Here is a 72,089-nt window from a genome sequence, read left to right as displayed (position 1 = left end):
AGTTTTGCAAGGAGTTTTCACTGCACTTGAAGCCTCTGTCCTGGGGCACTGCTCTGCTGGACTTGTCTGTGCTCTGGCCTTCTCTGCTCTGCCAGCCTTTTGCACTCTACCTACTGCAGGAAGGTAGAGCTTGGCCAGTGCACAAATACTAGAGAACAGTTCAGTGAGTGCAAAACATGCAAATGTATTATTTTATTATCTTGTATTTTTACTTTTTGTTTACATTACTCAGCATGTTTGGATGTCTGTGATGAGTCAGGGCTACTTGTAGGAGTGTAGAACAAGCACTTATTCAGTGCCTCCAGCAAACACAGGCATGGGTAGCAGCCACTGAAACATATCTCTTTCATGTCTGTGGGCCTGCTGGGGAGATATTCGTGCACTCTCAGTGTCCTCAGCATGAATTTCTGCCTTTATCTATATCCAGGAGGCAAATGGGGCTCCATGGGTACTGCACATTACAGAAGCAATGTATAGTAAGGCCAGCTCTATCACTAGCCTACTGGGCAGTCTGTGGCTTCTTTCTGGGGTCCATTCCTCCCCTCAGTAACACAATTTGTTCCTTTTTAGAGCGTTTTGAAGGTTTTTAACAACACTAATTGCATGTCAGGAGGTGATGTTTCCACGATTTTGATAGCACTGTGTAGACTCATGGGGAATCTCAGTGTTGGTGATCCATGCAGTTTGTTAACTAGCAGGAAGACTTGATCCTGACCTTAAGGGGCTTACAATAAGAAAGCAGACAAGTCACTAAAATAAAATAAAATAAAATAAAATAAAATAAAATAAAATAAAATAAAATAAAATAAAATAAAATAAAAATAAAAATAAAGGCAAAGTAGGGGAGAAAATGGTCCCTGGGACATATGGTCCCCTAAGTTAACAATTTTCACAGCCTCTTCTGGGTCTAGTTTGGCTTCTATCTAGTACAAAAGGCTGTCAGATCTGCTAACTATGGATCACATATTCTGAATAGGAATTACCTAGTGTTGTGGTGAATTAGATATCTGCTCTCTGCAGAAATGTTTAAAACTGGCAGCTGAACACTGTGTAATAATAAAAAAGTCATAGCATTTTGAAAAAACCAAACCAAACCAAACCAAAACAAAACAAACCCCTGTTTTCTACGAAAGATATTCTTATTATTAAGCATAGTAAACCAGGGTGATGAATCAGGTGGAGTGAGGAAGGGACAGCTTTTTTTTAAAAAAAAAAGATATTCTTTCTTTTTGCCACTCTGTTTCCATCGACAGATGAAATCCCCTTAAAATACCAGAGGACCTGAATGTTACCTTTGTTGATCATTGAGTTCAGATATAGTTGAGCTGATCATTGAACTTAGATCTGTAACAGAGGAAATTTAGTAGTGAAGGGTTCGTAATTTTTCCTCACCTCAAGTCTAATTGATGCAAAAGACAAGTAAATATATAACACAACTTCCTACAGAAAATAGATTCAGGGTATGACTTAAATCACTTAACTGTTCCAATAAATTATATAAAATAAATATACCAAACACTGCATAAACAGCTTACATTAGTTTTTAAAGAAATATACATATTTTAAGGGTGATCAGTAAGGAATGGCCTTTCATGACTGCTGTGCCCAGCTTTCATTACCGCATTAACAAGCAGCATCGTCAGATGTCCCCTGCAGAAATGTCCGTCCCTGGTGGGGTTGTGCATCCATCCAGCTGCTTATTGCAGCCTCCCTGCCCGTGCAGCAGAGCTGGGCAAATGGGGTACCAATATCCATCAGCCATGTTGCCAGAAGGGTTGTTTTACCAAGCTTTGATGAGGGGGTTAACTCACTGCAAGAAGTTGAGATGTTCCCTCCACTGGTTCTGGTAATCTTCACCAGCAAGGTGATTACAAACCCTATGAGGAAAAAGGAGGAGGTTAGATTTTTGCTGGTAGAGCTATTTCAACCATCACTCTCTCCATGCCATTTATAAACTGGTATCTTTAATAAACGGGTGCTTTGTCTAATTAGAAATAAATATTATAAAAGCAAGTGGAGAACTGATAAAATTCCAGCTTATACCACAAGTCTATGATTGCAATTTGTTATTTAAAGTTGTTCTGCCTCTATTTGCCCTTTCAGACTGTGGGAAAAGGAACACTAATCCAGTATGTAGGGTATTCTACTGTGATAAGGATGAGAAAGAAACAGACCTCACATTTCCCAGAGACAGTACATTTCTCTTTCTCTGTCCCTCCTTCCACTGAGGAAATGAAAACCTGTTTTTCTATGCAGTTTCTCACAAGCTTCTTCCTCCAGCTGTGACCCACTGGTGGGTATGAGTGATCCTTTACTGGTCTAATGGCAGTTTTAGTTTAATAAAGCAAAAGGGAGTTTTTCAGTTATTTTTCTTACATACAGAGGCTAAGGACTAGAAGCATAGTCTTAATTCAGAAATTTAAGTTGCCAAGTTCTCTTTTTTACCCTGGAGCAGGCACTAAGGGGGTAGCGTCATGTACACAGGTTATACATTTTTCTGGACTCTTTTGTAGTTCTTTAGCTGCCACCAAAGATGATTCCAATTCAGCCTGTGTATCTAAGAGGTTGGTTAGACAGGCTTAGTTTCAAGCCCCATGAAATAGACACAGATCCCTTTGGTTTGAATTACCCAAACTTCCCAAAGGACCTTCAGCATACTTTAAAAATGTCATTTCTAATATTGGCTTAATCAGATTTTTCTCTTCCTCTCTTGTAGCTACAAATTTTGCTCTGCCATCTTTCAGCTTATGTCTTTCAGAAATAACTGCCAATAAATGTATTATCTGGGAACTGAAATGTGCACTTCCAATAAAGCACCTCTGTGGATCGGGCTTCCTCTTGTACATTTATTCAGTATTGGTATTGGGAGTGATGTCCAGCCCGTCTGGCAGTGCATTCCCATCTCCTGATCAGTCAGGGGAACAGGTAGGGCTTTAAGAGCTGGCCCTCAGCCTGGCCCAGCACATCTGGTACCTGGTTAATAAAAGACAGTTTTAGAAGCATTGACACATCAATACTTTAACTGACATCACCAAGACCAATTGTGGCCTTAATGACCCATATTTTATGTAACCAAAGTAAATAAATAAGGTAGAAAGGGACAAAGTATGTGTGCCGTATTTAAAATCAGATGTTAACACCTGAATTGATACACTGGCATCTGTACAAGACCGTAAAGGAAACAGCTTCCATTGTATATCATGCCTTTCCACCACATTAATTCCATCATAAACCTCTTCTGTAGCACACTTTTATTGCTGTCACCAGGCACAGATTAGCTGTAATCTGGTGACAGCAGCCAAGTTTCCTTGAAATAACAAGGCAGAAGTTTGGTTGCACAACCGCTTTTTGTAAAACAACAAAAGCATCACACATCTGTATTTACTGTAATGCATGTCTTGAGGCCAATTTTGAAACAGGGGAAGTGATGCTATCAAGACGCACCTTAATCCATTTTCTGGAAGCCATTAGGACAACCTCCTCAGAAACATGAGTGATGTAGGACACGGTGCAATGTCCCTGTGGACCTGTAGCTGGTGTTTTTGGAGGTGGCTGCTGCTTTCTGCATCCAGACCCTGTTAATCCTCGCTTTGGTGAGCACTTGGATGATTTGATGGTGGACTTGGCCAACTTAGCTGGGTGATGGTGACATTCACCTCTCTCTCCTTCTGGTGGCTTTGCTGCAGGGTGGCAACTCCAGCTACAGAGTCATGAGCACCTGGGGCTTTCATGTCTTGAAGAGCTCCAGCTGATTCCAAATCTGTGGCCTCTGCCACAAGAGAAGCCATTTCCAAAAAACACTTCAGCTCTAGAAAGCCAAAACTTCACAGAGTTACAGAGTTATTAGAAAAGTATCTTTTTCATTTTCAAGGTAATCAAAACTATTAGTTAAATCTCAAAAGCCATTGGTGGTCAATATTATAACGAGAACATGGAATCTTTAACCTTTTTTTTTTTTTAAAAAAAAGAGTAACATTCTGGTGACATGTTGAATATAATGTTATTACAGGGCTGAGCTAAGGCATTTAATGTTCAGAGAATTAAAACAACTATCTAGGAGCAATCATTAGGGGCATGTCCTCTTTAATAATATGGAGCGATCAGATCTAGGAGCAATATTCCATATCTGTTTTTTTTTTTTTAAGAAAGAAACCAAATCTGAGGAAAAAAATATGCCAGGTTTTCTGAAATTAATACATTATTATTATTATTATTATTATTATTATTATTATTATTATATTACTATTCAGACACCTGGAGTGTTTCTGGTTGTGTGCAGAATCATTCCTGCCTGCCCCAGGGGACATATGATCAAAATGGATGGTTACATGGCAAGGGAGGACGCTGTGGGCATTGGTCTTCACTAACTAAGTGCGTGCCATGTCTGCTCATTTCCCTCCCACTGCATCTTGGCTGCCCTGCTAGCACTGCAGCACTGCTGAGGGTCCCAGCCAGGGCCAGGGATGTGCCCAGCTAAAGCATGAAGGAATCAAAGAATTCACCGGCTAAATAAAGCAGCGAAAAAGGTCCTATTCTCCACTGGTGGCAGTATGCCTACCTGCTGCATACAATCTGCTGGGGTAGCAAGGTGACCTAGACTGTGGTAAGGCAAAAAAAAAAAAAAAAAAAAAAGACCAAACCAACCAACCAACCAACCAAAGCAAAAGACAAACAAACAAACAAATAAATAAATAAATACACAAAACAAGCAAAACACACACACACAAAAAAACATTTATACCCTCAGAACTGATGATGTGCACAGTGTTAATTGAGGGGGAGCAGCAGGAGTCTGCTCTTGCGTGTCTGGCAGGTAGCAGCTAATCAGGTTGACCTAATTTTTGTTTAACGTCTAAAGGGAAATGGATACATTTTTGCAAAAGAAGATTGTTATACAAATGCGTGTGAGCCTGTGTTTATATTTATATACAAATATATATATAGTAACATCTCATTAAAGAAAATCATCACTTCTTGTTTATTTTGTATAGTGTAATTCATAGCTGCTATTTTCTGTGGATGCCATTAGACAGTATTTTACTGAATGCCAAAACTCAATACCAACTCACTGTAAGAAATGAAGCAGAAAAACTCTAATAGTATTCTATTAATTTATATTCAGTTTAGGCAATAAGGATTAGAAAAACTGATACAAAGCTAAACCCACACTAGCAGGCATGTTAGTTTTGTAGTAAGTATTTGATACCAAATGAACTGGTTAAAAAGATTATTGTAAATCAACACATGGGCTTTAAAGCAAAGACTTGTCAAGGCAGTTTTGGCACCTAATCTCAGGGCTATAATGCGCTGCTTAAAGTTTTAGGCAGGGAGAGATTATTCTCTCTGTTACACTGATAAAATTTGAAATGATGTGCTAGAAAGTTGTAGCAGTAGAGGTGTTCTGTTTTCACCTAAGGGTTTTAATGGATTAAGCTTAAAAATGTTTGGTGAATATCACTGCACATGGAATATGCTGGCTCTTAAATTCTGCCCTAACTTGATACAGTTCAAATCCCTGTGTTACAGAGTGCTTTTCCTACAGCCACGCAATGATCTCAGTTAAAGGAAACAGATAAACACATCAACAAACCGCTCTGAAACCAGGACCCCAAGGAGCTAAATTTTGACATCCCAAATGTCATCTCCTAGTCTGTATGGCGCAGGTGTATATGGCACAGGGAAGTCAGTTCTTCAGCAGATAAGTGATGGTAGGAGACTGAATGATGGATTACCCAATTCTCCGTTATGCAGACAACTTAGTTGCTTTTTATCCCAGATGGAGGCACAGGGCAGCTGTGCTGTTCCTCTTTCACATGTTCCCTATTTCGTATTCTTAAACACTTGTAGCTCTCCTAAGGTTTCTCACAGATGGACTGAGGTGTAGGAATGCACATTTGGGACCAGATATTCTTTCCAAACTTTGCTCTTCTTCAATATTATAGAATTTCAAATATTCTTGTCACTCTTATAAATGTCCATCAAGTTGGGCATTTGAGTTTTCGATCTCAAGGATGCCCTGTAAACTTGGATCCCATGGTTTTATTGCACATGGCGTGAAAAAAAAAAAAAAAGTATTTCCTTGAGTGGTTTTGCATATCCTACCTTTTAATTTAGTTGAGAGCCCTTTGTTCTTTTATTTTCTTATGCACGTGATCATTTCAATCTCTTTTCACATGAAAGGTTTTCCATGCCCCTCTCTTTTTGCCATCTCCCTTTCCTGAAAGATTTTTTTTTTCCACCAGCATTTGCAAATTAGCACAGTCAAAGGAAATTTTATTTTCATGTGCTATCTTTTTTCTTGTCTCTTGGTTTCCAAGAGAGATGTTTTCTTCAAAGACTACCTTCCTGTGCCTAAAATCTCTAGGCAAAACAGCCATGGTAGCAAGGGTTCTATCTTTCCTCTACTCAGAATTGTGACTGCTTCTGTCAGGACATACTTGGACCTCTTTGTCCCCTGAGTACAGAACTCACTCAGGTAAGTCTGTCGTTTTCTCAGTGGGGTAACCCTGTCTATCATGAAGGCAGCAGAGACTTAGAAAAAGCACCACACAGAACTTCTGCAGGGAAAATTCTTTAAAACCACTTCTTTGAAAGCCATAAGTGTGATTTGTTTCATTTTTCTCTGTGATTGCATGACACTGCATCAGGTGCTGGGCAGCCTGTGACGGGGCTCACAGCAAAGGTGCCTTCTGCATGTTGAGCTGCTGAGGAGTGAGTTCCTCAGGGCTGAATGTAAAGTGCTGTCACTCTTCCCTTAAAAATAATTAGAACACATGTTTTTGGCAAGAATGTCTACTCACAGCATTAGTCAACCTGTGTTCTTCAGCTTTATCCAGTTGGTGTTTGACTACTTCCTACAAATAAAAAAAGAATTGCTGTTTTCTTACAGGTTTGATTTATTTATCTGAAAAACAAGGTCTTTGTCACTGTTTGTGATAATGTCAGTATTGTTCTTGACTCAAGCATCCTTAATTTACATGGGGAAATGCTTAAATGCCACGGTGAAAGAGCCTATGGAAAACCTGAAGACAGACTGATAGTTTCTGTGGGCAGTTGGTTTCTGAAGAGAGACGGCCACGTTCAGAGCTGTGTGCTTGCATGAAAGATAACATTATCATCATATTTTCTCAGCTGTGCCTAAGCGAAAGGAAGCCAGTGGCCTTTGCCTTATGGACATTAATTTCCTCCATTAGCCCATCTCCTGATTCTTCCTGATGATGAATAATGTTACCAGTTGTTTTAAATATAGCTCAACTCAAAGAAACAGGGCAGAAACTTTGTGTGTGCTTCCTTTCATTCTTTAGACTGGAACCCCTTTCTTCTGTTTGTGTATTTTTGTTAACCATAAGAACTGTTCTATGTCTTGCTTATTTTACAAAGTATTTACACTGGATAACTCATTTTGGGGTTAAATTCATTCTTAAACAAAAAGAGCAATGGGCCAGCACCACCTGATATGTGCTCTCTCAGGCGATGCAGCTGATCACCTTCTGGGTCAGATTTGCTGCTGGTGTAAATTTATATAACCCCTGACTCGTCTCCCTTGATGACCTACAAATTCACTTTTAGCCTTCACCTGAACAGATCTGTCATGATATTTAACTTACAGTTGACAATTTTTGACAATACAGATTTTAAAGCCAGAAGGGGCCTTTACATCATTTAATCTTACTGTCCAATCTGTTGATTGCCAGGGACTTTGAAGTGGAACCTGCCGAATTTTTGAGCTCCATGAAAAACAATCAAATTGAAAACTCTCTCTCATGATTGTGTATTTGACAAAAAGCAAATGAACCTTAGACTCAGTCATAAATGCCTGAGCAGAATGTTCTCAGAAGCTGGGGGTGGGTACACCTCTGTGTTGAAGGATACTATAATAAATGGCTTAAGGTGAAAGTGCCTTGCACTTCCATCTCATAAAAACTGGCAGCCCCCCAAAGCAAGAACATAGATTTAAGATTGGTGTGTAATAAGTTTTAAGTCTGTTACAATGTTGGCGCTGGATTGATGTGGAAGTCGTTCAAGTCTTGAAAAAGTGATTGAATATGTAAGAATAAACCCCTGTTAGGCTAAGTGTGACTCCCATTGTCCTACCATGGAAAAAATTTGTCAGCAGCAGTCACACAACTATTAGAAATTTCAGCCTCAGAACTGCTTTGTTTCTGCTAGGATTTGAGGAGAGATTGACACCAAGTCATGTTTCCATTTTTTTTTTCCAAGTCACATTCCATTGTTCTTTGCTATAGGTCTCCAAAGTGAGCAGTGGAAGTTGTTCATATGATAATGAGAACAGAGGCCTCCCTAGGTGTTCAGATTTTAGAGCAATACAGAAGTGTTACATCCTTCAGTTTGGTGGGTACAAGGTCAACACTGGAAAGTTTTTGAACATTTATTTGTAGCTATGCCAGTTGTGTCATATCTCAGGAGTGGCTAGGTAGACAATGGACTTTCCTTCTATATTGCTGTGAAGACTCAACAACTTCTCCAAATCAGAAGGATCTGAACAGTTGAGAAAAATTATCTTTCCTTCCTCTGAGTTAAGGATGCAAGGACTGAGTTTCCATGGTAAGCACAGGAAATTCAGGTCACAAAGAATGATGCAAAAGCCACAATGCCTTTTGGTGCCTGCATAAAGTCCTGGGGTGACCTTCAATATTTATACTCCAATCTTTTTTACAACTGTTGTTTAAATAATAGGCCTTTCCTTGACAGTGATAATCAGAAGGGAAATGTCACCACAAATACATTCCAGAGGAAAAGAGCAAGTTGAGTGAAACCACAATGTGCTCAGTTATGGCTATATTCAGACTCATAAAAATTTTGCCTCTGGATGTTAGATCAGATCACAGCACATAGATAGACAAGCCATACTGCCTAGAATAAATCCTTCAGTAATGAGTGCATTAAAAAATACAATCGACAGATCAGATGGATTTATCCATTTATTTCAGAAAATAAGAAAAAGTAGACATGGATAGCTGAGGAATTTTTGAGGCATGGATAGCTGAGGAATTTTTGAGGCAAGAGGTCATGTGAACACTACATTGCTACAGCTGGAAAGCTGGGCCTGCATTTATGGAGAAGAGCAGTGAGGAACACTCTTGTCAGTGAATCCAGAACTTGGATCTTTCAATGAGTTTTTCTGAGACAAATCACTGAGTAGCTTTGACACTTCAGTCTTTCCATGTTTCAAACTCACATACCTTCTCATTGCAAACTCTATGGGAAGGAATTTCCTTTGTTCAGGGTCTAGTGCTTCCAGATTCCGGGCCCAGGAAGAGCTCCCAGTTGCTTCTGTAATTCATCAAAAGTTAGAGGAGGAGAGGAAGCAAGCTAAAATAATATGAAGTAGACATGATTAAATCCATAGAGTCACAGAATAGTTGAGTTTGGAAAGGCCCCGTGGATGCCATCTGGTCCAACCCCTGCTCAAGCAGGGACACCCGAAACAAGGTGCCCAGGACTGTGTCCAGGTGGATTTTGGAGATCTCCAGGTATGTAGACTCCTCAACCTCACTGGGCAACCTATGCCGGTGTTCCGTCACCCACACAGCACAGAAGTGCTTCCTGGCCTTCAGATGGAACCTCCTGTTGCCTCTTGTCCTGGCACTTGGCACCACTAACAATAGTCTGTCTCTGTCCTTTTCTCTAGGTCCTTTTCTGCAGAGCTACTTTCCATCTGGGTGGCCACCAGCATGTACTGGTGCCTGGGATTGTTCCTCTCCAGGTGCAGGACTTTGCACATCTGCTTGTGGAACTTGATGAGATTCTTGTTAGCCCATTTTTTCAGCTTGTTGAGATCCCTCTGGAAGTCTCTGTGGCCCTCTTGTGGGTCAGCCACTCCCGCCAGTTTTGTGCCATCTGCAAATTTACTGAGGGTGCTCTCTACATCTTTGTCCAGATTGTTAATGAAGATGTTAAACAGGACTGGACCCAGTATTGACCCCTGAGATACTTCACTTGTTACTGGCCTCCAACTAGAATTTGCACCACTGACCACTAACCTCTGGGACCAAACAGCCTGTTTCTGATCCATCCAACTGTCTTTATTATTATCCACTTATTTCTAAATTATTTCAGAAACTCCAATGGCAGCAGTCCCAGGCAACCCTTCACATTCCTCTCTCCTCTGCTTTCTACAGCACACGATAACTTCAAGTGTCTCAGAAAATTCTTTGAGTAACCAAAATGTGGTAACACAGACTCTCTTCCATCACCTCCCCATCAACCTGCAGCTAAATATCCCCCACTAAACCTTCCAGAGAGCTGTCTCTGTGCTTGGCTTGTTTGCAGCTGGTCTGGGAGGGTCTCAAATACAGAGAGGAGGCTGGTGCTGGATTTTGGCTTTTTTTTTTTTTTTAGTGCTTTCTTTTTTTCCTTTCCTTTTTCTGCTACAGCTTTCTGCAGTGCTTGCCAGAAATGGTGCAGATTGGAGTTGGTTGCTATTCCTAATGTTACACTGTGAATGGTTCAGAGGAAAGACTGTGGCTTTTATTTGTTTATTTTTATTTTTTCCTGTCTGCTATTGTACAGTGTATACAGTAGTATCTATAAGAGATGCAGACAAATATGGGGCAATATTAATACTGATGATGAAAATAAAATGCTTGTGGTTCTATGTCCCATTTTTCAACCCACACTAATGTAACCCTCTTCTGGGAGAAGTAATAATAGTGAACAAGGCTGAAGGGGTGTGATTTCTCTGTTAACCTCATAGAATCATAGAATTGTTCACGTCAAAAAAGAGCTCTAATCTCATCAAGTCCAACCTTTAGACAAGTACTAAAGTTCACCAGTAAACCATGCTACTAAGTTCTACATCTGCACATTTCTTGAAGACCTCCAGGGATGATGACTGAACCACCTCCCTGGGCAGCCAATTTCAATGCTGCACAACCCTTTCAGTAAAGAAGTTTCTCCTAATATCCAACCTAAACCTCCCCTGGTTTAGGCCATTTCCCCTCATCTTATCACTTGGTGCTTGGGAGAAGAGCCTGATCCCCACCTTGCTACAACCTCCTTTCAGGTAGTTGTAGAGAGCAATAAGGTCTCCCCTGAGCCTCCTCTTCTCCAGACTAAACACCTCCAGTTCCCTCAGCCGCTCCTCACAGGACTTGTGTTCCAGGACCTTCACCAGCTTTGTTGCCCTTCTTTGGACACGCTCCAGCACCTCAATGTCCTTCTTGTAAATAGGAGCCCAAAGATTAACATAGTACTCAAGGTGCGGCCTCACAGAGCTGTGTACAGGAGATGATCACCTCCCTGGTCCTGCTGGCTGCACCATTCCTGATACAAGCCAAGATGGTGTTGGCCTTCTTGGCCACCTGAGCACACTGCTGGCTCATATTCAGCCAGTTATTGATCAATGCCCCCAGGTCACTTTCCACCAGGCAGCATTTCAGCCACTCTTCCCTCAAAACGGTCCCATATCTGATGGCACAGGTTCACTGATGACAGGTTCAGACACAGATGCCCATGCTGCATCCTGGAGAATCCTGGCTATTGAAAATAAATAAGAAATATTTCTGAGATTCTTAATGTGGTTTTCTTCGAACAGTGACACATATGAAGTGACTGGTGTTTTATCAAAAAGCATCACCATTACTGCTGTGATACTTGTAGGCTTTTGTTGTAGAAGGGAACAACTCTTCACAATATGTAACAACCAAAAACACAAAACCAGGATCATGCCTGCTTGGTCAAGGAGCCTAATAGTCTTACAAGTCTTTGGCTTGGTGAAGCTCACAAGCTTGAAGATTGTTTTAGCAATAGAAGTTCACTCTGGCAGCATAGGCTATAGGTAGGACTATAAATACTTTCAGAATTTCAGAATTACTAATGTAATTGTGTCTAGCTGATAAATACTATTAATTAATTAAATAAATAAATACATAAATAATTCTGAGTGTTAACATTCTGATACCAGATCTCCACTGTTACAATAGGCCATACAGACGTTTCAGACAGAAGGGCTAGATCAGGAGGCTGGGAGTAGTTTTCAGCCACGAGGTTTGAATGGACACAGGCCCTCCCCCAGGCAGTATGGGGTGGGGCTGCAGCATCATTTGGCTCCTTTGCCCATCAATCTGCCCCTAAAATATAATTGTCTCCCTCCCCCCAAAGCACTTTTAATCTGAAAAGTGAGTGGGTGAAACAGGAGTGGAACGTGGAGGGCAGATAGATTAATAGTTGCAAGGGCATGTTTTCACATATGCTAACCCATGTGTACAATTTGTGGGACTAATAAGTCAATCTTTCTTCCTATCAGGACAGAGGGTTTTAAACATATCGTGGCTGAGATGGGAGAAAGCTTGAAGACAGAGCAAGAAGGTAAAGGCTGTACAGGGAGTTCATGTTCCAGGACTACTTACAGGATCTATTATTAGAGTTCTGGTTTGTCTAAAAATGTTAAAAATAAAATGGTTCTGCCTGGTACAGCTCGAAGTAGAGTGAAAGATTAATTATGGTATTATGGATTTAATTTTGGTGTTCTTACACCCCCCTAACCTCATGTAAGAGCAGACTGTTACCCTATACAGGAGATTTTGTTTATTTGTTTGTTTGTTAATTATTATTATTATTATTATTATTATTATTATTATTAAAAAAAAAGTGTAACATGCCTTTGACCTTTCACACGACCTGGTGCTCAAAGGGTGATGTGGAAGATTCATTTGCATTCTGCACTGCTGCTTGCTGATCGTAAGGAAAACAGCATCACACCATATTGAGATGTGAAGGTAACTGGACCAGTAAATTGTTTGGACTTCAATGTTTTCCCAATGATTTGAAGTAGAAGCAAACACATTGTCTCTAATTATCAACTGATGTAAATCAGTGGAGCTCCTCTGACTTTACTAAACTTTACCTGATTTTTGTGAGGATTTGTCTATTTGTGTTCACAGCATCCATTAGATGCCAATATCTGATAAATAACAATAAAATAAACTAACAGACCTCTGGTAACAATAGGTGAGAGGATACAAACACTGGCAGGATGTATCTCAGCATTTAGAAAATACTCTACCAAACTAGGAAAGAAATCAAAAAGCAGTGAGACTGGAAAATCTCAGAACGTGTTTACAGGCTCCTTTAATTCAGTACCATTCCATTACATTGCCAAAATTAATCACTGTCTTCAGCTCCTGTCTTGGCTTCTTATTTACTGCTAAGTTGATCTCCTTGGTGAGATTTTATTGCTCCCAACCATCATGCTCTTTTAATATAAAGTCCGATACAGATTGCAAAGAAATGAATAATGTAGAGGCCAAGCAAATAGGAACTTAAGGGTCACATGTGGCTCTGTTAAATGTAAGTGTAACACCTATTCCATTAAACAGATAGCATGTCTACAGCCTCAGATCCTTACATGTGAAATGATTGGGTTAAATGTTAGCTACCAAGAATGAGAAGTACAGATGTAATAGCTAAGCAATGTTCTTTATCAAAACAGAAGCCTGAAAAAGAGAGTGGATTGCCTGCAACCCCTCTTGCAAGTACAGTAACCCTAGTGCTATCTGCCTGCTCTGTTGTGGGAGCTCAGCTCTTCTCCTGCTTTGCCACATTCAGGCAGCTTTACGTTGTTTTTGGTATGAGTAACACCTTCCCTTGGTGGGACATGGAGAGAACTGAGAGCTTTATTTTGTTCAAATCCTAGATTAGGTTTAGATTTGGAGTAGGAATCAGCAGTTCTACAATTACAAAACACCCTTTATAGGGCTGAGTATCTTTTTTTTTTCTTTCTTTTTCCTTTTTTTTTTTTTTATTTAAAGGATAGGGATGCTGTTTTGCTTTGTTTATGTGGTGTCCAGCACAACATGGCCCTGACCCTCACTGAATTCATTTTGCTGCAGTGTATGTTTCTTAAAAGACCTCTTTAATAAAATAACAGGACATAACAGTGAAAAACGCCCAAAATGTCAGTCCTGTTTTGCCATTTGAAAGATCGGACTAGGCCCACCTCATTAAATAAATAAATAAATAAACAAATCATATGAAATCCCTAAGAAATCAAAATACTTTCAAGTACTTTGAAAGAGATTGTATATGGGGAAATTGTGTCTCTGCTTCTGCAAGTCCTGGCTAGATATGTCAGACTGGTAAGAGAAGCGCTAACATAAGTAGGAAGAGTTGTAATGAGTGAAAGCTATATGGTTGAATCCTTCAGAAAACATCCTCCAGTGCATCACTGAGAAAGTGGGAGTTAACCTGGCTCAGACAAGGAGCCTGTTCTGATAACGCTAAAGATGGCTAATGATATTTAATCACTTTCTTTCCCCGTGTCAACACTTCCCCCTCAACAACTTCATTGCCTATGATTAGCAGCAACCCATTTTAATCAGTTAGTGATGATGAGCTCCTTTAACATAAATAGGTGCAGCTCCAAATGGCAGTAAGGTGGTTACCATTCCTTATGCATAGTTCAGTAAGCATGATATATGTATCTGAGCTAAGGACAGTATTGCACTAGGTACTAGGAATGCAGTGTAATAGAAGATATTTCTGTCCTGAAGGATAGACCTAGCTAAGAAAGCTCAAGCAGAAGTATTATTTCTAAATTACAGATGAATGAGAAAGTGTGGAGGCAGATCAGAAGTCTCATCTGTGGCCATCTTTGCATCCTGTTCATCATCAGCTTGAAGGCACTCGGCTCTTCTGCAGGTGCTTTGAGACCCTTCAAAGAAAGGCTACGGATGAGGACCAGTGAAGTTCATCACATTGCAAGCTTTAGAGAGAAGGCACAAGTTGAGAGACTGTTATAGTAAGAGCCACCTGATAGCAATCTTATAAGACGTATTTTGGCATGATAGGTACCAGGTTTTTAAAGCAATCAGGTCTTGCAAGGGCATATAATTATTGTGTAATAATTTCCCATTTGTCATACAGGGTTACATGCTTTCATAAGGTGTGGAGGTGCTTTTTACACAGCAACCACATAGCCTTGGGCACCTGATCCTGACTGAAATTGCTTCACTGCGATCTCTTAGACAAATACTCTATTTCTGTTACCACGTGATTTTCTTTTTATTGTCTGTGGATCTTAGGTCTCTGAAGGCTTATGGAGATGCTCCCTTTTCTTTCACTCTTCAAGTGAGCTCAAGTAGTAATGGGAAAAATTCTGTTTTCCACAGTTGGACATTTCATCTTTCTGCTCAATGTAACACATGGAAGATGGTATCTCAAAAGCAGAAGTCATTAGTGAAAACATACTGTGCATAGTTGTCAAAAAACATGCTCTACCATTAAACTAAAACATGAAGCCTAATACTAGAGATGTTTGAAAATGGTAAGCAAATAGTTCTGTGAGCAGCAGATCAATGAAGAAGTTATTTGACTCAGCCATGGCACCCCTCCCTGCTTTTTTTTTTTTATTTGACCTGGAAGAGGCAACACATGGCGTATGCAGCTGGTCCAGACCTGCCTGGGTGACTGGGCAGTCAACACCTCTTCTTTAGGAAACAAGCCGAAAGTAATGCCATGTCCTTCTGATGTTTGCGGACTGAACAAATGGCTTTTCATGCTGCATGCAGCCTCAATATGTATTTTATACAGGCCTCTTGTAAAAACTTGTTTCTTCTAAGAACTCTACTCTGTTGTCAGAGTTAGGGAAAGCTGGACAAAATGCATTCAAGAAGATCACATAAGCCTTGTTTCTCTGGCAAAGCAGGGTAAGCAAAAATCTGTAATTTGTACGTACAGTTGTTTCCACTTTTCTTAGAGAATCTTGAACCAATTCAAGCATAGCAACAAAGAAAGAGGATCAGGGAAGGTATTTGGGCAGAAGGAATTCATTGCTAACATGGGCAGCTGATTCAGCCTTAGGACATCATTTTTCATGGTGAGAACTTCTGAATAGCTTTCAGTGCCAAAATCAAACCTCTGTTCTTCCTGCACTAACTCTACTCGATGAGAAAAAAAAAAACACAACAACAACAAAAAAAAACATTGCTGTTGCTGTGTTTCCTGTATTCTCCCTCACCAATGCAGTTGCCATTTCTCTACTTTGCAACTCATCAACTTTCTCTTCAAGGGCAGGATGCGGGAATTTTGATGGAGGTAAGAATCTCACATTCCTAAATGCTCTTCCTTCCTTCCTTACTTGCTTCCTTCCTTCCTTCGAACCTCAAACGACAGAAGTCCCTTAAATGGTCTTACAGCTGAGTGTTATTATTTTAAGCTGGTAATGCTGAACACGGAGGTGCTGGTGTTGTGAACTTGCTGACTGTGATTCTTGGAAAGTACTGTTGTGGGTAACAAGGTAGAAATCCACACAAATACGCTGACTTGCACCACTTAGTGTACACGGGTTTGCTGTCTCTTTTAGTGTCACCTGCTGACAATCTTCTCTTTTGCCTATGACTACTCAGACATGAAAAAAATAAAATAAAAAATCTAACACTCCATAGTTTTGAATGTGTAGAGTAAACACTAGAAACTACATCTTTTTTCTATTTCCTCTGAGCTGAAATGAAGTCTGAAGTCTTTATTGAAGTCTGTGGTAAAACCCTTTAACTTCAATGGATTTTGTTCTTACAGTCTTACTATCTCTGTTCCTGACTTGTCCAATATGGCCCTTCAGGTTACATCTTTGCAAATGTTCTCCTCCCACAATTGCATTTGACTTGTCTGTTTACATTGTCATCTATTTCCAGAAAGCTAGAGCTCTGCAGTGTTTGTATGCAGGTTCTCAGCTGCGTCTTGAACTAGTGCTGCAGTGCATCAGTATTATCTTGGTGAGCCTTTCTAACATAAAAGGCATATGCAAAACAGATATTTGCTCAATTTTTAATATAAAAGGTAAATGCAAAACTCTTATGACATTGAATAACTGTCACTGGAACTTAATTTGGATACACACCCTAAGGTGAAACTTTCATCTGAACCAGAGGTGAATCTGAACTTATTAGGAGCAGCACCACATTTTTGAGAGGTTCATATTTGCATCCATGAGCCAATCTGTTATCTTTAATCTTTTGAGTCTGCAAATTTTGGCTGGAGAGTTTCCAGTAAAAAGGTATTGTACCTCCCACTGTAAATTTTACAGGAAAAGTCTTGCTCTTGAGACTTTGGAGGGGAGGTCTATACAAATCTCAGAGAACTTGGGCTGGATCTTATTCTGAAGACAGATAAAAGTGTTGAAAGCTCTGTTGGGTATGTCTGCATGCACTTCCATCATGCTTTTGATTAGAATGTGATATAACCTGAGAGTTTGGCCTGTCATAGCCTGTGGTTTCTAGTCTAGCAAGTCACACCTTTGTGCAGTGTAGACATATATCCTTACATGGATAACACCACTGCAGCTCAACAATGCCGAGTTCCCCTCTGGGCACAAGCTAATGAGGGTGAATCAGAGCTTCATGTCAACTCAAAATGTTCTAACAAACCTTTCCAGGTGATGGGCTACCTTCTTCACAAGTGGCTTCTCCTGTACCTGGCCATATGCCGAGTGCACCAGACAAGCCAAAGTTTTTTGCATATTTTCATCTGATGCTGTGCACTCCACTCTGGGGATTCCTCCTCATGCAGAAGCTTACCCAAGCTTGCAAAGAAATCATGTAGTATGGAGAAAACAGACTTTGCAATAATGGCAACAAATGCCATTTGGTTTACATGCTAATTAACCAAAGGTAGTGCAGATACACAAGACTCATAGTAAAAACATTTAGGTCTGCAGAGAGACACAGTGAATGAAGCACCATGTCACCTTGTCACAGCAGGAAGAAAGAGACTGCATTAACAGTAAACAACTGTTATTTTCTATATATTTTTCTCTTTGTTTTACCATTCTTCTGTGGCTTTCAGGGGAAAGAAATGGCATTCTGTGCTAGATACCAGAAAGAAGTTAGACTTTGCTCTCCTGGAGACTTTATTGTGGTATTTGTTATTCTATTTGATGATAGGCTTTATTATTATTATTATTTGTACTTAACCTTTTATATCATTACATTTTCTAAATAAATAAGGTCAATATCACATAAAAAATTCATACAAAGTCTTTGCACAGAGCATGTAAGTCAACGTTTATCCTAAAAGCTTTGATAGATGTTTCTCTCTAATCAATTTATTTTCTCTTAGATATTTAATAAAGACCATGAATGAAAATAAATAAATCCCCCCACTTTGTCAAGCCAAAGTCTGCAAAGGTAAAGTTATTTCAGTAATGAATGTTTTACGTTGTATCAAATTAATCTTTCAGAGACCCCCATCATTAAATAAGTCAAGAGAGTTTATTAAGATACACTGCTACTCTTCCATTGTCTTTAAACACATACTATCTAGATATATAAAGGCCTAATGTTGACTTATTAAATGAAAGGATGCTTACTTCTGCAATCAGTATTCTGTGAAAATTTAATGAGTTTAAACATAAAAATAATATAATAAAGTAGCTCAGTCTTCATCAGGCAGGAAGATTTTGCAGACTCATGCAGAAGACTGACAGCACTGAAAAGCTGAAACAGAGTAATGTTACAGGTGACTGTATTAATTAAACTGTGAAAGAAGGGGGTCTCGGTAGTCCTTGGGAGGATTTAAGCCAAAACAAGCTGGAAAATGTCTGTCTGTTCATCACATGTGTAGAACATTAACAAAATATTTTTACCCTGTGTATCCTGGAAAAGAAGAAAAAGAGCGACAATTTCCAGGGAACGGATCTTTGTGTGGCATCTTTCCAAGATGAGGGCAGTACACCAGTGATGATTATATTTGGCTTTTTTTCTCCTCAAAACTCAGATATTATGAAGTCAGCCATAATCTTTTCATTTAATGGTTCAAGGCAGATATTTTCTCCTCATTAGCTGTTGGCATGCAGCAAATTGTTTAAACCCATTTATAGAGAGGAAAGGGAGATGGGGTCTTCTCTCATCAATCATTCTGGCACACTGGAGCTGTGGCTGCCTTGGAGCCAGTTGCAGGAAAGGAGGAGCCCACAGATAATGGAGACAGCTGCTGCCCTGCTTCAAATCACTGGTCTCCAGCCCGTCGCCTAACACCCAATTCTTCAGAGAACCAAGCTCTCCCACCTACCTCATGTATGTCACTAATTGTGTGTGTGTGTTTCCTCTTTTTCCAGATTCTTACATTGACAAACATTTGCTGCAACATCGCTGCACCTCCAAGAACAAAATGAGCTCCTTGTTTCCTCTACCCACCCTATATATCTTAATACCTATAATTTAGAAGGTGAAAAATGTAATTCAGAACAACTGTATCTTCTCTGCAGAATCCACAAAATGGCTATTGCATTGCAGCAAATTCACTGGTACCTGAGATGAAATGTCGTAAATTAAGGGTCAGAAGAAACAAATAACATCCAGTCAAGTTGAAGGCAGCTTGGGATATCATAAAATGTCCAGATGGAAGCAAAACCTGGTTGTCTGGAAAGCAAAGGGTAAGACAGCGCCGTGGAGGGCACAGAATGGTGCAACAAAAACACAGATTCGAGGGTATTATTGTTTTACTTATTCTAATTGAGATCCTTGTTCAATAGTAGCAAAAAGTGATTAATTCTGTGCATTTTTAAACTGTAGTAGGTCTCCATGACTTGTGCAGAGACAGAACTGAAGTCAGTGGTGACAGGCATTTACATAAGAGGCACCTCAGTGGCAGAGTATTTACTACAGCTTTATCAAACAGGTGCTAGCATGTTTTTAAGAAATAATATAGACACACATAAAAGCGCAGTGTCACCTTTTATTTTCATATTAAAAAAATGAGGAGACCTAATAAAATTTTGAATTATTTGGGAGAGAATCTCAGCATTTTGTGTAAAGGTGGGCATTGTCAGGTCCGGGTTTTTAATCAGTTACCTTTTGCTTAAGGCTTGTGCCATTTTATGTTTACTTTTCCAGCAGTTGATTTTTACTGGCAGAGATGTTTATTGAAAGCCAATGTCAATGTTGCTTATGGACATATCTGAGGATACCAAATTTAAAATTTGTACTTGTGCCAAGAAGTTATTACATGTGTGTTCAGTCAGGGAAAAGGTAGAGTCCCATCTGATTTATCTGCCTGACCCAGGTCTTAGCCATGCAGCTTCAGTGTATGCTGGGATAGTCCCAGCAAGCTGCTGCAGTTTTCCTGGGACTGCATTTTCTGCCAGGTCAGACTCTTTGGAAATTTCTTGGTGTGTGTATTTTCCAAGGCATAATTACAGACTATTAGCTGTGCTTGCTATACACCCATACATACAGACGTGTAACTGTGTTATGCAAATATTGACCGTAACACAAATCACATTGCCTTGCTTCATGCCTATTTGCATTTCCTGGTAGCTTCAAAAAAGAGGTCCAATCTGGAAATGGGCTTCCAATCAACGTCTTTGCTGTGAACCTACCCTTCCCCCCAGTCCCATCACAAATCTGGGGGGAGTTCAGCTGCTTGTCCAAATGTTGCTGGTTGGCTCCTGCACTGATTGGAACTCCTCATTTGCTTTCATTATCTGATGGGTGACAAGTCTGAACGGCTTGCCATGTGTGACTAAATCCACCACAGGAGCTCGCAAATCCCAGCCTTTTGGAAGTGAAAGCTTCCTTTGGCCGCAGTTCAAACTTTCCTGTCAGGACATTTCAAACACTCCCATCACAGGAGTTATTGCTCATATGGGGGCAGGTATGTTAACACATTCTTGGCAAATCACCAAGCAATGGAACGCAAGACTCACCGAAGGTTTTGATAGACTTGTGTTCAAATTTTTCAGAAACCTCTTTTAACAGTAGGTCATCAATGGATATTGAGGACATTTTATGTGTTGTGCACGTCATTTGCTTATACATGGAAGGTTGCAGTACAATTTGATCACATAGTTTACTATGGGGACCAGTAATTTGATAATAAAAGGGCTTTTCAAGCCATCATGCAAATGTTTAATGGGATTTTAAGCCTGAATGCTGAAACTAGACAAGTTTGGACTGAAAATCATGGACATATTTTTAATCGTGATGGTAATTCAACAAGAGAAAAACTTCCTAAGGTTATTGAGGATTGCCCATCATTAGGAGGCTTTTACTTAAAACAGGAGATCAGATCCAGTGATCCAGCTCATTGGTTTTCACCCTGTGTTCAGTGCACTGCTGCAGAACCATGGGCTGCTTCAAGAATGTTGAAGAAAAGCTGTTCTCGCAGTAGGTTTGAATTTCTTCTGTCTAGGGGAAGACTTCTGGGAACTTTAAAGTGATTTGCAAATAATAGTTAAGCAGATTTAAATCAATTGTGACTGCTTTTGTGGTGAAGTGGGAGTCGGCCTCTTTCACAAGCTAACTAGCAATAGGACTAGAGGGAATGGCCTCAAGTCGCACCAGGAGAGGTTCAGGTTGGAAATGAGGAGACATTTCTTCTGAGAGAGAGCAGTCAGGCATTGGGACAGGTTGCCCAGGGAGGTGGTGGAGTCACTGTCCCTGGGGGTGTTTAAAGAAAAGGTAGATGAGGTACTTAGGGACGTGGTTTAGTGGGCAATGTAGGTGGCAGGTGGATGGTTGGAATAGATGATCTCAGAGGTCTTTTCCAACCTTAATTATTCTATGATTCCATGATTCTATGATTCTACTTCTACTTTCATAAGTGGATGCCAAGCAGGAATTAGTCCAGAGATCAGTGGTAGGCATGGAATCAGCTCAGGTGATTAGATAGCCCTCTGTGTCCCTAAAATCTAAACTTTACAAAATTTTTAAAGCATCAACTTTTTTTTTTTTTTTAACTTCTATTTTCCTTTTTTACATTTTTCATTATTTGAAATGTAACATGTCAGTTCTGATGAGGAACAGAAATATATGTAACTTTTGTGAATGTAAGGAGCTGGAGATGCTTGGCAGCTTGCAGGACTGGGAAGCTAGTCAAGGATTATTTACTATATTTAGGTACATATTTTTTGTTCCTACTTGAGTGTCTGCATAGCATAAAAGCGTGAGTGTTTCTTCCTACTAATATTATGATGTTCTTCACTGCAGCCAGTCCTAAAATGATATGTAATGATCTTTTGGTGCTTTAAACCTTGTTTTCTCACTGATGTGGTTAATCTATTTTTTGCATGAAAATATTAGCATTCTTTAGTTAAAGAAAAGTCCTATTTAAATGAGAGATACTATTATTGCAGGGATGGAATAGTAAATGATAACAGGACAGTGGATTTTGTATCAATATATCTTAAAGTCACTGAAGGATGATGATTTTCAAAATCTCAAATAGCAAGTGAAGCCACTAGTATGTGGAGGTATCACATGCATGGAAAAATGATGAAACAGGTTCTATATAAACAGAGAACAAAGGGACCTGTCCCTGCCCATAAAAAGTTATTGTTTTAAGGAAATAGGTTAAACACAAATGCCCAAACAGTTTTTTCCTCATTCATTTAAGTATTTTGAATGTAACAGAAGTCAGACAGAATTACAGACCTATGCATGAAATACTTGAGGGACCAGTTTGTCTCAGGAACTATCACTGTCTGTCAGGACTATCTACTTCTAGCTACTTGACTTAAAAAAAAAAAAAAATCAGAACAGATAACTGGAATGACTGTAAAATCAAAATTTCTTCCTATTTTTATTATTATATATATTTCTTCAAATGTTGCTGTTTCTATGTGATGACTACTGAAGTCCACTTTGTAGCCTGCTCAGGGCTTGTGAGAAGTGCAGTAAAAATTCTGTGGCTGAGATTTTTAGCAATTTTTCCTTGCTGGTTCAGGAAGAGTGATATCAGGAAGACAGGTGGGGCACCTCACTCCAGAGGGAGTTTCAGGCTTCATGTGGGCTGTCTGACACTGTGCATCTCTCTCAGAGGACTGCAAATTAAGACTTGGGGGACTCAGATCCTTCTGGGAGCACCCCAGGTAAAGGTAATTGGATCTGGTGAAATGTGAGGAGGTGCATCCAAGCCTGCAGGAGATGGACCAGCAGCTGTTTCATCTGGCTGCTACCTGCAGAACTCACAGTGCTGCAGGTTTGACATTAAAAGTGAAATAAGCTGATTTCCCCCTTGTAGAAGTTCAGAGTGCTCTGCAGGTTCCTGGGTAAACATATGCCATGCTGACATCAGTGCCAGATGGGAGATGCCATGTATAATTTTGGAAGATAATTCAGAACTCATTGCAAAATATAGGCATTTAAAACAGCAACTGCCAGGTGAGGGAAGAGACAAGTATCATCACGCTCTTTCCTCGGAAAGGAGAATTTACCCAAACATCTTGATGGGGATGAGTCTGGCCAGCTGCCCTCGCTGTGGGGAGAACAAGCCTGATGGCTGCAGCACACCATGATGATACCTGGGGGAAGTTTCTTCATGGTCTAGGTATCAATGGGGAGCTAACGACCTCTCTAAGTCCTTTGCATCTTCCAGCTGTCTCATGTCCTGTCAAGGTCCTCTGGAGCTTCAAATGAATAAGAAAATAAATATTTAGAGAAAATCAAAGCCTTTGAACTTTTCAGTTTGAAAGAAACTAGAAAACTTGGAAAAAATGGAAAACAAAGGATATGTAAAAAGTAAGTAAAATATTAGGAAAATGAAGTAAAAAGTTTTGTTTCAAGTAGAACAAGACGTTTTAGTTGTACAATGCCCTTCCCCCCAGCGATACTTAGCTATTTGATTTTATTAAACAATTACACAGGCAAATATGTTTGGAGCTAATGAGACAACTACACAAAGTATTTTAGTGCAGCTGTTGAATTAGAAAATTCAGAGTCTGCACGGTTCTGGGTGCCACTAACTGTTCTATAACACAGTTATCTGGAAGGACATACAGCCAGACAAGAATCCTGACCCTAAATTATTGTATGCATTTTTGGTAACCACCCAGCTCTTAACAAAATGACTGTTCCCTATGTGCTATGTCAAATCCTGTTGTATAATGTTACATATCCTGATAGGTATCAGTCGCAATTACTGTCTGGATTCAGGTAGATGTTACTATGTCACTTGGAACAAAAACAAAGAAAACAAAATCCTTTTCCTCTTTGAGAGAAGATTGCATCTTCCCAGCATGGGAAGTGAGTCTATCATACGCTTCAGGACATTCATCTTTTTCATTTGGGGAGGTATCCTGCATGCAGTCTGCCGCTCTCAGAAAGGCACTTTCAAATCTACGAACGCTTGCTATGCTTGCTACTGGTATTAGAGCAGACCAACATCTGTTGCTGGAAACCACCGCTTTTCAGACAAAAGTACCATCCTGGAACTATTAATGGATGTTGGAAGGGAAAGGCTGACATGTTAGTTACTGGACTGAGACTAAAATTACAAGCCATGGGAAGAACGGCTGCGTTGCTGTGCGTTTCTGCTTCACATTTTATGTGATTTGGAGCAATACAGGAGTTATATACTGTGCTATCTCTTGAAATGTAACACACAGTAGGCTTCATATGGGAAATTGAATTTGAGACATCTCTGATATCTGGGTCAGGTAATCCAACACTGTGGCTCTTCCTGTTCTGCAGTCTCTTCCCAGGCTCATGCAGCCCTCCTTGGCAGCTGCCAAGACCCACGCTCCTTCTTCTGCTCCCTGCTTCTATCAGCGTGTCCAATTATTTACGTCCAATGACCCCCTTTAGGAGGATCTGCATTGTGCTTTATCACTTGTGGCAAGCTGAGCGTGATTGCAAGCACTCTCTGAGCTCTGGGATTCCTTGAGAGCTCCCAGGTCCTCTAGGGAGCCGTGATGGACCAGGTCATCAGCTCTGTAAATCACAACTTGCCCCTGCAGGCCAGGGGGAACCCTCTTGAAAATCAGGATATGTATTTACCTGACAAAGTAGGAGTATAGGTATCCGGCTGATTTTTGAAAATACTGGCTGCTGTTCCTTACCGGGATACACTTGGACTCTGAATGTGTGTCAATGTTTTTCTTCCCATATGCAAGTTCAAAATAAGTATTTCTTTGTTGTTGTTACCCCTAAAAACTCTGTTCACCTTAGATCTACATAAAGGCCCAGGGAAAAGTCTCTCCTTTCTGCCAAAGAGGTCTCGGATAAGCATCTGTGAAAGAGTTAACAAGGTCACCTTCCCTGTGTTGTTCATTAACTCTGTATCTTTCACAGCCATAAATTGTGAAAACCGCTTCTTAAAATACTTCCAGGATTCCTCTGCATTGCCCACAAGCTCTGATGCATATGTAATAATCACACCGCTCGGTACAGAACAGTAATTCAGGCTGTGGTTTTCAGCTGTCCATCCTTACTGGTGGCGTTATGTGTGGGGCAGCTCTGGAATTGTGTTCTTCTGAGTCAATCTCTGTTTTTCTGAAATTTTCAACCTTTTCCTTTTGAACTGCTACATTGCACTGGTCTCTTTTCCATCATTTCTAGCCACTGCATGACTATTTTGCAGGCACACAGCATTACTGAAATTCAGCACATGGAATTTATTCTGAAGAGCAGACTTTAAATGAAGAAGCAGCAGATCACAGCTATAGACTGCTTGGGACAGAGCCTCCTTCTCTTCAGAGACAATCCCGTATTTGTTCGTACAGCTCCTTGCACACTAACTCCTACTGGATACACCTCTAGTACTAAAGAAAACATGCCTAGAGCCCTTCTCTGGCACAGATCCCCTATTATTAAACTCTGTTACTCTCTAAAAGAGGGTGGCTGCATCCAGGCTGCCTGTTGGGAGTTGGCTGTGGCTGGTGTTAACACCAGGGCCATTCCTGAGAATTTCTCAGGGACATGTTACTGTCACAAACCAGAAATGTGCCACGAGATGTTCCACAATTAAACAGCAGAGATGACAGATTTCTGGTGTCCCACAATGCTCCGTAGGACTGGTTAATTTACTGGCGTGAACGTGGGCTTTTTATCTGTTACCACCAGGAGTTAATGTAAATACTATACACTAACAGGCAAGATATTGGTACCCCTACTTGCCTTGCAATATATCTTCTTTTGTGAGCATTAAACTGGATTTGTCAACCAACAGGACTAGCTCTGACTCACAGCCCAGATTACTCATGGCTTTTATTGACAAACTATCTAGTAGAAAATACGTAAGTGAGCCAGCACAAAGAGAACTTAAATCAGGCTGATCCTCTTCCAGTTGCACACTTTTCCTACATGGCTGAGGGATCACACTCTTTCTTCCTTACCCTCTTCGTGTTAATATTTTGGATGTGCCATCTGGGCCAACAAGGACAGGAGAAGAATGAGTCCCCATGTGGCCTGCCATGAAGGCTGGTGCTTAAACCATACCTCAGTTGGGAGATCAAGGCTTGAAATCCCTCAGGTTGAGGAGTGCCTGGGACCTTCCGTTCCCAGGGCTGTACTTTTACCATTAGTCTGCTGGGAAAAAAAAGTGGAAGGAGTCCCTTCCTCAAGCTCTTTTGTTATTGTTTTGGTGTTCAGTGGCACTACACCGTACACTACGTACAAAGGGCCTTGATGCAGAAATGTTTTTGCTGCATAACCTGGGTTAAGGTCACAGAAGGATAAAGCTTTTGTCTGCCACCTCCTGTCCTCACTGGAACCATTTCCTACCTGAGAGCTCAAGACAACTCCTGGCTTAGCACCTAGGAGACCAGAATTGCCCTCAGGAGGTGTCTGATCTAATTCTTGCTTGTGTTAGGAGTCTAGGTGTCTGAGCTGTCCTACTAGGGCCAATTAGTTACTTCTTAGACATCACAGTGGATAAGTCAGGTGTAACTCAGGTCCCTCTTCAGACTTTAACTTCTACAGACACAGGCTTTTGTTCCACCTGCTCTAGAGCACTAATATTTTCAAGTAGCAAACTGCTCTGAAGGATTTGCTTTGCCCCAGATTTTGATGCATATAAGTGATCAAGGCTATGCAAACCCTGGTCACCCCAACAAAGCACGTTGGTTTCCATGACTTCACGCATGGCACCAGCAAATGTGCCCTCACGCAAGTGGCTAGCAAGCAAACTGAACCAATGGACAGTCACTGGGGCCTGCAAATTAAATGTAAATACAGTCCTGAAAATCAAGATCATAAATGTTTCAGGCTAATTTATTTTGTAAAGGTGGATTAATAAAGAAGCGGCTTCTCTGTTAGAACATCATCTGCCAGGGAGCAGCCCACAAAGAATTAACAGCAGGCGATTTTTATCTCTTTCCCACTCCTTCTCATTCCACCAAAAAGAAGGATTCATGCGGGAAAGTGCTGACACATTCTTAATCAAAGGTGTGTGAATTGCTCACATCAGTGTAATTTTATTATTCTGTTGCTGGGATACTTTAATAATAATAATAATAATGTTGATGATGATGCAAAATCTTATTAAGTCATTGAAGGGTAATGCTTTGTTTTTCTAGATTTATTTTTTAATTTATTAAGGAAGCCTGTTACAAGAACAGACAGTATACATATTTTCTATAAATGGGCAGGGAAATTCATAACGAAATGTATTCCTGTGGTTGGTACAGTAAACACCCTGTGGTTCCAAAAAGGATCCAAGTGCTATGAGCACCTTGGAAAACAGAGACTAGCAGGGAGTGTGTTACATGAACATCACTGACTGTTGGGGATATGGTGATAGATTGAAATCTAGCCTGCCCTTTGGAGCTGGGTTTGGGAGGGATCTTTTGCATGCTGTTCTCTGGCAGGGCTCAAATTTGGCAATTATTTGTTTAAACAAACAAACACAGAAAAATACCACTGTTCAGGAATGGGACATCATGTAACTTTGGCTCCAAATGCATTGCCCAAAGCAATTTTGGATCGGTTGACTCCTAAAGCCTCTTCTTCCCTGTTTCTGTTGTGATAAAACAGCAGTGCTCCTGCTCGTGGCCCATGCAAGATTATGTTGTTTAATCTGTTTGTTCACTTAAACTGACTTCTGTCTGGATATACAAAAGTTGTCTGAGACTATTTTTATCTCGTTGACAGACAGCCTCATAATTATTTCCTGGGGTTTCCACCCAAAAGCCGTCTGTTTTACCCTCTAACAATCCAGGTAGGCTGTTACAAATAGCATTGAAGGCCCATATGCAATAAGCACAATGTGATACTGCAGAGGCTAACCCTTGTTCTCTAGAGGAGAGCTAGTGTGGGTGTAGTAAACTTCACTAAGTGCAACCTTCACAACCATGGATGTCAGATTTAAGCAACTGCTACTGGGTTGAGAATTCAACCTTTAGAGCTCTTTGTGTTCCCCCATACAAGCAGTCAGAAGGAGAAGCTCTATAGGGATATATCACCTCTTCAGAGGAAGAAATTTGTTTTGATCACTGGAAGAAATAAAGGTGATGACTTCAAGAGCTACAAGGAGGAGAAACATATTGGGAGAAATAATCCTAATTGCAAAATTAAGTAACTGGTCACTGGAATATATAGAAAATTATTAGAGAGGTTTAGGTGTCTCTTAACTCTCCAATTGCAAGCAAAGGGCCAAAGAAATGGGAATCAATTAAAAAGGAACGTTTTTCTCATGAGATCAGATCCTGGTATCCCTGCTACATTTAACAGTTTTCAATGAATTCAGGCAGAAGAGGATAGATACAAGATTGCACTACAAAAATTTAAAATGTATAGAATTAAAAAAACAATAAAACCATCAAACAAACAAACAAAATGGAACACAGTGCAAAAAAAAAAAAGTTTTTAATATTATGTGGGAAAAGGAATGTGTAATTGTAGAATGGGCTACAGCTTTGATCAAGTGAAGGGCTGACCTTGCAGTTCTTGGGAGGACAATTCAGGGGATTGTTTTGTGGATGATTAGGTCAGACTGCAACTTAAAATAAAAATAGAGAAACTGTAATAAGAGATACAGAATTAACCCCAAAAGGCTGTTTTGAATTTGCCATGCAAGGAAATCTGAGCACATAGTGACTCAGTAACCCACATAGGTGATTTGATACCCCAGGCCCGATAAAAGAAGGCAAAATACCTCTGAAGAGTTCAGGAGCAGGAAAGCATGTGAACTTTGGCTCAGAGAAGACCAGCTCCAGGCATTCCTCATGCTGTGACAATCAGTTCACTACCATAAACTAAATACTCAGGAAAAGATATATAGATGCTATCACTTGACAAGATTTTGGATGGAGATGATGGCAACAGCAACTCCAGCTTGAATGAACTTTTCACAGAACTAATGGACTTCACTGAAGCAGAAGAGATGAGGACTGTCTGCCTAAGGCAGTCCAGTTATTAACTTTACAATAGATGTTGGTGCATGAGCTGTGATGTTGTTGAAAAGAAGAGACATTGTGGTGAAAAATAAGTGTTTATCTTTATTGCAGGATATATTTGAATTTCATGCGTAGGAAAAATAATAACCTGGAAATTGCAACACAATTTTAACAACACTGTGAAAACAAGTACTGGGTTAAAAATATGTCAAGCTCTTAGTTTGGTGAAGATGATTTTTTGGAAGAAGGAAGGACTAGCATCCTTCAAGATACACTTAAGGACATATTTCAAAGGATAGAGAAACATTCCACAAGGTACAGAAGACAGAATTTACCATAAGGCTTCTTTCTTCTGCCCTAAAGCTAAATGAAGAGATTGACAGAAAGATAGATAGATCTACTTAGCAGTAGAGAGAGTAAAGGAACCAACCCAGTAGAAATTAAAGCTAAAATCCTCTCCCTGTGTACAGACATATAAAATGGGAACATTTTCTACTGTCAACCGAGGTGAAATATGAATGTGTGTGGAACCACCATAGCTGATAATGGGTATTTTTAGGTGGTTATTCCAATAGACAGTTGGAACAAAAAGATATGTTTATATTTTTGAAAGACACCATGTCTTTGGAGCACTTTGCATATTGAAATGTTTTACAAGAAACTACGACATAATTTTCTCTATATATGGAGCGTAAACATTTATCTAGATGACATTCTGATTGACGGTAGCTGACTGGAAGTTCACAGTCAAAGGCTCCGAGTGAGAGAAATTCTGGTCTAGAGTAAATTAACAAAGATGTGTATTATGTAGTAGAAATTACATATTTACTTGGGAGAAGTCAAGAGGTAGGTTACAACCAGCCAGTTCACTACTGGCTTGGCTGTCCCAGCAAAGAAGGGGTAGAAAGATTGTGTAGATTTGTACACATATCTATGGATGCAACCAATCTCCTCAAACCATCCATCTAACCATCACCTAGTGCAACATTGCCCAAAGGAGAAATTGAAGAATGATAGTATTTCCATGTGTAGAACTTGTGGGCTATCTGTAATAGCTAAATGAAAGCAATCAAACCAAAAGCCCTTCTTTAGGTCTGCAGCAGTATACATAGTAGGTGTATAAGTAATAGTTTTATTACTTATTTTATATATATATATATATTTACTTATGTAAACCAACTCTGTCCCTGATAGCCTCCCTCATTGCAACCCCGTGTTGGGTAGTTCTCCTGCCTCTGACCCCCTTCTCCGTCTTAATATCTTCTTGTTCCTCTTTTGGTCACCCTGGTGCTGCTCCACATGTTATTTCTTGGGGAATATCTATGGATGAGAATCCACCTGGCTTTATTTTTGAGATACCATATCTTTGACTTACATTGGGTAAACTGCACAAGAGTGGTGCTTGAAAAGACGGCAGCCCCGAACTACCGTGGTAATGAGTCTGAGACAGATCTGTTTTTGAGAACCTCCAAAGCAAGCATTTCACTTCCTTTTCAGGGAAGTGTGGTCAAAACCAGAGTTTACAGGCTGGCAGAAATAGAAACAAGCTTCCAAAACTTCTATGCATTTGAGACTGATTGTGAAATTATTAATGTTGGAGCCTAAAAGGGACTAGAAAACTCATTTTTTTGCCCCACCTTTATGTTCTTTTCTCTTTTCACATTATTTTTATTTATTTATTTACCGTTATTATTTCTTGTCTTCTTGCCTCATTGCTTGTTTGCTTGCTTTGTTTCCTTTGTTTATCTTGCCTTCTTTCCAAAGGAGAGGCTGAGTTTTGAATACTAACCCAAAGGGAGTATTTTTCTTTTCTGAAGGCAGTCTCCAGAATATTTGCTGACTAGTCTCTAGAACATGTTGCTGACTACAGTCAGAGGTAGGTATCATGCATGTCAATATGATTTTAAAAGAATTTTGTCTGCTTTCAAGAGAAGCGTAGGCTGGAATTGCCATATCAAAAGTTTGGGATGAGGGCCTATAGTAAATGTATAGATGATTAGCATACAGTGGCCAGGATAAATATGTTCAGGCATCTGAGAAATGTGTTGGAATCTCATTACACCATCTAAACACACCCTAAGAGATCCTGGTAAAATCATTTCTTAAGCCACATTGTCTTGTGGTTACACTGTGCAGCTCACAAACTGACAATGCTGTGAGGTATTTCCAGAACTTAGGATCTTTTCTGAGCATTTCAGTTGCCTATTTCTATTTGTTTCCTTCTGGAAGAAGTAGTTTCTTATTTTCTTATAGTACTTGTGAAGATTTACTGTGAAAATCTTGCCTAGTGTTTTCCCACAAATTTTGTTATATGGAACAAAGCATGTACCTAGGTGGAATTAAAAAAGCAGTGATGTCTTCAGGGAGTATCTTAACTTTAACCATGGTTCATAATTACCTAAAAATTGATGTCCTCCTGCCTCCCAGATCTTTTCTACACACTTCAGTGTGCTTATCAGTATCTATTTGTCTAAATCAATCTTATGTCTCTGGGACTCTTGGTTGTCATTGCCCTGTGTTTCCCCAGAATTTTATTTGCAGTATTTATATAAACTTATTATTATAAATAATTATATTTTATTAATGATCAGTCTGGTAGGTGTTAACATTTAACATTACAGGAGGTGGGAGCTAGTAAAAAAAAGTCTACTTTTCATCTAGGTCAAATTAATCTGACATGTATGTATAACACCTCAGAAAAAGCTGACTCGATGAAAGTTATCTTATGCAACTGCATCATGCAATCTGCATGACTTTCCAAATATTACCTTGAGCTGACAATGCTGGGGAAACATTTTGTTCCAGAATAAGTTTAGGTTACACTGGGATTAGGTAAAGACATATCCATTCTTTTCAACTTGCCATTGTATTATAACTTTATGCACTCTGTTGACTAAACATCACTCTTATTTACACAATCAAACCCCTGTGAGTTTATTGTGATTCATTATACATCTCTTACTTCCCCTCCCACTTCTTCTTTGCTTAAACAGGTAGTCCTTGTAAAAGGCCTGATCCAAAAGGCATGAAGTAGTGACTAAGATGTTGAGAATTCGAGGCCTTGACAGAGCTTGGTGGGAAAGGAAGGGCATGGGGCTGCACACTCCCCCCCATGCTGCAGGGAGATGCTGCAGTCAGCAAGCAAAGGTTATGCGAAAATGTTATAGTCTATCCTAGCCCTAGGTGGGAGCTCTCTGTTCCTGCCAGGAGACTTAGGCTTCCTGGGCCTTTCTCTTGCCTTGACCTGCCGTGGGAAGATGTAACCTCCACAGGCTGAATTTATTTCTTTTCCCCTCTTCATTACATGCCTCTGAACTTCTCTCCAAATTTCCCTCTTCCTGCTCCACCTTTTATTGATCCTGTGGCCAAATTCCTTGATAGCAGTTAAAAGACTTCTCTGAGTCTTTGCTAAACCGTCTGCTTTACGATGTGGGCCTCCCTGAGGGGGCTGTTGCAGAGTTTGAAACTGATATTTGTGAAGAAGCCCTGTTCAGTGAGGGGCTGACTTTTCTGTGTGTTGTAAGGAAGGCCATGGCGTCAGTAGGATAAGTAGCCTAGGAAAACAGGGAAACCTGTGAGGGACCTGGGTTAGTGTGGCATTAGGCAAAGAGGAGTCAGGTAGCTAAGACATAATTTTGAACCTCAATATGAAAAGAAGGCTTCATAGCATATTCTTCCTCAATGCCTGGCTTAGTACAGGATCAGTGATTTGGGAGTTTGTTTGTGTGTTATGGGAATTTGGTGTATGATTTGTTGCTAGTCAGTTTATAAACTACATGAAAGTATAGGGAATGTAGGGAACTAAGTTGCACAACACGGTTCAAGTGAAGGTGGGTGGCAGGAAAAAATCTAGTCAGAAATCTTGCACATGAACATGTGCTCCATGTCTGTGTGCAATGTTTTTCAATTTATGCATCTATACCCAGTCAATAATATACTTACAGGAATTCATCATTTCACCATTGACTCCACTGAGCAGGATCAAATTCCATTAATACATTAGCACGTCATTACAATGGATTATTGATTATCACCAATACACCTGCAACTAAAGTGCTCTGCTCTGAATGCTAAGGGTGAGAGTCTAAAGATATGGCTCAAGGTAAAAGTTTTCTTAGGATACTGGCTCCTGTGAGGAGAGCAAACCTTGGAGGATTTCTAGAGGTGTGAGCTCTACTTTTTGGTACCCTTACGAGACAGAAAGAGGATAAGTAAGATAGATACGTGTAGCCTGATTGTAGTTCTGAAACCCCTTTGTCTCTAAATGCTTTGTTCCTGATGCTAAATAGACAGTAGTTTATTTGAATGGGTTTCTGATCACTGCATAGGCCACTGATCATACCCTCCTTCAGGGAGGATCCACGGATGCTGGCATCCAGTCAGATTTTGGGTTAGGCACGCCTGACACCCAGACTCATGTGGCCTGCAGCTCGGGCTCAGCTTTGAAGCAACAGGAGTGGCACCAGCTCAAAGCCTGAGGGTTGAAGGGGTGCAGAGAGGGGACAGAGGTGGGGAGAGGGAAAGCTCAGGCTCTGCCATGGCCAAAGAGGGCTTCAGTTATGATCCGCTAGTGTTTCTGATTGCATTATCAACTTTAAAATGCAATGTGTGCTGTGGCTTGTAAGACAACTCATGTAAGCGTTTAAAATACCGGCACTTAGTATTGTAGTTATTAATTAATAATATGCATTTATATAGCACCATAAATGTCCATGGCACTTTACTGATAACGATATTCCCAACAGTCAGGAATATTAAGCCTAAGCACTTGGAAGACAGCCAAATGATATAACCAGATAAAGCCTACCGTTCAGAGTTAAGGAATTTGGTTAGGTCCTTTTGAATTGCCTAGTGGAAGGAAATCACTAAGGGCAGTGCCTGCATTATTACCACGACTGGGACGTTTGGCTAATTGAAGTTAATGTTGCTCAAAACATTTTTTGTTTTATTTTATTTATTTATTTATTTATTTTTCATGGAATGGTGTATGAGTCTGTGCTATCCTGACTGAGCAGTGCTACAACCTTTGTGCACAGCAGGATAAATAACAGTTCTGTAGGGACCACTTGTCTCTGGTGGTGACTATGCATTTGAAAGAATGGGAGAGTAAAAACTTGTCTTTTGTGGTGCTTTGGGCAAATATGCTCATCTGTGTAACAGATCTATCCAAGAGAAAATAAGGGCTGTTGAGAGGAAAGCTATCTGCCTAAACACTGCTGAGCCAGAAACAACAGTCCATACTGACTAAAACACTGGACTAACCAGGAGGTGTAACTTTCTGCTACTGTCTGTGTCCCCTGGCACGAAGGAATCTAAAGAACAGGAAGAAGATGGATACATGCGTTTTTGGCAAGAACAGTAGCTAGCTCTGGCTTAACAACCCTGGACAACCTGGGGCATAGGAGTGAAGCAGGTTTAATTAGGCAGCAGGTTTAGGGAACTTGGGAGATATGGCACTGCACAGAGATGCTGCTATTCTGAGTTTTAAGAGGCTTGTTATGCGAGAAATACATGTCCTCTGCCAAGCCCAAAGGGGAATGGGCTTAGCACCAGGGGTGGAGACTCCCCACAGGTGGCAAATATTCAGCAGCTTCATGGCATCTGCGCAAGTCCCTTACCAGGCATACACACACAAATCGCATGGAGAGAGGTGAGCTGGGTGCTCCTGCCCACCCTTTTGCATTTCAGAGGCCAGAGTACCTGTCGAATACAGCATACCCTGAATTGTCCTCTGCCTCCCTCCTACAGCACAACTGCCAAGGCTGTGCTGACTTGGTAAGCTCCTGGAAAAGACTTTTATGGTGCGCAGGACTTGTCGCTAAAGAACAAGAAAAGCAGGAGAGCTTGTCTCTCCCATTGCTGCTATAAAGAAGAGAGCTTTGCTCCTTCTCCCTGGCTGGAGGGCAAACCAGCATTGCACCATCATTCCTGGTGGCTCATGAGCTGTGTGGTGAGGTGTCTCTCTCTTGCTCCCACCTATTTTAACCCTTGCGCTATTTTTTTTTCCTCCTTTTTTTTTTTTTCCTTCCCGTTTTTCTGTTTTCTACAGACTGGTTTCTCTTTTCTCACTACAACTCCTTAGAGTTTTGGTTTTAGAGAGCTATTTTGAAAGTGGAATTAAAAGTGAATTATTCTGTGCTCTTTGTGCTTATGATTTTCAGGTGTTTTTTCATGTCTTGTATACATGAAAAACTGGCCAAAAATGTAATGAGCTGCAATGGAGGTAAAGCTAACTGAATGATAGTGGAGAAAATCAGTGATGGAGTTCCTCCAGGCTCTGCCAGGTTTAGAAGCTGCTGTATTACAAAAGAGCACTTTCTCCCTTTGAAAGACAATAGACTATGTCTCATGCTGGTGAGCAGATCAGGTGGACCTTGACAGAGGGTGTGAGGGGCTCTGGCCTCTGGAACTGGGTGTCCATTTCAAGCATGAGCCAAAGGAGAGCCAATCGATAGATTTCTCACATCTTTTTAAAGCTTAAATCTCCACCTTCTAGTGGCCTAAAAGTTTTGACTGAGCTTTCTTACCTTCTGTTTGGACTGTCTGTGAACCTCATGAGATGACTTGCTCCTGTGCATTCCAGTGGTTTAAGTAAGTAACCATTTTCAAAAGTCTTTTGAGGTCAGAGCAAGAATCCCAAGTCTTTTGAGGTTCCACCTCTGTAAGACAATTTTTAAAGAGGAGAAAATTCCCATTTGAATTCTGTCTTTCTATTCTGCTTAACTCAGTCTTCAGGTTCAAGGCCCAAGACCACATGAAGAACTTTAAATGCCTTTCTTGTCTAAAAAGGGATTATGCAAAGATATTACTTCCTTACCTCCAGATCTGGGCTCCATACATGTTCACACTGATGACTGTTTACTTTATTAGATACAAATAAAGTGGTTTTTGTTTACTGTGTTCCCTGCCTTGTGTTCCTGATGCTCTTGATGCAACCCTAGAGGAACACACTGGATTTTACTCAGGTTCCCATCTCATCAGCAGGATCAGTAACTGAGTTTGTGCAGCTGCTTTGAAGAGTAGACCCTTGCTCTCCTCATCCTGTTTGCAGTACCTCTGTGCTGCAGTGCCCTTTGCACAGTGCATTTCTATCTTCTTGTAGGATGTGCACTACACTCAAGCACAGGGCACATGGGTGAACCAGAAGAGCCAGAGAATCATGCAGATGAGTATTTAACCTCAGGGGTTAATACAGTTATTTGGTATAGGTCTCTTTGTAGTTCTTTCATTCACACTGTATTAAGGGTGTAACACAATTTGAAATAACACCTCTATATCTTAAGCACAATGAACCATGGGTCACTTTTGAAAACCTAGTATGCTTGGGAAAATAAATGGCATAAATATAAACAAAATACTTTTCAATGATGTATTGATAAGAAAAAAAAAAAAAAAAAAGGTATTACATCTCTTTGGGAAATAGGTATCATTCCCAGTAGTCATATTTTGCATATTTTAGTCAGGACTGGGAACCACACGAGATACAGTGCTTTCCTGTCAGGACTTGATTGTAGAATTTGTACATAGTGAAAGCATGCCAAACCCTACCCTTATTAACTGTTTGACTATTCCTACAGGCCCATACATATAATCTATGTGGTTGCAAAACAGGAACAGTTGCAGGACAAAGAACATATTGTTAAATTAAAGAGTTTCACAGTTATTGCCTGCAGTATGAAGGGGAAAAAAAAAAAACAACAAAAAAAAACCAGGAGATTGTGAAGGCATATATACAAAGTTGAAAGAAAAGAGAATGCCGAGTTCAAGGAACTCACTGAGTTCCTGCTTCTGACGCAGAGAAAGTAAATGAACAGCTGGTTTAACCTACTTCTTTCCTAACTGAACTGCATTGTGTTTACCTTATTAGTTGGCAATATGCTTTGATTTAGAACAAAATATCCATTGAAGAAATGCCCAACATAGTTTGATGTTGCACTTGCTTGTTTACACCCAGCCACGGTAATTGAATAATCTCTCACTCCTGTGTGGTGGCTAAACGGATTCACAGATCCCACTTTGTGTCTTCTTGTGCATGGATGTCTCTTGCTGTACCTGTAAAAAGCAAAAGTTAATTGTATTTTCAATGTGTTTGCTATTTAGACAAAAATACTGTCTGATCAAACAGTCCATTGCTTCTACATCTGTGACTGCATCCAACTTGTGTTAGTTTTCATTGTATTTGTAGTAGTACTTGATATAATTGCTAGAGCTTTGCCTGCCTCCGTGTTTTGGCGTTAAGCAAGCAGAAGACTTAGCAAGTAGGGACGAGCTTAATTCCTGCCGCTATGCTGGGAGACATTTCTGCTCTGCTCCAGCCTTGTGACAGAGTCAAAACTCCTGTTTCTCTCGGTTCTCAGCTTCTTCTAAATTTTGACTGCAATCGCATTTGGTCATCGACAACTTCTGATGAATCTATTGGATCCAACAGATTGTGATCCATTGTACAGTTAAAAAAAAAAAAAAAGAGGATGCACGTCTAATAGGAGAAAGCTCTTCTCATACCATTTAATATACATTATTGTTCATGTTTTGTACACTGTGATCTTAAAAAACAAAAAAACAAGCAATCAATAAACAATAGAAAACAACACGTTCTGATGTCACCAAGGAGACTGGATTAAATCTGGCCAGGTTCTGCCACTGCAACTTTGTTCTTGTGCCTTTGAGCAAGGCAGTGCCACTTGCACCACCAGTTTGTTAATGCACACTTTCAGAAGACTTTGATCATCACTGATCTAGTCTGCATTTCGTTGCATCAGTGACATAGAGATGAAAGACTGCTGGTCTCATTGCTGTTTCTTCAAGCTATCTCAATCCCTACTAGTTGTGCACAGCAATTGGAGTTTGGCCTCCATTTAGTGGCACCTTTCCCTGGGTGCTGGAAGGCATGCACGTAATCAGGCTGTGGTGGTTTATGCTAGTGGCCTTATGTACGGGTAAATGTTTCAGTGGTCAGTAGGATGCACAGTCCAACCTAGAAACTTCATTATCCACTGACTGTTTGATAATGATCAGTAGAACTCTTTTTCTTCCTTTTCCTTTCTTTCTTTCCTTTCTTTCTTTCCTTTCTTTCTTTCTTTCCTTTCTTTCTTTCTTTCTTTCTTTCTTTCTTTCTTTCTTTCTTTCTTTCTTTCTTTCTTTCTTTCTTTCTTTCTTTCTTTCTTTCTTTCTTTCTTTCTTTCTTTCTTTCTTTCTTTCTTTCTTTCTTTCTTTCTTTCTTTCCTTCCTTCCTTCCTTCCTTCCTTCCTTCCTTCCTTCCTTCCTTCCTTCCTTCCTTCCTTCCTTCCTTCCTTCCTTCCTTCCTTCCTTCCTTCCTTCCTTCCTTCCTTCCTTCCTTCCTTCCTTCCTTCCCTCCCTCCCTCCCTCCCTCCCTCCCTCCCTCCCTCCTTCCCTCCTTCCCTCCTTCCCTCCCTCCTTCCCTCCTTCCCTCCTTCCCTCCCTCCTTCCTTCCTTCCTTTTTCTTTCTTCCTTCCTTTTTCTTTCTTTCTTTCTCTTTCTTTCTTTTTCTTTCTTTCTCTTTCTTTCTTTCTTTCTTTCTTTCCTTCTTTCTTTCTTTCTTTCTTTCTTTCTTTCTTTCCTTCCTTCCTTCCTTCCTTCCTTCCTTCCTTCCTTCCTTCCTTCCTTCCTTCCTTCCTTCCTTCCTTCCTTCCTTCCTTCCTTCCTTTCTTTCTTTCTTTCTCCCCTCTCTCTTTCTCTTTCTTTCTTTCTCCCCTCTCTCTTTCTCTCTTTCTCTCTTTCTCTCTTTCTCTCTTCTCTCTCTCTCTTTCTCTTTCTCTCTCTCTCTTTCTCTCTCTCTTTCTCTCTCTCTCTCTCTCTCTCTCTTTCTTTCTTTCCCTCTTTCTCTCTTTCTCTCTCTTTCTTTCCCTTTCTTTCTCTTTCTTTCTCTCTTTCTCTCTCTCTCTCTTTACTTTTTCTCTTTCCTTTCTCTCTTTCTTTCTCTTTCTCTCTTTCTTTTCTATCTTTTCCTTCTTTCTTTTTTGTTTGAGCATTAATATTTTCTTCCTAATGACCCTGTACTGCTAAAATAAGTACATGATATTTTGTCAGAATATCAAACTTCAGGGAAGTTTGAGAAATGTTGTATTTGGATAAGGCCATTGTATGTGGGTGTTAAGTTCCTAGTAGGTTCCAGCTGACTTACAAAGAATCTTAAGAATGGTAATGCTGGTCTCCAGCATGGCAATAGGAAGTTTCATTTAAGGTCTAACAGTTTGCATGACTGCAGCATTTTGCATGACTGCAGCATTTGTAGGAAGGAAAGAAAAGAAGAATTAAAACAGGAATATTAGTTAAAATTTGATGTCATATGATTGGATTTAAGGAAGTAATTATAGTAGTCAGAGATCTCAAAGGCCCACCGTTTCCATTTTTCTATTTCATGAATCTGCATAGACAATAGGAACACACAAAAAAAATCTCCAGACTACTGGACAGGCCAAAACAACAATTAGTAGCAAAAAGGGAAGTACAAAAAAATATTTCACTTCCAGAGAAATGAACTGGCTCACAGCTAAGATAATTGAACTTCAGTAAACATCTAAATATAGTGTGAAATGAGAACTACTTTTAGTAAAGACAAGATGACAAAAAGGAATTTTAAAAGTTTCAGGAGCCATAAGAAATTAGGCAGGAATGAAACAACTGTGGACATGTTGAAAAAGGATTTAATGGTCTAAGCAACTGGATCTGACTTTGATATTCATGATACCTTGAACAGGGGACTAATGAACCTCTAGAGTCCCATTCCAAACTGAATTCTTCTATGATCCTGTCATCTGACTCTGTGAGAACAGGGTACTAATGTGAACCATCAGAGATCGCTCTTAACACACATCGCCAAGTTTATAATTAGTGATGTTCATACAAACAGGAAGAGTGTGCAAATGAAATTAGGTGTTGACACAAAGAAGAGCAATACAGCAGAGGATCAGATCATGGAAGGCAATGAAGGATTCTGATGAGTGAAATAGAAATGGATGTGTGTCTAACTGTATGAGGTGGAAGGTCATGTACTTATAGAAGAACCACAAGAATTCCCATTATAAACTATAGCCATAAACTTCTTCATAAACTATAAACTTTTTGAAAAGGCCAAAAAAAAAAAAAAACCACAAAAAAAACAGTGTGCAGCAACAGTCAGTCACAGGCTAATTAGATATCACTGCTGTGCTGTGGCTGTAAATGAGAGCAAATACCATATAGCTGATAAGGTATTTTGAGTAGTGATAAGGAAGTAATGATACCATTGTTCTCAAAACAAAACAAACAACAACAACAACTGAACTACAAACAAACCAGTAGTGGGAGCAACAGAAAGTTCAGACATTTCATCTAAAGCCAGTTTGGGGGTTGAAAATAAATGGCCATCAGTGGGCAATGGACAGAAATTCATCTTGACAATAAAATGTGCCTAACTCTAGGGTAGCTATGAGACTTTAGGACAAACTATACAGGTTACACCTGAGATGAGGGATCCCTGGGTATATATACAGACTGGGAGATGAGAGGCTGGAGAGCAGCCCTGCAGAAAGGCATCTGGGGTTTCTGGTCAATGGCAAGTTGAAGATGAGTCACCAGTGTGCCCTGGCAGCCCAAAGGGCCTACCATACTCTGGGGTGTATCAAACACAGCACTGCCGGCCAGTTGAGAGGAGGAATTGTCCTGTTCTGCTCTGTGCTGGTGCAGCCTCACCTCGAGCACTGTGTGCAGTTTGGGGTGCTACAACATGAGAAAGACATACAACTATTAAAGCATCCAAAGGAGGGCTACAAAGATGGTGAAGGGTCTAGAGGGCAAGACCCTATGAGGAGCATCTGGGGTCCCTTGGTTTGTTCAGCCCAGAGCAGAGCAGGCCGAGGGGAGGCCTCATGGCGGCCTGCAGCTCCCTCACGAGGGGAGCGGAGGGGCAGGCGCTGAGCTCTGCTCTCTGGGGACAGCGACAGGACCCGAGGGCACGGCATGGAGCTGGGACAGGGGAGGGTCAGGCGGGGTGTTAGGGAAAGGTTCTGCACCCAGAGGGTGGTTGGACACTGGGACAGGCTCCCCAGGGCAGTGGTCACGGCACCGAGCCTGCTGGAGTTCAAGAAGCATTTGGACAATGCTCTCAGATACATGGTCTGATTTTGGGGTGGTACTGTGTGGAGCCAGGAGTTGGATTGGATGATCCCTGTGGGTCCCTTCCAACTCAGGATATTCTATGATTCCATGATTCAGCTTATTATGAACAGCAAAAGAAAAAACTTTGAGCATTTCAAGTTGACATTTGCAGAGATAATTTCTAAATGTGGCTCTATGTAATACCAAGGGATCATTTCTGATGATCCAGGAGGTCTCTGTTAGGGCCATGATTACACTAAAAGGCCTTAAGAGGCCCAGCTTCACCTGGAATTTCCACATACATCTTCTGCCCATTGATTGAAGAACTCTATTTTCAGGTCTGGGCCTTCCACACTTACCTGAAATATATAACAGGTCTACCCAGATGGACTTTGGACCTTTCTTGCAGTTATGTTTCCTTTTGTTCCTGACTTGACAAGGAGTTAGACCTTGAACCTGGTTCATTCCTTGCCCTCTATCGGACTGTTAATGGACCCTGCTACCAGCAGCTTGCTCTTCCTGATGTGTTTAGATGTTATGGGAAAAGGATTACTTTCAGCTCCTGGCTCATCCCCCCTTGTCCTGTTCTTGCTACTTGCTGACATCCATACTGTTGTTATGTTCATGCATTCTTTGGTAGCTTGTTATGTTCCAAAAATTTACAGACAATGTTGATATTAATGAGTCAAGCCTGCTAATGTTGCTGAAAGCATGGCTTAGTGATTCTTTGTCCCTACTTCACAGTTATCAGGGTGAATGAAAAAGGGTTACATGAGGTCACCATAAGTAAAAACCTCAAACTTAGCCTACTCCTTCAGCCACTAGACTGTGAGTCTTCCTTTTCAAAAGCCTTATTGACTGAGCAGCGGATAACATGCAGGATATACATGCTTTTCATTAATGACAGTATATATCAGACTTTGCCTGCAGCAGTTTGAAATCTGAAATACTTACATGTCATGATAGTGTGAGCTCTCCCTTGCCCTGCTTGATATTTTGCTGTAGCACATTTGATAGTGTCACTATGAATTATATCATGCTATGGCATGTCAAGACCATGTCCTGAAATAACAGAACAGAATACAAAGAAGCTATGGAAAAGTAAAATAATTTTTCTTATTAACAGGTTGTCCTATTTGTTGGAAGCAGCCATTTCACCAACATCAAAACAGCAGGTAGTAGTAAGCTAACATCTATTAACTGTCATGGGATACGATTTTATCCTAACTATTTTTAACACCTTGAACACATTCAGACACATTCGGGTGTTGCCTTATCTGATCCATAGCTGTGGTGAATAGCTATTGGCCAAAAGTATCTCCAGCCCAAAGCTTCAGAGATCAATCATAAGTGATCTTGGATGCAAGTGGGAGGTGGAGCCATGCTGACCACAGTTATGGGTTCCCAGGCTCACAGTCCATGAGAAGATTTTGGAGTCAAGAATGCCTATTGTAACTCAAAAACAAACAAACAAACAAACAAACAAAACTACCCAGAACCCAACTTTGTAGACTTGATTCATTTGCTCATTCTCAGAAGTTGTCTTATCTCAATTTAAGTGAAAATAAGTGCAGATGTTGTACCAGAATGTGAATGTGTAACACCCATACAGCCAAACCTACAGTTCATGAGTATGTGATTTCAAAACCTGGATTCTAATTTTCATCAAGGATGGCTTATTTGGTCACATTATTCACATTTGAACTTCTACTGTGCAGTCTGCATCACAAACTTGGTTCTATTTCAAGACTAAGTTCATTATCTATGTCATGTCTATGAGGGTGGTGAGGCACTGGAACAGGATGCCCAGAGAAGCTGTGGATGCCCCGTCCCTGGAGGTGTCCAAGGCCAGGCTGGATGGGGCTTTGAGCAACCTGGTCAAGTGGGAGGTGTCCCTGCCCATGGCAGGAGGTTGGAATTAGATGATGTTTAAGGTCCCTTCCAACCCAATCCATTCTATGATTCTACAATTCTATGATTCTATGACCTATTATTAGTATTACTGTGCATATTAAAATACTGTGGTGAACTGAGCATTAATATAGTATGAATCAGAATAAGATCAGTCTGAACAATGCTCTCAGGGTGGAATTAATTACTAATTGTTCGGGGCAAAGAATAATACAGTCAAAGGAATGCTGTCTTCCAAAATGGGACAGTTGTGAAGTCCTGTCATTGTTGGATGGCTGAAGGGATTTAACATTCAATTTATTTTTTTTCTAGGAAATACATCTTCAGTATTCAGCACTTCACACAGTCTATATCCTACTGTGTAAATGTGAAACAGTGATCCGTGCATTTGCTAGAATGATAGTCTAACTAGCCTCTCCTGTTTCACAAACTCAAGATGTTGTTTGTGTGACATCCCTGAGACATCAACCAGGATAACCTGTTTCAAAGAATGTGGAGAAACACAACTCTTTCAGCCATTCTCTTATTCTGTTTACTGAACAGAGGGGTTCTCCTGATTTACAAAGTAAAGCACCGTTTTAGAATTGTAACTATTTCCTTCATTTACTTTGTCCCCCAGCCTGACTACAACCTGTTGCAATATCACATCTCAATCAGTATGCAGGATTCCCAGCAGCTTGGATGCAAATGCGTAAGAAAAGAATTGTGACTTCCGTTGTATTAAAAATCTTGACTAAACTTAATCTTTAGGAAATATCTACTAAGTCTGTTGCAGACAGATGAAAGCAAGTTCTGGTCATGCTTCTAGCCAGTAGGGCATGAATCAGCTGTGATCCAGAAGATGCCTAACAGTGTTAGTATGGTGCTGAATCCAAGCTTACCTTGGGCTTGGCCAGACACAACTGAAGCAAGTTAGCTTCTGATGGTATTGGACAATGGATATATAATTATACTGAACTACCCTATTGCATCAGATTCTCCCCTTATTTACTCCAGTCCAGCTTCATGGTGGTCAGCAGCTTTGAAGTGGTAATGGAAGTATTTGGCTTAGTTCCTCAATTTTATGCAAATACCCTATGGAACATCAAAAAGGAAATTCAGAGAAGAGGTGGAATAGCATTTACAAATGAAGACCAGCAAATGTTTTTTGCTGTTGAAGTAGGTAGTACTGCTGAACAATAGATTTACTTGAGCTGTCAAGAAAAATTTTCCCTAAAAGGTAATCCAGAATCTGAGGTTCAAAGAAACCATCTCAACTTCCATGTATTTATTTGCCAAGGACTAAATACAGAAGTTCCAGTGCTTGAACAAGCTACTATGATTTGAATTAAGGGATAAAATCTATATTCAAACTACTTTACCACAGACATCAAATATAAGTAACACAAAGTTGAAGTCAGCAGGTACCTAATCCATCAGGGTGATTGATGGCACCTAAGCTGGGCACATGGGTTTCCCCATATAAACAGTGGACAATTTAGATCCCTGAAAGAGTAGTATATTGCTCTTTGTTCACAATACAGTGACTTTACTGAGCATTTATAGATGTGATTCATTTCTGCAAGGCACCAAGTGGACAACTGGCTAATTTCTGGGAAACAGTAGGCAAAGGTATATGTCTGGACAGGCACCAGCGTCTGGTCTTTAAATGTCCTCATGTAGGTAGGAGTCAGAACAGTAAGTGTTGTTTTGATGCTGTCAGTATTAGGCATAGTCTGAGCACATCTAATAAATCTGGCCTCTCTGAGGTAGTGTGAGAGCCTCAGTGTCTGTCTCTGAATTACAACAATTTAGATGCCTACCAGAGCAAACCTGACTGCACCTGAACACTCACAGGAGCAGAGGTTGAAGTGCCTCAGGAACTCTAAACAGTAGAAGTTGACTAGATTATCACTTCCTCCAATATCACACAGCCCTGAATACTTGTCCAGGTCATCATCGTGGACTGAGAGATTATTTTCACAGCTGGTCTACATTCATTGCAATCCCTAGCACCCACTCTGTAAGGGTTCATCATAATTCATCAGATGTAAGCAAGGTGCAGAACAGGAATTTGCTGGGAAACAACAATGAGAAATGAAGCACGGGGACCTGGGTTCATGGGAGGTAACAGAACATGGCTCTAGGCACCCAAATGTGTTAACGGGGGTGAGGGAACTGGTGTTGGACTTGCAGTGACCCTGGCCAGAGGATATCGCTGGGTGCCTTCTTCACTCTTGCCTACATACTGGATGGTTTTGCTTGACACCAAACATAACCAGAAAGGAACCCCCGCAGTCCAGGGTGTGAGGCAATTAGCTGAGATGTTTTTCCTAAAATTGGATTTGATTATAAAGGCCTTTTTCATCCCTTCAGAGCTTATGCTTGAGAATTAATATGGTAATTATTGATCCCTTTTGTGTACTGTGAAAAAGGATGTTCTGCACCTTAGAAGTGGATTTGTACTGATGACACATAAACAAAACCCTGGAGGGAGGAAGGTAAGGCATAAAGAGGTGTTGACAAGCTGTACACCATTTGGTTATGCAAACACAGATGTGGTAAAGGGCAAAGAGCAATAATTTTGAAAAAATTAAAAGTGTGGGAACACTGGCGGTTGCTCTTTAATAATTACAACATAAAAGAATGCTGGCAACTTTTCCTATTGACTTTACTTTATCAAGCTGAGTCAGTGATGAGTAATAAGATATACTATTGGAAATCTCCTTTAATGTACCAGCTTTTCATTTGACACTTTAAACTCCTCACTGATACCTGTAGAGCTTTCTATGAACTAGTGTGGTGGTCCTAATACTACTGGAGAACTTCTCCTTTCAGATACAATGCATCATTGCTTGCAGAGCAGGTCTATTGTGTGCTGCCTTAATTATTTACAAGCAAACTATGATTAGGAAAGTAAAAAGGGAATGAGGTGTCCGGGTAAGATTGTCAATAGTATGATTTATGTAGATTTCCTTCCAGGGGTTCCTAGTCTGACACATCTGTCTTGCTCTTGTCTTCTAGAAATTAAGTCCATTGAAAGACTATTTCCATGCTGACGTACACAGCTTGCCAGCATAGCTCTGGTGTCAGCAACTTGTGGAATTAGGTCCATAGTATAACATTTGTATTTTTTCACCCTAAATCTGTGTGTTTGTATACACTGTCCCCAACATTTGCGTGGCCCAGCTCTCACAAACCAAAGAGGTTGTTTGTCAGGCAAAAAATAAAACATCCCTGCAGTCACTCAAACGTATTCCTCATCTAATGATTTCTACCTCTGCAGTCAGGTCAGAGACTGGTATTTGTTGCAGACCCTGTCAGGTTTGCACAACCTATTTTTATGTCTCTTGACCTTACACACCCCCAAGTGCTGATAAGCTAAGCACAGGCCCTAAACACAAGAATATTATCAGAAAATAACAGTGTATGTGGGAATAAATGGCAGAACTAACACAGGGATAGGATTTGGGGAAAACTTGCTGTCCTTTTATGATCTGCCCACTGCAATGAATAAGTAACACCCTTTGCTGTAAACTTTCCAAACTTTCCTTCCTCTGTGGCTCAGGCTGACTAGTTTAGAGAAGCTTCTTCTGGAGAAACTGAAATACACATCTGCCTCTTGAGAGGTTGAAAAGTAAAAGATTTTTTTTTCTTTCTTTTTCCTGTGGATATTCCCAAGTTCCAGCTCAATAATTCAAGCTAGGACATGCAAGGAGCACGTTCCTTGAAGAATGCTCACAACCATGCAGTCTGTCAGCAAGTGAAAATCATTCCTTTTCTACATCATCCAGCCAGAGGTACAAGACACGAATAGTAAGCCACCCATGCTGCTTTCTCTTCAGCTTTTCCTGGGGAGCCCCTTTTTCCAGGGAGCAGCCCCACAGAGAGGGATCTGAGGGTTGTGGCTGACAGCAAGTTGAATATGAGCCAGCAGTGTGCCCTGGCAGCCAGGAGGGCCAACCGTATCCTGGGATGCATCAAGCATGGGATTGCTAGTCGGTCGAGGGAGGTGATTGTCCCGCTCTACTCTGCGCTGGTCCGGCCTCACCTCGAGTACTGTGTGCAGTTCTGGGCACCACAGTACAAAAAGGACATTAAACTGTTGGAGAGTGTCCAGAGGAGGGCAACGAAGATGGTGAAGGGCCTAGAGGGGAAGATGTATGAGGAGCGGCTGAGGTCACTGGGCCTGTTCAGCCTGGAGAAGAGGAGGCTGAGGGGAGACCTCATCGCGGTCTACAACTTCCTTGCGAGGGGGAGTGGAGGGGCAGGCGCTGATCTGTTCTCTTTAGTGACCAGGGATAGGACCCATGGGAATGGCATTAAGCTGAGGCAGGGGAAGTTTAGGCTGGACATCAGGAAGAGGTTCTTCACCGAGAGGGTGGTCGCACACTGGAACAGGCTCCCCAGGGACGTAATCACTGCACCAAGCCTGTCAGAGTTTAAGAAGCGTTTGGACTGTGCACTTAGTCACTTGGTCTGAATTTTTGGGTAGACCTGTGTGGTGCCAGGAGTTGGACTTGATGATCCTTATGGGTCCCTTCCAACTCGGGATATTCTATGATTCTATGATCCTATGATTCCTTTGGATTTGGTCTGAAGTTCATCTTCTCTGCTTTGCCCTGTAGTACATAGAGACATCTAGTGGCTGAGCAATCCTGAATGAAGGAGTCTTGGAGCATGAATTACTAAAAGGGAGATGGGATGCCTCATCTCAGGAGGAATTCATCATGTCCTGAGAGTTGAGGTGCTCTCTGTGGGCATCTTCTGGGAAGCATATAGTCACTTCTGGGGATCAGGACCCACGTTGCTAATGCTGATGAAAGTACGATACCATTTTCTTACATTCAGACCAGGTCAGTTTGTGTGTTTCCTATTCAGGCAAGGCCTTTGACCAAGGTCCATCAAACATACTGTTTGGTCACCAAACACACACAACGGTTGAAAGCAGTTTTTGGTAGCACATTTAGTGTCTTGGTTTTCATTTTCTTTCGCTTCTCACAGGCTGAGAGAAGTGAAAAGAAAATGTTTTACACAAAAAGTTAACCCACAAGGGGGGTTGCACATGGTTAGTCCTGTAGTCTGCTCCTTTCCTTGCTGCTTTTCTGGGTGTTAGTGCTGCTGAAGGCCAGGCTCAGAGCTCTCACTGTGGCACTTCAGAAAAGATGAGGCAAAGGTGTCTCCTGGTGCACTACTGACCACCCTGCGCAGTCCACTGGACTCTACCTCTTCTCTCTCTCTCTACTGCACTCTAGACCTTGGCTTAAGTCTACACCAGAGCCTAGCAGAGAAGCCAGAACAGGAGCTTAGGTTCAAATCCACACTATGTTGCCTGCATAGGTGCACCCACAGAAGGCAAATGGAGCTGATATTTTCCACAAGTCTCTGCCCAAAATTGTTCCAGTTAGGGTAGTGCAAAAATCAGGAGATAGTGGAAGGATGCTCTGAGTGCTTAAATATTTTAATGGAGTGTTTTCTGTAAAAGCTGTGGGGGAAAACCCAGTGGTACATTGTCTTTCCTGCTTCTTTCTTTCACACATTGTAGGAGTGATTCTCAGTTACTAATAAAATTCGTAACATGATTGTTCTTAAAGAGCTGTGAGTCTCTGTGACTAACCACAGGGCAGAGTTGAGCCAACAAAGCTTTAATGTTAAGACTCTGAAGGTTTTTTTCTCATGAAGATCCATGTAAAGGGATTTTCATCGGGCTAGGGCTGTATAACACACATTAGAAATGCAATATCTCAGCTAAAAAATAAGAACTCAAATTCTTTGTGAGACACTCACAGATACTCTACCAGCTCTTTTGTTTGCCCCTTTTTAGGGGTGGTTCTTAAGGTTTTACCCATAATGTTCACCAATGACAGATGCTAAGACATCTCCTGAGACATTTTTTGAATAGGAACTTCCATCTGGCTCTGCATCCTTAGAAGCTGTGACTTGGCTTCTTTGTCTGCGGGGTGGTTAATCCTAATGAGGCAAGCACAGCAATTCGCTGAACAGAGATATATGCTTATCAGATCCTATTACTGAGCTGATTCTCTTTTATAATTATTTATTCTGACTTCAGTAGATGAAGCAATGTGAAAACATTTAAGCCCAGAGCTTTCATCAAGAAGACACAATCTCACACTCCTGTGAACAACTGAAAGCTTGCCTACATGGAAATGGCCTACTATACTAGTATAGTTGTCCCACTATATGCTACCAGTTAAACTTCCCATTCCCTTCTTACCTCAAGATAAATGTCCTGATTTAAATTATGTTGAGATGATCTCTATAGAAAAGAAGTATTTTTATAATGGAACAGCGATGTCCATAGAGGGAGAATTTTACTGGCACAGCTAAGTTAGTATAATTATACTGGCATAATTAAGCTGGTAATTTTCCCTGTGTATACAAGCTATGAGTCTTAAATTGTGCTTCACTAGCAGAAGAGCCTCCTTTGTTGGAGAGATTCTTTAGATCTGAATCAGGACACTAATAAGTGTTTCTACACTCAAGTCAATGCCTCAAACTTTATAATGAATTTTACTCTTTGCCTCCCAGAGAATCCAAACTCTTTTATGTATGTAACAGTCTCTCAACAAAAAGTTGTCCTCTGCTGATGGACAGACAGCTTATGGAGGGAAATATAGCAGTTACTTTACATCAGCATCATCAGTGGCTACATGGTCTTGTGGAGAGGGAGGTGTCTACTGGGAATCAGCAAGCATTTGGAAGTATCTGCAGACAGGAATATAAATGGTTCTAGTTTTTGCCTTTCTATTTCTTCTCCCACTTTATGTTTCCATACCCTGACTTGCTTCCTGCTAATGAGATTTCTGTTCAAATGGGGGCCACTATGTATAATTCGTAATTATGAAGGTAAGGTAATAGCTATGCATGACAGCTTATGGGAAGAGATAAAAGCACATACAATAACCATGTGAAATGGCGTAAGTGATTTGGATAGGAATAACTTCAATGACAATGAGTCATCAGGACCACGATGTGCTGCCTCATGTAAAAGATAACCACGCCAGTTGGATGAGGCTGTTAATACATCCACAGCCTTTGCTAAATATAAAGTCATGAACACTTATCAATTGAGCTGGAAGTATGAGAGCAGCAAAATAAATGGCTTAAATTATCATTAGAGAAAAGAAAGCTAAACAAATATAGCAATTACATTTTCTATAAACAGCAATGTAAAGTCAGCAATCAGTAGGTTTTCTTTATTAGTGAATATTACAGAATGAAATGAATAGAAGTTACCATAGGTTTCACTGAATCACAGAGAAACTGATTGGAGTTAATTGGGAGCAGACTCCGTCTCCAAGCAGGACTCATTGCCAACGCTCACTGTCAGCTGTGGCTTTGTCTAGGCAAGCCATGAAATCCCCAAGGATGGTGATTTTTCAGCATCTCTGGGTACTTGCTCGTGATATGACTATTGACTCTGTGGCCTCCTCTTCATCAGATAAAACAAGCCCAGTTCTCTCAACCTACTGTCTGTTATGTCCTCTAGCACCTGAACATTTTTGGCACCTCTCTGCTGGATCATCTCCAGACTTTGCACACATCTCTTAAACTTGGTGGAGGTGGGGGACCTCCACACTGGGACACAGTATTCCAGGTGTGGTCTCATCAGTGCTGAGCAGAGGAGGATTATAATAAGACCACACTTATTTTACAGTATAAGAAAGGGAAAACAGTGCATCCACTACAAAGGTGAAATTCACTCCAGGCCACTCTCCCCACCAACTGCTTCTGACGCTCCAGCTCAGGCTTAGAGCCTTCACTGTGGCACTTCAGAAGAGCTGAGGAGACGGTCTGCTAATGCACTGCTGACCACTCCGCTCAGTTCACTGGGCTCTTTCTCTTGGCTCTTGCTCTAATGAACCCTAGACCTTGGCTTGCATCCACATGGAGCATGTGCCTACATGTAAACACAGCAGGAGAAGAGTCATAACTTGAGATTAGGCTCAAATCCATACTATGCTGCCCACGTAGGTGCATCCACAAAGGGCAAATGGAGTTGACGTTTCTCACAAGTCCTTGCCAGATGTGCTCCCAGTTGGGGTTTTGCAGTCTAAGCACACAGAGCAAACTACTCTGGAGTTTGTTTCATTTGTAATTGCTCTCTGTCCTAGATGCAGGTGAGAGGTTTAACAGTGCTAAGGGTTAGATTCCCAGCTGGGCATACAGCACACCAAAGGCATGAGATCTGCCTGCCTCTGCCATTAACATTTTCCAGACACTAATTCTGCATTGTTTGGGCTGTACATATCTTTCAAACAGAACAAAACCAAAGCATTTGTATGTAGAGCCAAAAATTTTCATTTTTCATTAACTGCTGCTATTTCTTTCTTTCTTTCTTTTTCTTTTTCTTTTATTTTATTATTTATTTATTTATCTATTTATTATTTTTTGCTACCTGTTCTTTTGTTTTGTCACTCAAGTTTTAAGAAAAATATTTAACTCAAAGTGAAAAGTAATCTTTGGTTTAAACATTCTCTTGAATTTCTACTTTTATCAATTTGTTTTCTCAAATCATTATCACTAAACATTTTGAAATCTATTTTGAGATGTAAAACAGTTACAAATAATTCCTTTTCAGTTCTAACTGAATTTAATAAAAATCAAACATTTTTGAAACTTTTCCACTTTCTATGTAAAAATTAAACATTTGGTGAAAACTTTAATTGTAAAAATTGACATTTCAGGAAAACAACTGAATAATCACTCATTTCATTGAATGTTCTTTCCTCTCTCCTCCATATGAGTTGTTTTATTAGATTTTTTTTTTTTGAAACAAAAGTAATACATCAATTTCCTAGCTTATTCTGCCAATTCCTATCAATTTAATGAGATCAGGTCTTCAATTCCATTTCCTTCAGATTTTTGTATAACAGTATTTTCTTTTGAAAGTTTAAGCCGTGTTTTACAAATAAAATGATTCTTTTGTGGGTTACTAGTCTCAATAGCTTTTCTTCTTCAGAAGTATTTCCCATAAAGCTTTATTAATGAACAATATAGCAATTGTTATCCAAGACACCTTATTGTTTCAGACAAATAATATTTATAAGCAGAATTCCTCTGTATTAAAGTTTCACTTAAACTGATTTCCTCCTGAACTGGATGGGATAATTTTAGTGGAGACTGAGGAGACTGGAAGGATAAAAGATGGGACATATAATCCTGGATTTTATACCTGTTTTTTTTTCCATGCCTTATTTAAGCTGTTCACTTTTATGTGGACTACACAGTCAATGTCTATGAATGTTTGCTGCATTGTGAGCTGTCTCCTGTACAGTGCTTCTCCTGCACTCCTAAAAATTGTTGAGCCCCCTCAACTGCATTTGACTTCATCAGGGACTGAGCGAATTGAGTGTCTGGTTGCATTGCTCAGCAACTTGCAGGATTGTGCCTAATCACAGACTACAGATAAGGGGAGACAAACCTGTGTACAGACAGGATGTTTCTATCTGCTCTGGGCAGTAGAATATCTGGCTTGTTCAGAACAATTACCACCTACAGTGATGAGCTTTAGTGTTGAGCTGACTGCTTTTGCATGCCAGGAGGAAACACCCCTAGGGACTACCTGACCGATGCTATGGTGTTGTATCAGCTCTGTGTATCTGCCCACAGGTCTTGCTCTACTGTGTGGCCCTAGCAGTACTTTGACAGATGGGAAGAAAATGCTTTGGGTGTTCAGCAAGTGTAGCCAACCCTTGTCCACTTTCCTGATGCTACTTCAATAAACACTTCCAGAGCATGATGTCTTTTCACTACTGGAGGCTGATTCAGGACGGGAACATAATGCTTTCCACAACCCACTCTCTACCAGCTGCTGTGCCCTGCTCATTTTAGATGTCATGAGATGCTGGGGTAATTCAAATGCTGCCTGTTACTTTACCTGTTAATTCTGTCATTTACACCCAGAGTTAATTTTGTTCAGCTCAAACCTTTGTTTCTTGCTCGTTGACTAAAACCAAGTGTTTGTTTCATGCAACATAGCAAAGACCTGATTTGACAAATCATTGGGAAATGTTACCACAGGGAATTAAAGTGCAGGCCATACATTCTTTTTAATTACTGTTTTTCTTCTAAGCAGTTTTGTTGAATGCATATTAAAAGAAGAAATGCTGAATAGATACATGAAATGCATTGGGAGACAATGGGTCAGAGAACAGCCTAAATGGAGCAATCCACCTTTTGGACTGTAAGGAAAGAAAGAATTATGCAGAAAGACTTGAAAATAGAACAGTGGGATTGTGCTGGATGATATAGAATCACAGGATGGTTGAGGTTGGAAGGGACCTGTGGAGGCCACCTGGGCCAACCCTTTGCTCAAACTGGGACACCCAGAGCAAGGGTGTCCAGGCCCAGGTCCAGGAGGCTTTTGAAGATCTCCAGGGATGCAGACTCCACAACCTCACTGGGTAACCTGTGCCAATGGTCAGTCATCCACAAAGTACAGAAGTGCTTCCTGGTCTTCAGATGGAACCTCCTGTCTTCTCTTGTCCTGGCACTCGGAACCACTAAAAATAGTCTGGCTCTGTCTTCTTTGCACCCTCCCTCCAGGTATTTATAGACATTGATAAGATCCCCTCTGAGCCTCCTCTTCTCCAGACAACAGTCCCCGTTCTCTCAGCCTTTTCTCATAGGAGAGATGCTCCTGTCCCTTGATCATTTTCAAGGCCCTTCATTGGAATCTCTCCAGTATTTTCATACCTTTGATATACTGGAGAGCCCAGATCTGGACACAGTATTCCAGGTATGACTTCACCACTGCGATATGCCTAATGCAGCCAAGAAGTCTGTTGGTCTACTCTGTGGGAAAGGCATGTTGCTGATTCATGTTTAACTTGGTGTCCACCAGGACCCCCAGCTCTTTTTCTGTCAGTTTGCCTTCCATTTGGATGGCCTCCAGAATGTACTGAAGCCTGGGGCTGTTCCTTCCCAGGTGAAGGGCTTTGCATGTCTCCTTAATGAGGTTTTTGTCAGCCCATTTCTTCCATTCTTGAGTCCCTCTGAACAATAGCACAACCCTCTGGTGTATCCACCACTACTCTCAAGAACCTTGCTTGCACCCTGCAGTGACTGTGCATAGCTGTAAAAACTAGTTGTGACAGGTCTGCCTATTTGGAAGAAAACAAATAGATGATCTAGTGATGTCCCAGTGATGCCTAGAACATGGGCATGAACTTGTGTGTAACTAGGTATTATTGCAGACTTGGCTTGGGACTTATAACTTGGGTATTAACTTCAGCTTTGATGACAGTAGGCTGAGGGTCTTGGACAACTAAGTTTCTCCATTGTTTGCTCCCTTTCTAATAACCATCTTTTCTAGTTAGAACGTGAAGTCATTGGAACAGGTACTGTCTCAGCATGTATCTTACAGGATTATACTCATTTAAGACATTGATCTTGAGTTCATAGATACTACACTTAATAATACTGGGTCCTGAATTTTTCCCTTCCCCATTTTTAAAGAATCTCTTAAGGTATACAGAAGGATGTTTTGGGTCCTACAGTCAGTCTGCCTTCACAATTCTGACATGGTTTTCTCAGGAACACAAACCCAAAGGGCATCAAAATCCTTTTGCAACTTCATGATACTGGTTTTGTTTTCAATGCTACACTCTACTCATGGAGCTGTTCCAAAAATTATCAGCCATCCAACTCTACAGGGCTGAGCAACAATTTTGCCTCATTTTCCCAGTTTGCATTGAATGAGAATGATTTGTAACCTTTAAGCATTACCTAGTAAGGAGATGTAAAGAGTTTTTTTTTTTTTTTAAAGAGTTTTAATTCAATCTTCCTACAAAGTTTTTGTTGTTGTTTTATTGTTATGGTGAGGGAAGCCATTGCACATAACTAAATGAGGTTATTTTTTGCTCTCCTTTTGCCCTGTTAAATCTTGCTTTCTCTAATGCTTGAAGTAATATAGAAGGTTAAATAGTTTCCTCAGCTCAGCTCCCACATACAAACCCCACTTGGTCTAAAAGCTGCTAGGTGTGGGAGTAATTTAGTTAATCTATCTACCATTACCTGGACCAAGATTTTAGCATCTGTGCTTATTAAATGAAAAAAAGACTGTATGAAGGGCATAACAATTGATCTTTTCCAGGTTTAGGAAGTGTGTTAGAACATTATGAGCCTCCATAATGATGAGAGCACAGTTCCATTACCAAACCTGACTCTAAACGTTTCTAATAAAGTAGATGTCAGTTCTTCCATACTATTTAACAGTAGTTTATGGTCTCTTCTAAGGCTATTTGGGGCTTGGCCGTGTTGTCATAAAACGCAATGTTGTGTCTTTCTTCTCTAACAAGGATTTTTCAGGTCATCTTATATGACTTGCAAAATTGTGCCTGTTCATTTAAGGACTGTCCATCTTTTCCATTTCTACAGACACTCTGTATCGGTTATGGAAGTGGCAGTGCACTGAGCAAGTCTCTGGGCTAACACCAGATAGTACTAAGTCTGTACTCCAACCATCGGCAGGAGAGAAGTATCCCGCAGACCATCACTTGCATCCATTCAACTTCATTTTAAAACTATCCTGCCTATTTTTCTGTGGAAAACTTTTAAAGGGAGACATTTTAAATCCGGATGAAATCAACTGAAGGTGAAAAGAAAGTGAGCTTGTGGGTAATAAAGGTGAGCAATAAAGTGGGCAATAAAAAAATAAATCTTCTACTTTGCCCTTTTTTCAGTCACTTCTCCCCATCTAGTCCTTCTGTAACCATGATCACAATGAGAAAAACAAAACAAAACAAAGCAAAACAAAACAAAGAGAGAGAGAGAGTTGGGAGGAATCAATCCCCCTCCCCTAACGCCATAGCCTCTGTGTGGCCTGTTAGCCACATATTTCCAAGACGCGTGAGATGCAACACGTGCATATGCTTGTGTAGCATTTTTATTCATTGTTAAACTAGAAGAAAGAATAATCTGGTTTTAGTGAAGCTTCTGCATGTCTTTATCAAACAGCGTAACCCTTGTAAGCGCAGAGGTTTGAATGTTTGTTTCAGGTAACCAAAGGACAACCTTTTTCAATGGCCACAGATTTCATTTGAGTTCTCTTTCTCCCTGTACATCCAAATTGACTTCTCCCCTTTTCTGTTGATGCTTATAGGCAGCTATTGGAAAAGACTAAACTGGCTAATATTGTTAGATCAGTGTAGCTGCACAGAATTCCTCTAGTCAGCTTAGCACAACACACTGGCAGTGAACTTCCTCTGGGGTACTAGAAGTTGGGTTTGACACTCCTGTCCAGGTTAATGATATCCAGCTACTTTCATTATGCTGAAGGAAAAAAATCGTCCTTTGACTTTTCAACACTTGTGACAGAACAAGAATTAGGCCAAAAATGAATTAGTTAATGTTTATCCAGAGGCTTATCTGCACAGAGAAACCAAGCAAAAGGGATTTGGTGCTTCTAGGAAAAAGTTGCCAGCCAAGAAAGGAAGGTTTCAAGTACAGAGCTGAACAAAATGTTCTCAATGTAACAGTTAATTTCCAAAAAACCAACTCATTGGTCCTTGCAAAATGACAACAAGTGCAGAGTAATTTATTTTACTTCTGTATTTCCAAAACCGTTTCCTCCAATCTGATCATGTCATACTTACAAGTTATGTTATCTAACTGTACTTGCATGTTTCTCTTAAAATAATTATATAACTGTATAGAATCTCTTAAAATAACCATATAACTATATAGAACCATATACTACATTTAATATATACCTATTAACATTACAGGTGCTATAAATTAAAAGTTTTTATTTCTCCCATATGTTTTGGTGGTGTTTCCAATAAACTATTTGAGATTGAAAAATACAGAAGTTTTTCTTTTATTTTTTTTTTCAGCACTTTAAATTGTGTATTATTTTTTAAATGCTGAGATTTCCCGTGAATGGAAATTCTATTTTCCTTATCAGTTGTACTGAAGATATGTTGGACTACTGGCTTCTTGGAGCTAAACTGGCCCTTTGTGCTAAGCCTAAATAGTCTGTTCCTTGCTTTATGTTTACTTTTAGAAAGGCATGCTCTGAACTGTTGAATTTGTCTTCAAGGATATCTTTCTTTTCACTTTACTCTTGCATCAGAAATTCGTTCGTGTGTAAGAAGTGATACATGAATAAGTAGTGATTTCTATTACTGGTTGAATGCAGAATTCAGCTCAGGCACTACACACAAATGTAATTGAAGGCACAGGTATTCCTGGGCCATGTATTTCACAGCAATAATTTTAAGGTTACTGAGGCTGAAGTAAAACATTGCCTATGGGGAGGGTTCAACATTTGACAGATCTTTTGTTGATAAATCATCTATTTGTATTGCAGGAGTACAGAAATGAGGCACAGAATAAGAGGTCCATGATCAGCAGAGCAGCAACCAGGTGGACCTTACTTCTAGTTGCCCTCATGGCCATGCTTCATATCCTGTACCCCTTGCGTGCCCAGAGGTGTCCCTGTCACTTGCCAGGTTAAAGACTACATCATTTCAGTATGGCCAGAGAGGAGACTGCTGCTATCAGAATTTTTTGTTGTTGTTGTTTATAGCCTGCTCCCTGCCCATTCTCAGAGAAAGTATATGACCATCATCAATCCATAAATTGGGTGAATTTTTCCTAGCCTTTTCCTGCCATAACATTCACAGTTTGAAGAAATGAAGACTAGGAAGACGACAATAGGATGAAGTGAGTCAGTCAGGCTGACAGATCAGCAGGACAGTTCAGGCTAGAACTCAGGTCTCTGGAATTTGTTGGATGGTCAGTCCTGGGTGGTAGTAGAGTGTACTGCCTCTTAGGCTGGCTTTAATAATGCCTGTTAATTACAACACCCGCACCCTGCCATACTGGTGTGCTACAGGTAAGGAACTATGATGTATGTGCATCATTATTTGTTTTGGAAATGGTGTTAATGACTCTTATGCATGGAGTTCTAAACGCTCACTGATTTTGGAGGATAAGTTTTGCAGCATCAAGTCCAACGCTTCTTAACTGAAATTGATTTTCGTTTGTTTCACTCTTCAAGAGATACTTGCATATCTCATACCTCATACCCTAAAAAAGTAGGAATTCAGAATGATTTTAATATTAAAAGTATCTTTACTGACAACAGAATCATAACTCTGGAAGCAAATGATGGAGAATAACGAATGTCCTCACTGTTAGAATGAACAGGTGTTATGCAATTTGTTTCTTTTTTTTTGAAGTGAGGAGAAAGATCCCCAAAAAAGAGATTTGTCAAGAAAATCATGACATTAGCTGCTCAGAGTACTGGGAGGGATTCACTTAGCATATTTCACAGACATCTTGGTTTTGACTTTAATCAGTATTTCCCTTAGATAGAGACACAGTAATCCTTCAAAATGTGCCATCCAATATTATGGTCACTAATTTTTAACTCACATCTTAAACAATTCTTGATTGTAATGTAATTTTTTTTTTTTTAGAATAATTTAAATATGGCATTTTTCAAAGTGTAAATTTCAGGCTTGACGTATTTTCAGTCATAAATCAGGTGGTTTAATTTACAAAACATTAAGGAAACTGAAAGCTCCAAGTATTTAATTTATTCAAATCATCATGAGTAGTTTATCATTTTGGTGATGTACTCTTTATTTTATTCTAACCCTAGTAGCAAATTCTCAGTGATCCCTGCTGGGCTTTGACTTCTGTAGTCAACTTTAATCTCCTTGGAATGGCCAAACTAATGAAACTGGTCAATAGCTATTGCATACAGTAAGGGAATATAAGACTTGGCTCTGATTTTGTGGAGGTTGCTATAATTCTGAAATAACATAACTGAAATCTACAGTCACAGCAGTAAAAAAACAACCCAATATGTTCTGAATCCAACATGGGTTCGGAAAAACTTTTTTATTATGACTTCATAATTATTGTTAAAAGCAGGGAAATCTTGTATTGAGCATCTCCACATTGTCTCACTGTAAACTTTTCCCATACAGAGTCTGTCTCAAATAGCCATATTAATTCCCTTCAAAACCAGTGAGGAAAAACTGCTTACATAACTCATTCCCATGTGGGCAGCCAAGCTCCACCACAACCATTCTCTTCCTCCTCCTCCCGCTCCTCCTCCTCCTCCTCTTCCTCCTCCTCCTCCTCAAAAAAAAAAAAAAAAAAAAAAAAAAAAAAAAAAAAGTAAGAAGATGAGAAAATTATGGGGGGAGAAAATGCAACACAAAGGGCTCAAGGGTTGAGATAAGGACGGGGAAATTGCTCAACAATTATTGTGATGGGCAAAAAAGACTCAGAGCAGGGGGCTTAATAAAATTTATTGCCTATTACTAGCAATCTAGAGAAGTGAGAAACAAAGGAAAGAAACTAAAAACACCTTCCCCTACCCCCACCATCCACCCTCTTCCACCTCCTCCCCCTAAGTGGCGCAGAGGAACAGGTAATGGGGGCTGCGGTCAGTCCCTGACACTTCGTCTCCGCCGCTCCTTCACGGTCTCTCTCTAACCCCTGCTCCACGCGGGGTCCATCCCCCAGGAGCAAACTGCTCCAGCACGGGTCCCCCACGGGCGGCAGCTCCCCCCAGACCCCCTGCTCCTGCGTGGGCTCCTCTCCACGGGCTGCAGCTCCGGCCCGGGGCCTGCTCCTGCGGGGGCTCTCCATGGGCCGCAGCCTCCTCCAGGCCACATCCACCTGCTCCACCGGGGGCTCCTCCACGGGCTGCAGCGTGGAGATCTGCTCCGTGTGGGACCCGTGGGCTGCAGGGGGACAGCCTGCTCCACCAGGGGCCTCTCCACAGGCCGCAGGGGAACTGCTGCTGCCTGCCTGGAGCACCTCTTCCCACTCTTTCACTGACCTTGGCGCCTGCAAGGCTGTTTCTCACTCCTCTCACTCTCCCAGATGCTGTTCTGCAGCAGTTTTTTTTTTTGTTTGTTTGTTTTTTTCCCCCGATTTTCTTAAATATGCTCTCACAGAGGCTCAAACAACATCACTTATTGGCTCGGCTCTGGCCAGCAGTGGGGCCGTTATCTAACATGGGGCAGCTTCTGGATTCTTCTCACAAAAGCCACCCCTATAGCCCCCTGCTACCAAAACCTTGCCATATAAACCCACTACAAGTAGACACCCACATTACAGATGGCTTGCTTTAGGTGAGAGAAGTTACATTTCTTCTGAAAAGAAACTAAGAGCGCGTTTGGTCTCTGCCTACTGGCAGGAGATTAAGATGGCTATTTCTTTTATTAACAGTGGCTTTCAGAGATGATAGATAATGGAGGAGAGGGTGGAGAGCTGCTATTGCCCTTAGCAGAAATGGGATGTAGCTGTGGAGATCCTAAGATAATTGCAATTTGCAAGTTGAGGTCTAATTCCAGGAAGCTTCATGCCACAGTGAACTCCAAGATTGTTGCTACAGAGTTATGAAGAGTTATGAGTTAAGAGTTATGAAACATTTAAATGAAATTAATGTAAATGTTAAAAAAAAAACAACTTCCTGTTCCTTAAAAATGAATGCTGTGGTAGAGGAAGTTGGCAGAGCAAAAATCGTGTAACGCTGATATAATACCCCAGCATTTGGGGAGAATAAGTGTTTTAGAGCCTTCACTACTCTGCTCCAGGAAAGAAAGTTTGTATGAACCATTATCAACAGAATTATTTCCATAGCTTTTTTAGCTCTGTAAGCCATTATTACATTTATAGGTAACCTTGCTCTGTTTTTTTCAAACATCCTACGTGTCAGTTATAAAACAGACAGTACCTGAAGAATTCAAAGTTGTGGGTTGAACACACAGAGAAGATGGAGGAAAGAAAAAAAAGAGGTAGGACAGGACAAGATAAAGGTTTCATGGTATGGTGGGATCCTATCTTCTGCCTGCCTAAGTTGTTGCTGAGTAACATGGGAACCCATGGATGTGGCAAATGAACAGGTAAAATCTGGACAGATCACAGAGGAGGACAAAGTTGTGCTACTCTGTGATTGTGCAAGAAGAGGTGGTGGGACATACCCCAAAAGAAGTACCATGACTTTTTGGCATTAATATTTTAAATATCCCTTTTTGTTCTGCAATGTATATTGACAATTTTACAGTTTTCCATCTTAATTTAGAATAACCACAAGTATCAGAACTTTGGTGTTTCACATAGAATAGAAAAACCTGTTTCATTCAGCTCTACTCATCCTGTGCAAGGTGATTTCACTATGATTTCAGGTATGTGCCATCTGAGGAATAGCTTCCTGCTAGGTTAGGTGAACATGTACAAGAAAAAAAGTGTACAACTACTGCAAGGAAAATCATTTGAAGCTTCAGTTTTTGTTGCTTCTTAAATAGCTTTTGACATCTAGAAAAAAAAATAAAAATAAAAAATAAAAAAAATTTACAGAGAGAAGTAAAAAAAAAAAATGTGGAAAGGATACTGAAAGCAAAGAGGCAAAGAAGGAGATAAGAAGACCTCAGGACAATACTCTACAGGAGGTGAAGCTTCATGAACAGTTCTAGTTGGTCAAAATAGACACTCAAAAAGATTGGGAAATAAAAGAGAACTGACTGTCAGCTTTAGTCATGAAGTTGTGGAATGGGAGGAGCATTCAGTAAGATGATATGCATGTGAGGCTGATGCTCTTTAATGCTATATTGCTACATCCTTTAATGAAGCTAGAGCTCCACAAAGCTTAGTTGTCTCTTAACTTCTAATTTTAATGCCCAAGTCCAAAATTTAGATCCTCAGGACAGCTGCTCTGCCATCAACTAAACCTAGAACCATCTAGAGCCTCTAGGTAACTAACCTGAATTTTTACTGTGAAAACTCAAAGAGCTACCTGAATAGATAGATACCTGAAGAAGGACATCCTCAGAGCCTCATAAGCTAAGGATTTCTTTGTGGAGCTCCTAGAAAACTCACATTTTCCCTGTAGATCTCTCTTGAAGGTTCCAATCTGCAGTAATTCTATGCTCGTTGTGATTCCTCACTTGATGGGACCTTTATGTAAGTTCAGTTGGTCATGTTCTCCTTTGTACTAAAAATCTCTGAACGTGAAATGGAGCTGGAAAGTGAAATCAGACTTTTCTTTCCCTAATTCAGTGATTCAGTGACCCATTCCTTTTCTACATTTCCTTTGTTTTCTTCTTTCTTCCTTCTAATGGACAGAATATTTTATTTTTAATTACTTTTTTTTTTTTCCCCCAACATATGATTGTTTCCACAGGTATATCTGGAATAAAAGTGCTATCCAAGATCCCCATTAACCATGGTCCTGAGTGCACCATGCGTGAGGTGGGAAATGTAAGCCCTCTCAGACAGGTGGAAGTACTCTCTGAACAGTAGATGAGAAGAAGCACCAAAGCTACTGAGGAAATGGATGTTTTTCTGAACAGTTTTGCTGAGAACTGTGTAGCTTCATTTGACTTTGTTTTTGTTTTTAAAGGACAGTGTTTATTTGGACAAGTTATATGTTTGGCCTTCCAAGGACAAACAGATCATTGGAGACGTGAATGGTCTGAGTGCTCATGGCCTTTTCTAATGGTACTATGGTGAAGTGATCTGGCAGTTTTGCCACTTGTGGAGTTCTTTGCTCTCTAGGTCACTGGCACAAAGAGTAGTTCTGATGTCAACACAGAACAAAGTTCCCTGTGATCAGCTGCCTGTTTGCTGTGAATTCACCTACGGCTGAAGTTCTACTTAAGAGCAGAAGGAAGTCCAGTACAGCACTCTTGTTTCTCCAGTGTAAATCTGTAACAAGCCTTCTCCTATGCAAAAATAATGGGCTTGTCCACATGGAATGCTCTTTCTGTCATGATTCTAGGCAGCCTGAATGCTGAATACCCAGTTTTCTTGATCAGCAAGGAGAAGCCTGTTTAAACTATTTTTATTGAGCAAACAACTATCCTGCTCACAAAAATTAGTGACATCTGGCTTGGCTTCCCATATTGCACAATTCTGCACTGACTTCACTATTTTTTATTTAGCTAAAGCATGCATTGACTATAAGAAATCAAGAAAGAGCTAGTCTGTCTTTTCACTTAGGAGTGCCTCCCAATGGTTAAATTTCCCTGTCAGGTCTTTCAAAGCTCATCTTCTGTCTGAGCAAGCAGCTAGGCAAGCTTTCAGCACCTCACAGCAGTGCATTTTCTGTGACTTTCACAGAATTTTGGTGGCTCTTCTCTTTACCCTCCATACATTTTCTTTACATTTATTATCTGAACTGTGAGCAACAAAACTAGATAGTGTGCTCCAGCAAAATCCTTTCCAAACTCCACAGTTTGCTTTTTTTTTTTTTTTTTTTTTTGCTAAGCTGTGGAGTTCTTCCTGTCATGATACAATTTTAAACTTTTATTGTCAAATGCTGAAGTAGATTCTGTTGTATAAATATAGTTCATAATTTTGTTTTCTCTTTGAGGCAGAAATTACATCCATAAGAAATAGCCAAAGTATTTATAGCAAATAACTTATTTCATTAATTTTATTCCATCTATTTTTTTTTCTGTGTATTTGTTTACAACTTTGGAACTGATTGTTGCATATTTTATGCATGAATATTCGAATCCATTTGTTGTGCATAGACTGTGCCAACTGTGTCTCTGGCCGTTCTGTTCTCTTGTTCAATGTAGTTGGCATTTTTAAATGAAAAATTGACACTGTCAGGGACTGCATACTGAATCAGACAGACCTTTGCTCTGATCTGCTGTAATCATCCTTCTATTTGTGTGTATCTACCCTTTGTAAAAAATAAGTCAGAAGTAAAACTTTGTGATATTGAGTTGTTTTAAGAAACATTTAATAGTTAGGAAAAAATGTAGATGTACCCCAAATAGTTATTATCTGAATAAAATGTTTCTGTTCTTTGAAACATAACTTTTTAGTTCAAAATTTCAATAAATTAATATGAAATATTTTTTTAAGGAAATCAGTAATGGAAATTTTGAAGATTTTTGCTTTTTGTCATGTTTAGGGCAGGGATAAGCCACGCAACACCAGTTGTTCCAGAGACATGACTGGTTTTGGGAGTCTTCCTTCTTTGTGCATATGGCCAAAACTGTCACATACAGAAGATGAGAAACAGATTTCAGCAAAGCTACATTAGCCTTTGTGTGATAATATATTTGAGAGCCTCTGGGAAGAAAAAAAAAGTAAAATAATGTTCCTAAGAACTTTCAAAGGAAATTTAACAGGTATTAAAGAGATTAAAAAAAAATATAATAATTTTCAACATTTTTAAGAAAGAAATAAATTGAGTGAACACTTACTTGTGGAACCATTTTCCAGCTCTAGCATTTTTATTCATGTTAGGAAAAATCCTGAGGCCACTGCCAGAGGTGTAAGATGTTTTTTATAACTAAGATGCTGCTTTCAAAGAATTATGATCAATACCTGGATCTGTTTCCTGCTTTCTGGCCTTGAGTAGGTCACCTAAGCTCTGTACCTCATATTCTTTTTGTAGGGAGGAAGTTTAACATTTTCTGCCTCCTGCTCCTCCCCACCCCCCCACCGTTTTCTTTTTAACCATACATTCTGAGAGAAGGGAGGCCCAGATTTATCTTACCTATCTTTCAGCCCTTCAGGTGCCTAAGATATTTATGTATTGACAAGAAAGAGAAGCACTTCCACACAGCAACTCTGGCTGACAAATGTCCGAATCACCCCACATAGTGCCCCATTGATTATAGAAGAAGCCTCTAGTGACTTTAGTCCTAAATGAAACATCTCAATTAAACATCTCTTGTAAGGCAGATGAATCCGGGATGGACTATCTTTTATTAATAAACACTGTGTCTCACAGAATGGCCCTATCTCTGCAGGGGCTGCAAGTGAAATATGAATATTGACAAAATATTAATAATGTTTACGTCTAGCAAATGACAAAGTTGGTTTTTAAAATGTGTGGATGTTTTTTTCTTGTTCCCCCCCACTTTTTTTTTAAGCATCTACACAAATACAAATCATCTGAAGTGCACATGTTCTTTCATTATCAGGATTTAATCTTTAAAGGTACATCAAAGTTACTTAAGTAAAGCCTAAAATGTCAAATTGACTGAAATCAAAGTCAGGTAGACTCAGCAAAGGGGTTATTGTCCACTGGTGTTTCTAAAATGCTCTGTTCTTGGAAGTGGAAAGGAAAATTATCAGGAAGGCTTCCCTGGGTGACAACAATTTGTCCACTCTTTCCTGCCTTCCTTAGGGCCGTAAATCTTATCTTTTACAAATGAGGCTTTCAAAGTTCAAAGGACAGTTCTTCAAAATTCTGTGAAGTCAGGTCACCTTATCAGTGCTCTCCCATTTGAGCAGCTCTTACACGAGTTTGCAGTAAGGGCTGAACATGCAGGTTCAGAGCACTTGATTTATTTCTCTGTCTGTGGGCCCTGGGCTTGCAGGACTCTACAATAAAAGAGGATGATGGCAGAGCTGTTTTCCAGAAAATGTACTTTTGAGAGCATTCCTGTTAGGAAAATGTTCTTTTGCAAATATTTACTCCCCTTTCAACTGAACCCTGAAAACAAAGGTTCCAACTGTGCAGGCTGAACTGGCTGCAGGCCACCCTATGTTATCAGTGTGTGTGTATTTATGGGAGACAGGACACTGCAATGATTTACCTCTGATTTTGGCAAAGTGGGCACAAATGTAGCCCTTAAAATGGGCTTGAAAACTCAGTTCCTCTGCTCATCTCAGGGATGATTTTTCTTTCTGTTTTAGCCTGAGGTCAGGGCAGTTCCTTCTAACGTGGAAAAAAAGAACAGCTCCATTCTCATCCCAGCCTGTCTCCTGGTGGTGGATGACAAACCATGCTGGATCATCAGCTGTGGCACAGACCTCCCTATCCCACAGGCATTTGCATCTTTGAGATAACAAGTCACACAGCTATATGTGAGCACAAACACATACATACATACATAAGAAAACTCAGCAAAGCCAAGGATGTTTGAGTTTTTAAGTTTGGACAAATATCAAAGAGTTTTAAAAAATGCAAATGAAGGAAATCCATAACCAAACCTAAGCCCCAGGCTCCTGAAGTCTTTGAGCTGAAGTTCTCAACCTTCACATAAGGACTTGGATGTTTCCTATCTAAAATCAAATTGCTCCCATCAAATCCCTCCCATCCCACCTGTCTAGACAAGGCCCGTGAAGCACAAATGTATTTTTTCCTACGCATATGTACTGTCCTGTTCCCTCCCAAACAAACAAAACTTGCATCTAGGTTCTCTGCCATATTGGCCAGGTCATTTCCCCTTGTTATTTTCAATGGCTGTGTGCCAACACACTGAGTTACTGACAACGGGTAGGTAGAAGAAAGAAAATACCGTGACTGAAACGGAAGAGCTTCCCTGAACAGTGTTCAGTTCCCCACCTACTCCTCCATCCTTTATCATATATGAATCTATTATTGGGCATAAATACATTAATTGTGTAGAGTAAAAATAATCTTTTTCTTCTTTGTTTTTGTCTACCTTTTCTATTCATGCTTTAAGTTTAGGTGGTTGGACGTTTTCTTGGGTCTCAGAAATGAGCCCTAGTTTTACACTGAGCTTTAGGCATTAGTATAGTACTTATGGTAATGAAAATGAAAAGGCATTTGGATAGGAGAAACCAAAATCCAAAGATGTTATTGACAAAAACATGAGCAGAGCTGCTTGGGTGTTTGTTCAATCTTTCCTAATTATTTTCACCTGAGGGAATATAAGAGTAAGAAGATGGTTTGATGGCATATAAGTAAGTGAATTCTGTCCTTCAAAATGCAGGCTTTATGTGCAAATTGACACGATTTCATTCCTTATCTAGTGCTCCTTTTTTTGTGTGTGTGTGTGAAACTACACAACGAAGCAGTGTTTCTGTGTTTTCACAGAATTCTGTTCCTGTTTACTGGAAACCTAAGCTACTGTTTTCCAGAAAGAAACCACTTTTAAACAAAAATGATACATGAGAAAGAACTTGACCTCTGTACAGATATCCTTGTCTCCATCTAGCTTCCATAAAGCTAGTGGAAAGCTTCTAAGAAGAGCTGGATTGGATGCTCTTGTACATAAACCAAGATATATAGCCTCATAACTTTTTCTCAGCATGTCTTATTTATTCAGTGTATTCCATTGTCTCTTTCCATGGGGACCTTTGCAATCTCCTCTGTCAATAATGCCAGTCATCAAATCCCAATGGTCAAGTTGCCACAACCATAATTGTCACCTCTTTTTTGCTTTGCTGTGCTTCCTCACCTGCCAGCATCAATATATTTAAGACGTAGACTATAAAAACAACCAGGTAGCATACAGAGAATAACCAAGTACTCTTTCTACTTTTCTACTTGTCTTCTTGTCTTGTATTCACTCCTATGCCCTTTTTTTTTTTTAATTTTATTTTATTTTTTTAAATCTGGCTGCTTTGCCTACATTAAACCCCAATGATGGATCTAGGTGTTATTTCAGTGGGGCAGAATCCAGCACACACTGCCATCCCTTCAGGCAAGGAATTGCTTTTCTATTTCTATATTGAAATACCCAGCATATTTTGAAGGAAGAGTATAGAATAATGACTATTGATGTTGCTACCACACAGGGTTAGACAAATTATTATCTGTATCTTGCAATTATATTTTCCCACATTGGAAAGATATAAACAAGAGCAGAGGATGTGTTTGTATGTCGTGTGGTACGATAACTGCACAATCAATTACTTGTGCCTTGCATTTCAAATGATAGGCAATTGCTGCACACCCACTCCTTTGTGTCTGATTGCTTAATTCATTTACTTAATTCATTTAGGCAGAAGAGTCCTTGATGGTTCTGGTTGCCTGGCTTTCTAGGGTAGAGCTATAGGCAATCAATTAGCTCCACCAGCCTGAAAAGCAGAAAGGCATGCATGCAGCCTTCAAATTCTACTTGCAAGGTTAGCACAAGCCATTTGTTACAGAATGCAGAGCCTAACCAGAGTGTTTCAATCTCTTTGCAAAGCTTTCTTTCCTTGCAATCACTTCCTTCAAGGAGCCTGAAAAGTGTTTTTTGGTATCATAGAATCACAGAATGGTTTGGGTTGGAAGAGACCCTTGAGGATCGTCTAGGTCATCATGCTGTAGTAAGAGCAGAGTGGGAACAGATACCGAGATGAAGTGACTTATATGTGCCATACAAAGTACACAGTGTATGTGCACAGCAGCTTGGGGCGAGGTGCGGTGAGAGCGGGCACAGGCTGAGGAGGAGGCCCAGGGCGAGGGAGAAGCAGCAGAGGGCCCAGGCCCCAGGAGGAGGAGGGCAGGAGGGGCTCCAGGCCCACAGGCAGCAGGGATTCCCCGGCAGCCCTGCAGAGCCCCCGCTGGAGCAGATCTCCACCCTGCAGCCCGGGGAGGGCCCACGCTGCAGGATGGGGACATTTCCTGAGGGAGCTGCGGCCATGGGGAGCCCCTGTGGGAGCAGAGTGATCCTGAAGGGCTGCAGCCCAGGGCAGGGCGCTCGCTGGAGCAGGAGGAAGGGATGGCCAAGAGGGGCTGGAGGGGCTGAGCGCAGCCCCCGTCCCGTCCCGTCCCATCCCGTCCCGTCCCATCCCGTCCCGTCCCATCCCGTCCCATCCCATCCCATCCCGTCCCATCCCATCCCATCCCATCCCATCCCATCCCATCCCATCCCATCCCATCCCATCCCATCCCATCCCATCCCATCCCATCCCGTCCACCACTGTGCTGCTGGGGGAGAGGGGACGGGAGTGAGGGGGCGAAGCTGGGCCTGGGGAAGAGTGGGGAGGAGAATGTAGTGTTTTAATTTTACACCTTTCTTTCTCGCTACATCGATCTATTTTAACTGTCTATGAATTAAATTAATTTTCCCCAAGTGGATACTGCTTTGCCCATGACAGTAGTTGGTAAGTATTGTCCTGTCTTTTTCTTGACCCAAGAGTTTTTCAATCTTATCTTCACCTTGGGCAGCAGGGGAAGAGGATTGAGAGAGCAGCTGAGTGGGAGTTTGGACCTTACCCAAGGTTAGCCCACCACAGTAGGAAAGTGGTGGGAAAGTCCTGAGAGCAGGTTTATATCTTGTAGTACAGATCACAGTTATTGTGTTGCAACTGGCTGGCATCAACTACTAAACACTGTCATAAGAGAACCTGATGCTGCTCCCAGCGGCAACCCGCAGTGGTATCTCCTGCAAGTTGTCTTCCCACAGTAGACATTACACATTACAGTCCCACAGTACACATTACAGATTGGGGTCTGGTTGCTGGATTTATAGGTACATTGCTCAGAAAAGAAAGGCCAAGGACAGTGTACCCCCTCTGATGGATGAGAAGGATGAACTGGTGACGACAGACATGGAGAAGGCTGAGGTACTCAACAACTTCTTTGCCTCAGTCTTCACTGCCAGTCAGGCTTCCCAAGTCTTTCATTTCCCTGAACCCACAGATGGAGGCTGGGGGACCAAAGTCCGTCTCACTGTAAGTGAAGGGCAGGTTTGAGTCCACCTGATGTAATTAAACAGGTACAAGTCTATGGGCCCTGATGCCATGCATCCCAGGGTCTTGAAGGAATTGGCTGATGTAGTTGCCAAGCCTCTCTCCATCATATTTGAAAAGTCCTGGTAGTCAGGTGAAGTCCCTGCTGACAGAAAAAAGGGAAACATCACTCCCGTTAAAAAAAAAAAAAAGGTAGAAAGGAGGACCCAGGGAACTACAGACCTGTGAGCCTCACCTCTGTGCCTGGCAAGATCATGGAAAAGATCCTTGCGGAAGTAATGTCAAGGCACTTGCAAGACAAAGAGGTGATCCGAGACAGCCAGCATAGCTTCACCAAGGGTAAATCATGCCTGACCAATCTGGTGACCTTCCACGATAGGGTGACTGCATCAGTTGACAAGGGAATACCGATGTCATCTACCTGGACTTCCGTAAGGCTTTTGACACGGTCCCAACTGACATCTGGTCTCCGAATTGGTAAGATATGGATTGGATGGGTGGACCATTCAGTGGATAAGGAGTTGGCTTGAAGGTCATACTCAGAGTGTGGTGGTCAATGACTATGTCCAGGTGGAGGCCAGTGATGAGTGGTTTGCCTCAGGTATCTGTCTTGGGACCAGTACTTTATAATATCTTTATCAATGACATAGACAGTGGGATTGAGTGCACCCTCAGCAAATTTGCAGATGACAACAAGCTGAGTGGTGCAGTTGATACACCAGAAGGAAGAGAGGTCCAAAGGGACCTGGAAAAGCTGGAGAAGTGGGCCCATGTGAATCTAATGAGGTTCAACAAGTCAAAGTGCAAGGTGCTGCACCTGGGCCAGGGCAATCCCAGACAGGAGAACAGACTGAACTCATTGAGAGCAGCCCTGCGGAGAAGGACTCAGGAGTTCTGGTGCACAAAAAGCTCAACATGAGCCAGCAGTGTGTGCTTGCAGCCTAGAAGGCCAACTGCCTCCTGGGCTGCACCAACAGAGGGGTGGCCAGCAGGGGAGGGAGGTGATTGTTCCCCTCTGGTCTGCCCTTGTGAGGCCCCACCTGGAGTGTTGCATCCAGGTCTGGGGCCCCCAGCACAAGAAGGGTGTGGGGCTGTTTCAGTGGGCCCAGAGGAGGGCCACAAAGGTGATTAAGAGGCTGGAGCACCTCTCCTACGAAGAAAGGTTGGTGATGTTCAGCCTGAAGAAGAGAAGTCTCAGGGGTGACCTCATTGCAGCTTTTCAGTACTTAAAGGGGGCTTATAAAATAGATGGAGAGCGACTTTTTGCTCAATCAGATGATGACAGGACAAAGGGGAACAGTTTTAAACTAAAAGAGGGGAGATTTAGATTAGGAGGAAATTCTTCACTCAGAGCGTGGTGAGGCACTGGAACAGGTTACTCAGAGAGGTTGTGGATGCCCCATCCCTGGAGGTGTTCAAGGCCAGGTTAGATGAGGCCCTGAGCAACCTGGTGTAGTGGGTGGCATCCCTGCCTATGGCAAGAGGCTTGAAACTAGGTGATCTTTGAGGTCCCTTCCAACCTGAGCCATTCTATGATTATCCCACCCTACTGTGAGCGCATAACTAATATGCTTTCTTTAAGCACCTAGACTTGGATGGTTCAGAGCTAGGTGCTTGAGGAGTCTGGAAAACACTATGTGAAGAAAGCCCAGGGAATTTAGGTACCTGCAGAGGGTAAGTCATCCTAGGTGTGAGATAACTTGCCCTTTAGGAATGTTCATCTCTCTCCACTGACTATAAATAACCTATAATCTTACTGTGAGGTTGAATTGGGGCCTGCTCTTGGTATCTCAGACATAATTTGTATTCAATTTTACGGAGTGATTTGGCATAACAGGGCATCACAGCTGTCAAATGATGTTTGTGACAAGGTGAATGCCTTCTTCTTTGAAGAGGAAAGCCTCAGATCCTTTATGATATTAATTGGAGATTAATGTTTCAGAATTTCTGTAGCAGCAGAAGACCATTAAACCATGGCAATGCTTTACTTGATCAGCCCAATCTCCTTAAGTCTGTGTATGTGATAACCTCTTTTCATTTGAGTTGGTTGCTAACAGCCCAGGGCTGTGTGGAGAGCACCTTGCAATTATCCAGCACCTTTCATCTGGAAGCCTTGGGGCTTTGCACATATTAATAGTTGTATTAATAATTAATAGTGATAATAGTAATGCCTAATTTATCAATGTGGGAAATGAGATGCAGAAAGGTTACTGAGTGCTTAAACAAAGACATCTGCAGTTGGGACCTGTTCAGTTGAGAGGATTTGGTGTTGATATAATTACAGTATAACTGCATGTCTGGAGATACCCAATGAAGACCAAAGACAACAGGGTATTTGTTTTACTGGACTACTGTCACTAATGTCAAAAAAAAAAAAAAAAAAAAAAAAAAAAACCAGGTTTCTGCTTACTTTTCCTATCTGAGTGAAGGTCAAAGTGATCCAATTTTCAGAGGTTCAGATCATTCACATGCTCGAGCAGAGCAGAGATAAGACAAAACAAATTCCATAATTATAAGCCTAACATACTTAAAGCTAAGTGAAGACTTACATTAACATGTCTGGTGATGAATATAGGACAGTGATTGCTAATGCACAGCTATCCCTGGATCAGTGAGGACACACTTCATTGGTGGCAGTTGGCAG

The 72,089-nt window shown here is 40.8% G+C and overlaps 1 long non-coding RNA gene across 2 annotated transcripts; it reads left to right on the top strand.

Moving 5' to 3' along the window:
* Window positions 1-33,560: 33,560 nt before the first annotated feature.
* LOC308190530 lies at window positions 33,561-56,829 on the top strand. Of its 2 annotated transcripts, none has more exons than XR_013947298.1 (3): window positions 33,561-34,843; window positions 46,737-46,854; window positions 55,457-56,829. It is a non-coding gene; the product is annotated as an uncharacterized lncRNA (long non-coding RNA). The 2 variants fall into 2 exon arrangements; XR_013947299.1 differs by having other exon boundaries at window positions 46,737-46,870.
* The last annotated feature ends 15,260 nt before the right edge of the window (window positions 56,830-72,089 follow it).

This window comes from Anser brachyrhynchus (assembly GCF_964034855.1).
Source record: "Anser brachyrhynchus genome assembly, chromosome: 2".
Taxonomy (NCBI): domain Eukaryota; kingdom Metazoa; phylum Chordata; class Aves; order Anseriformes; family Anatidae; genus Anser; species Anser brachyrhynchus.
The sequence above is the reverse complement of the archived record's forward strand: the minus strand, read 5'-3'. Positions and strand labels throughout refer to the sequence as shown.